The following is a 72089-nucleotide window of genomic DNA, read 5'->3' on the forward strand; positions in this document are numbered from 1 at the left end:
AGTGTGCTTCCCAGTTCTCTACAAATACTTGTTTGCTGATGCATAACTGAATGAATGGACTTCTTTTCCAATTATGCTTCTTTATTAAAACGGCTTTTTATTTCATTAAATAAATGAAGGAGAGTTAAGTTTCCAACTTCAGCTTAGGTCACAATCTTACAGTTTGTGAGTTCGAGCCCAGCATCAGGTTCTGCATTGGTGGTGCAGAGCCTGCTTGGGATTCTCTCCCTCTCTACCCTTTCCCCATTTGCATGCTCTCTCTCTCTCCCTCTCTCTTTCTCTTTCTCTCTCTCTCCCCCCCCCTCAAAATAAGTAAATAAACTTTTAAAAAATTATAATCATTTGAAAAGTTAGTAGTGAAGATTAATAGCTCCTAGCTCCTACATAAAATACTAGCCACAGAGGGGAGAAACATAACAGCAGCGTCTATCCGGATTTCAACCAGGGAGGATCCCTGAATTACCAATATGACATTCATTGTCCCAAACACAATGACACTTAGGCACTAACCCTTGGTTTGTTGATGACTGGAACATTAAAGCTAATAAAAGTCTTAAAATATTATAAAAATTTAAAGATTTTGTCAGGAAATCCCCAACAGCTATGACTATACAATCATGTTTTCCCCAACAATGTAACTCCAGTCCCAAAATAAATCTTCATATCTAAAACAGCTATAATAGAATATGCCAACCAATAATTTTATATTATCACACAATCAGAAGAGAAGTAACTAGTTTTTAGGATAATAAAAAAATGTTAGTCATAAAGCATTATTAGAAAATATGGGGCAACATTCTGTTACCATGGGCTTTGTTTTTAGATCGATGATTTAATAAAAATTCATGTGTCCCTTTCTGTTTATTTTTAAAAAGAGATAAAAACCTACCACAGTAAAATGCCTCTAGGTCTATGCATGGTGCTTCAGAAATAAAAAAAAAAAAATTATTATCAAAGGATGACTATAGCCTCAGCTCATCCAAAGAGCTCCTCTTACTGTTTTTTCAAAATATAAAAGGAGTCTGAAGAGAGGAACTTTCGCTGAAGAAGCAGACCATGACAAAATCAAGGAGCAGGATCCAAGAGAGTTAACACTCCCGAGTCAGAGCTGGGTCCCTGGTGCCCGGAGCAAGATGAACCAAAGGCCAGACTGACACCAAAGGGCTTCCTGAGATTCTCAGGTCTCTCCTTCCCCACAAACTGCCTTGTCCAGGAACTGTGCTTACTTGCAACTTTATAGGGGCTTTCTGGCAATAATAGCTTAGCTCACAAACATCAGCTCTACTCTGGCAGTAGCTTGAAATAGAGTCGTGGGTGAGAATTTTTTTTTTTAATGTTTATTTTTGAGAGAGCGCAAGCAGGGGGAGAAAAAGAGGGGACAGAGAATCCCAAGAGGGCTCTGCACTGAGGGCAGAGAGCCTGATGCGGGGCTCAAACTCACGAACCCTTGAGATCATGACCCGAGCTGAAGTTGGACACTCAACGACTGAGACACCCAGGTGCCCCTGGGAGAGAATTTAACAAGGCACCCCTTCTCATTGTCTCCAAACACTCCTTCAAGGGCAGTCTCTTTGCACACAAATCATCTTGGAAAGGAAACGAAAGATTTAACTCAGGCATAAAGCAATTATTTTTAAAACGAGTGGTTAGTAATAAGTTTCTAACTTAACTTAGAATTAATTTTTAATTAATTCTAATGACTTAATTAATCTCTGACATTTTTGGTGAACGGGTAGTAGATGTTGTTTTTCAATTCATGGACATGAGGACACACACCTGAACTACAAAGAGTATATTACAATGTGCAGAAAATAATAAAGGCTGGAAGGCTACACACTGAATTTAACATCGGTATGTGTGGGGAGGTGAGGAACTGGGGAAGAGAAAGAGTGGGGACTCTTTCTTCTTACTTAATATCATCTTCTCTGTCCCTCAAAAGTAAATAAACATTAAAAAAAAATTTTTTTTTTTTTTAAAAAGGGGCGCCTGGGTGGCTCAGTCGGTTGAGCATCCGACTTCGACTCAAGTCATGATCTCACGGCTCATGGGTTCGAGCCCCGCGTCGGCTCTGTGCTGACAGCTCAGAGCCTGGAGACTGTTTCCGATTCTGTGTCTCCCTCTCTTTCTCTCTGCCCTCTCCTGCTCATGCTGTCTCTCTCTGTCTCTTAAAAATAAATAAACATGAAAAAAAAATTTTAAATATCATCCTCTGTTGTTTGGATCTTTTACAAAAAGAATGGTTTTATGTGTCATTTCTGAAATTCTATTTTTTTAAAGATCACTTACAATAATATTACTATCTGTGATATACTTACCCTTCTAGGCAGTGATCCATGTTCTCTGGTCACTTTTTCAGTCATTCCACACTAGCTCCCTTAAGGCACCAGCCCCCAAATCAGCCACTGCAGGGACTTCAAAGACCATTCTTGCAAAACCAGGCATCTATGGACTGCTGATTACATGCCAGGCATTGTCCCAGAACTTTATCAGAACTATTTAATGTAATCTTCACCCACATTTGGCAGTACTAGGATTATAGCCATTCCTCAAAGGAGGAAACCAGGAACAGGGAGATTAAGTAAATTGCCCAAGACCATTCAGCTGATATAGATGGAGTTGAAATTCAAATGCAAACAATTTGGCTTCAAGCCACACCCCTGATAACTATGCTATTTTATCTCCCTAAAAATGAAAACACTTTCCCATCTCTGAGGGTTTACAATCTAGTTGGGGAGAACTGGAGTAACAAATCAGAATGCTATGTGCTAAATAGTCTGATGAAGGTATGCACTAAGGGAAATAAAGGAAAAAAATTTGATTGAGTGTGGTTCAAAGGAATGGGGAAAGTCAAGAAAGGTTCCCCAGGGGTGCCTGGATGGCTAGTCAGTTGAGCGTCCGACTTCAGCTCAGGTCATGATCTCACAGCTCGTGAGTTCGAGCCCCCCGTTGGGCTCTGTGCTGGCAGCTCAGAGCTTGGAGCCTGCTTCAGATTCTGTGTCTCCCTCTCTCTCTCTGCCCCTCCCCCCTCCTCTCTCTCTCTCAAAAGTAGATAAAAACACTAAAAATCAAAAGAAAAAAAAAAAAGAGAAAGGTACCCAGAGGAAGCCTCCAGCCAAACCAAAAGCTGGTGTCACCACAGAGCTAAGGGAGGGGAGAGTCATGAACATCTACTGTGCACCTGCTGTTTACCAGGCAATTGGTGAGTGTTTTACACAGAACATCTCATTCTGCCCCCATAATATGTGGTATTATCCGCATTTTATGAATCAAGAGACTGATGCCCAAAAAGTAAAATAGCTTGCTTAAAACTGAACCAGACCCAAGATATGAACCTTTATCTGTCTAGCTCAGAAGTCCATGCTCTTTCTACTCACTACCACCATCCCACACACACACACACACAATAGGAGGAGAAAAGGGAGAAATGGCATGCATAGAGAATGTATAGACATACATTAAAAACATCCTGACATGGGGCGCCTGGGTGGCTCAGTCGGTTGAGCGTCCGACCTCGGCTCAGGTCATGGTCTCGCAGTCTGTGAGTTCGAGCCCCGTGTCGGGCTCTATGCTAACAGCTCAGAGCCTGGAGCCTGCTTTGGATTCTGTGTCTCCTGCTCTCTCTGCCCCTCCCCCACTCATGTTCTGTGTCTCTCTCTGTCAAAAATAAATAAACATTAAAATGAAAAACCATCCTGACATGATAAACCTCCATGCTCTCAGAAACCAAAGCCATCCAACCATAGAAGGAACTCTCTTATAAGATGAAATTCTCTCCCCAGAAAGGTCTATGCAAACGTTGACATCTGTCTGCCCATTGAGGAAGGTTTAAGGTGAAAGTTTAGACTACCTGACCTTTAGGGGCCCTTAAATCTAGAGATAATAATATTCCATAGGCTAACTGGGTTTCCACAGTAACACAGATACGCAGAAGCCACATGTGGCCCTAGAATGGAGTGCTGCTTAGGATTGGTTCTGTGTCTGAGACAACATGGTCAGTTCTTTGAAAAAATAGATTGAGTCTCACCTTCTCTGTCATCCTGATCAAAGGCCTCACTCTTCTCAAGATCATGCATAACCTTTAAGAGATGAATTTTTTTTTCAATATATGAAATTTATTGTCAAATTTGTTTCCATACAACACCCAGTGCTCATCCCAAAAGGTGCCCTTGTCAATATCCATCACCCACCCTCCCCTCCCTCCCACCCCCCCATCAACCCTCAGTTTGTTCTCAGTTTTTAAGAGTTTTAAGAGATGAATTGAAGTGACCATTTCTCTTCTCTGTTCTCATCTCAATGTATTTCTCAGCAATGTTACACGCCTCCTTCCTAAAACACTTTTTTCTTTTGGTTTCCATAACATTCGTTGCTCCAGCTCTCCACCTACTGTGCTGGCTACTCTTTCTCTCTCCATCTCTTTTGCTGGCTCCTCCTTCTCTTCCCAACCTCTGGATTGATGTAACCTAGGATGCAGTTCTGGACCATCTTCTCTTGGATCTACACTCTCTCCTAAGGTCAGCTAGTCCAGTCCCTGGTCTTCAAATAACCATCCATATGCAAATGATGCCCTCAGTTACTTACACCTTCAGCTCTGTCAGTTACCTGATATCATTGTGTTTTCATGTCCAATAAACATGTGAAACTAACCACATTCAAATCAAACTGTAAATGTCCCAGCCCCCTAAAATTCTTCTTTCCCATCTCAGTAGATTGCTCAGGACAAATACCTCTTCCCCTCAATCCTCACATCTAATCTATCAATATATCCTATTATTTCCACCTCCAAAGTATATTTTGGAATCAACCACTTCCCTGCATTTCCACTATTTCCACTTTAGTTCAAAGATCTGGACTTAACCTGAACTGGCCCAGATTGTCTTCCTGCTGCCACTCCTGCTCCCATTGTGATTCTCCTCATGGTAGCTAGAACAATTTCTTTTGACTCAACAGTTTCTGAACGACACATAGAATAAAATCCAAACTCTTCACTAGGGTCTTACAAGATCCCACAGAGCCCATGCCTGCCAGCCTCTCCTTCCTCATTTTCCATTCTCCCACCCTTGCTCATTAGGCTCTAGCCATAACATCTCCTTCCAGTGCCTTGAACATGCCAAGTTTGCTGCTGCCTCAGGGCCTTTGCATTTGCCATTTCCAGTGCTCGAGATGCTCTTCTCCCTCACCTTCTTATAATTGACTCCATCTTAGTGAAGAACATTCCCTCAGAGATGCCTTTTCTTATCCACACCCCTCACTCTCAACCACATCACCCTATTTGATTTTCTTCATAGACTCTATGTAAACTTTTTTATTGTCTTAGTCCCACTGGACAGTAAGCTCTAAGAGAGCCAGAATTTCGTCCATCCTGTTCATCATTCCCAGTGCCCAAAATGATGTCTAGCACAAAATATGTACTCAATAAATATATGTTGAAGAAACAAATATTAGTATTGGAAAGAAGTTTTTGGTTCATTGAATCTAGTGATGATTTTATCCCATAATTGGAGTTACAGGTGTTAAAAACTTGTCATAGACAAGTGATTACAAAATCCTGCATTGCTCAAGTTGACCTAACACGTTTACAACAGACTTACTAGTGGTGCTGGGAGAAATTGCAGCCAGTAACCCTGAGACTCAATTTCTTTTGTTTTGCATCCTCAATTTCTTAATGTAAGAAAAAGAGTTTAAACGATGAATTGACCTGTTTCTTTCTTTCTGGCACAGTGTACTTCTGTGAAACACAGAGACATCAAGGCAGAAAGCCTGAAAATGGTGCCAATTTGGACCAAGACATGAATTATGCTATTTATATTGTCAGATAAGTGTCTTGTTCCCCTAGGAAACTATCCAGAGTAATGTCGTGAGCCACTTCCAATTTCATATGGAAAACACCCACGTGGACATTCTCTGCAATTCCTAGTGAGTTCATAGTTCCATTGTAAGCACGTTTCCAGAAGCATCCACCAGTTTTCAATAGTAAAGTAAATCTCATAAGGAGGATAAGGATTAGGTGTTATCAATATAAAGAGAAAATAATCATTCTTAATCATGACTGCATTATGTGAAAAAAATGATTTCCTTTCATTGGATTTTTGGTTTAAACCGTTCTACTGAAATTGGTGTCTGAAAAGTTGTCTCAGGTAACTTATTTACAGTCATGATGTGGAAAAACACAATTTGCCACCAGTATCCTATTATTTCTACACTGCTCAGTTATTTGTGACCTGAATAAATAAGGCCCACTGGTCTAATAGGATGAGAAGGCTGCTAAGATATGTAGAAGCTAATATAAAACCCCCTGTCTCTTCTCTCCAAGAAGATGAGCTCCGTTAGATGAAGGTCATGATAGTCATAGGTCATAGGTCATGATACTTCGCAAAGCAGGGCTGTGTGCCCAGGGTCTTTCCATGCCGAGCCCTGCTTCAAAGGGGCACATAGGGTGAAGTCATGGGACTGGCTTACATCAGGCGACTCAAAAGGAAAAATCTACTTTTTGTTTTGGCACCTGAATGCCTCAGGAAAATATATTTCAAGATGGAATTATCTAGATTATGTTTCATCATTTTCACGTTTCCTTTTGCATATCTAATCACAACTGAATATTTCATTTCCAATTCCTCTATTAGTGGCGCAACTATGAACAGATTTCATTTTCCCTGTTGGTAGTATGCCACATCGCTTGATAAGGCTTTAAAAGATTCTTAAAGAAAGGGTGCCAGAATCAGGTGAAATATCACATCTCTAGAGAAGAAAGGCTACAGGTTACTCTGGCTTAGTGAGAACTTCCAAGCCATCAAAATTACTGATAAACACCTGCAATTCTTTGTTCTTCAAACTCCAAATCCTTCGGCCAATCCCCTGATATAGATAATCCACATCCTTCATTTGCTCCTGTTCATCTAACAAATGACATGAAGATACGATGCACCGATGAGATGAAATTGAGTGTGTGTGCACTTGCGTGTGAAAAGAAGAACATCTGTTTTCCCAGGCTGTGTCAAAGATGTACGATTCTTAACGACTTCTATCTAGGATTTACTTGTGATCAAATGTTTAAATTTCTCATCTTCTGAGCATCTGAGCCATACTAAATTAATGGAAGAAAAAGGTAATTGTTCACTAGGGGAACAAAACAGAATGCCACATTAAGAAATCGTTGGAAACTCTGGTAGCCACTAGGGCCATCCTCCTCTAAAAATGGGAGAAATAAGGTCACAGGAATTAAAGTTACATTCCCATTCAAATTAACAGCATTTTCACCTCCTCATCTGAACAGTAAAGTCTTTTACAACAGGGTCTGTGTCATAACTCTGGGTCCTAACCCAATGCCCTACAAACAGAAGGAGCTGAATACATGTTTGGGGATCATGATAATAATAATGAACCAATTTCCATAATTCCTACTATGAAACATAGTCTTTCTATGTAGTCATCAGACCCGTGTTTCCCAAAATGTGTGCCACAGAAGGTACAGCATGGCTTGCAATATTGGGGGAGTTCTATTAAAAATGGAGGGAGAGAAGGCTCATTAGCCAATTAAGATTAAGAAACCTGAGTTGTACAAGGTTAAATGTTTCACTGCCACATAATTTCTTAAGAAATTTTAGAACATTTTTCTGCATTGTGAAACTCTAAAAAATAATTAAGGTTTGCAACATTTTGCAAAAATTGTTTAATAAGGAAAACAAGAAACCTTGAAGGGCACCAGTGTCTTTCAGAACAAAGTTTGGGAAATGCTGCCTTAGACAAATGTTACAAGAATACGCTGTTTGCAAGAAGCGTGTCCGTGCCCTTTCCCACAACTTCAGTGGGTTTTGTTTTTGTTTTTGTTTTTATTTGTAAACAGATGAAAAGAATACCTACCTCATAGGGTTTTCATGAGATTGAAACGAAATCAAACACATAAACTGCCACGCCTAGCACAAAGCAGGCCTGCAATGAATGTTCGTTCTCTGCCTGTAGGACAGTACTGTGGGAAAAATAAAAGTGTCCTGAATTTCACTAGACCCATACACACTCTTGAGGACAGAACTATAGCACATGACGCTCCAGTCTTTGGTTCAAGAATCGAGTCAGGCCAGCCATGGCCATCTCCCACCCAAATGGGATTTTTACTTCCTTCACTTAGTAAAACTCCACCTGCCAGTGCCTTTGCTAAATTAGACCTGTGATATCTCCCACAATCACATATACTTGCAAAGACCCCAGCATTCTGACCTAAACCAGAAGTATAGTGTTCCAGTTTCCAAGATGGGCTAAGTACATGTCTTAGCCAAGCATCCTGGGCAGAAGAAATATATCATTTAGGGCAACGCAAGAGCTGAACAGCACCCCAGAACTGTGTTTAGTTTCTAATCTGTTTTAGCAACACTGCATGGTGAGGTTGACTATAATAAATATTTCAATAAAATCTAAGTTGCGAAACGCTTTGCAAAAAGGAGACTTTTGTGACTCAAAATCCATCAGTGATACGTTAGCACCCTCTGCTGGCTAGATTTTCCAACAGCTCAGGTTGTTCAAAATTGGTTAAAAACAGATTATCACTAGAATGGCAATCAGAATGCACGGAATTATTTTAAATTATATATATATATATATATATATATATATATATATATATATATATATATATATATATATAAAATGTATTACCAAGTTAGCTAACATACAGTTTATACAGTGTGTTCTTGACTTCAGGAGTACATTCCCATGATACATCACTTCATACAACACCCAGCGCTAATCTCTTGTGTTTCATTCCTCACCTCAAAGAAGTGTTTTGGTCAAAAGAAGAAATTTCCTATTGAGCTGTAATCAGGGAGCGTGTTTAAATCATAAAATATTCCATAAAAGGCATTTGCACAGGGATTCTGCTAGCACAGAATATAGGTTCCAATTTTTACTCATTATAGATTTAATGTACTCCTCATTTTACATGGCCTATTTCTGAGGGTTGCCAGATCTAGCAAATAAAAGTATGTTCCATGTACTTGCTTGGGGCATAGTCATGCTAAACTCTTATACTAAAAAAATACTAAATTATTGAGCAAAAAAGCATCCATTGTTAATTTGAAATTCAAATTTAACTGGGTTTCCTGTATTTTTTTCTGGCAAACTTACCTATTTTCACATGTACTCCGAATTTCATGATTGAAATTCTTTTCTCTTGTGACATTCAGCGTTTGCCCTACCAAAATAATGAATAAAAGCAAAACATCTCTTTCTCTGTTTTCTATTCCCTCACATTTTGTGAGACACCGATTAGTTTTAATAGATTAAAGCTTAAAGCAAAAGGGATGCTCAGGTGGCTCAGTCAGTTGAGCATCTGACTGGATATTGGCTCAAGTTGTGATCTCTCTGTCTTGGGATGGAGCCCCCTGTTGGGCTCCACAATCTGCCTGGGGCCTGCTTGGGATTCTCTCTTTCTCGCTCTGCTCTTTTAAAAAAAAAAAAAAAGCTTAAAGCAAAAGATTGAATTAGGCATGAGATTAAAAGCATTTTTTTCTTTTAAAAATGTTATTGAATTAACGAATGGATTGAATGAGAGAAATCCTGAATTCCTAGGCTTCTTTTATGCAGCAACAAAGTTACTATACAAAATATATAAAATGTTTTGTTTTCAGAATGGTAAATTTGAAAATAAGGGCACCTAGCTGCCTCACGATCCTAAGGCAGTGAATCCCAAGCCTGCAGGGTAGAGTAGCCTGTGGAAGTTTTATTTATTTATTTTAGTTTATTTTTGAGACAGAGACAGAGCATGAACGGGGAAGGGTCAGAGAGAGAGGGAGACACAGAATCGGAAGCAGGCTCCAGGTTCTGAGCCATCAGCCCAGAGCCCGACGTGGGGCTTGAACTCACGGACCGCGAGATCATGACCTGAGCTGAAGTCGAACGCTTAACCGACTGAGCCACCCAGGCGCCCCGCCTGTGGAAGTTTTAAAACTCAAGGATACTTGGGCTCCACCTCCAGGCCAATTAAATCAGATTCCCTGAGGTTGGAATCCCAAAGAATCTAACGGCTTAAAAGCAGCCCACGCAATTTTAATATGCAGCCAGGGTGGCCACCCACTGTCCTGGGGCCATCAGGTCCCTTCGGGGAATGCTTCTTGCTTTTGTTGTGCCTGTGAATCAATAGAGATTGATTTAGTAAAATCTGGGCATTTCTAACTAGCTTCCTACTGATGCGGTCACTGCTAGGCAAAGGACCACACTTTAAGCAGCAAGAGTTTAGGAGAGGCCAAAAAAGAAAAGGCAGTTTGTTTCAAGATGGAATTGTATGTCTGTGTGAATTGAAGATGCAGATTACAAAAATTTTTTAAAAGAAAGAAAAATTAAAAGAGAAAGAAAATGCAGATTACTTACAACCACATTGCTGTGATAACTGCCATAGAAATGACAGAGGGAGGGACAGTGAAAGGAAATCTTATCCTAATCGTTCTGCAATGGGTTACTGTATCATCTTCATTATCTTACTGTTTCTGTCACAATATCCCTCACAGGCCAAATGGAGCTAATATTTGCTCCCCAGCTACTTCTTCAGAAACGGTATGAGATTCGCATTAGATCATTTTATATGCAGCATCTCAAATATTCAGTAATTTAAAGCATACACACTTAGATCATATTAGCATTTAGCTCATAGTTCATTTCCATCAGACCTTTTTTAACCATTTTAGTCTGTTGGAGCTTAAAGCGGCAATATGCAGATTGCTCAACCATGTGAAACTGATCAAATCAACCCTTGAAAGCGTAATTGGTAAATCTCCTCATGTGCTTTTGAAAAATTAATCAAGACAGGTTTGGTGAACCTTTGCTGAAAGAGTCTATTTAGGACAAATGACTTGGCTCCCAATGTATTGTCATAAAGGAAAATTCCAGCTGCAAATCCCAAGGTGACCCATATATCTCGCTTGGATGGAGCATAATGACTTCTTAAGCACTGCAAATAATTCTGCTGGTTTAAAATCAATTTGGTTAATACAATTAAATGAAACTATTTGATCCTTCAGGTTCAAAAACCATCAGTTTGACTCCTACATTAATATTTTAATATGGAAACAGCCACCATAAACTTCCAATGCCTTCTAATAATGTTCTATAGAGATATGTTGTAGAAAACAGTACACATAGTGTTGTCTTTAAAAAATCTCTCCAGGGGCGCCTGGGTGGCACAGTCGGTTAAGCGTCCGACTTCAGCCAGGTCACGATCTCGCGGTCGGTGAGTTCGAGCCCCGTGTCAGGCTCTGGGCTGATGGCTCGGAGCCTGGAGCCTGTTTCCAATTCTGTGTCTCCCTCTCTCTCTGCCCCTCCCCCGTTCATGCTCTGTCTCTCTCTGTCCCAAAAATAAATAAACGTTGGGAAAAAAAATTAAAAAATCTCTCCAAAAAATAAATAAATAAATAAATAAAAATAAAAATCTCTCCAGAATTAGTCGTGAGAATCGGTTTTAAAATATTATTCCTCAAGTACTCATAAAGCAATCAAAGCTAATCCCTGTCTAATGCCTTTTTGCATGTGCTCATCAGAGAAGGCAGAGGAGCCACAAATGGTGCCTCAGTTTCCACTAGATGGCCATTCTCCCCATCCCACCACCGACAAAGGTGCAAGACCTACTCAAAACACACATGAATGGTCAATGATGTTTTCAGTTCTCATTTTAAATTTTTTTAATGTTTATTTATTTTTGAGAGAGAGAGAGAGACAGAGCACAAGCAGGGGAGGGGGAGAGAGAGGGAGACACAGAATCCAAAGCAGGCTCCGGGCTCTGAGCTGTCAGCACAGAGCCCGACATGGAGCTTGAACTCACAAACAGTGAAATCATGACCAGAGCCGAAGTTGGGAGCTTAACCAACTAAGCCATCTGGGCGCCCCCAGTTCTCATTTTAATGATTCAGTCAAAGGGATATAGCACAGGTGACCACTCCTCCTCTTGGAATAATCTTCTATTTTTCTTATAGGACACCACCCTTTCTGGTCTCTCTGACCACATTTTCTCTATCTCTTCCTTCTCTGACAAAACCTTAAATGCTGATATATCCAGTTTCTAATCTTCTGCCATCTTCCCTTCCCATTTACTTATCCCCTCTCTCTTTATGGCTTCAACCATCACCCATAAGGTGATTACTCCCTCTGTAATTCCAGGCCTGGCCTCTCCTCCAAGGTCTAGATCCATGCTGTTCAATAGGGGAGGTACTAGGTACAGGTGGCTAACAAACTTAATTAAAATTAAACAAAATTTGAGATGCCTGGGCAGCTCAGTCGGTTGAGTGTCCAACTTCAGCTCAGGTCATGATCTCACGGTTCATGAGTTTGAGCCCCACATCAGGCTCACTGCTGTCAGTGCAGAGCCCGCTTGAATCCTCTGTCCTCCTTGCTGCCCCTCCCCGCCTCATGCCCCGCACAGGCTCACACCCTCGTTAGTTCTCTCTCTCAAAAATGAATACAAATTTATAAAAATAAAAATTAAATTAAACAAAATTTGAAATTCCATTCCTCAGCCCCACTGGCCACATTTCAATACTCAGCCGCATATGTCTAGCATGTACCACATGAGGTAGTTCAGATAAAGAACATTTCCATCGGCACAGAAAGTTCTACTGGACAGCGACACCTAGATAACAACAGCTAGTCATACATGTGCAGACACTCTTCCAAGTCTTTTGTATATCAACTAATTTAATCCTCACATCAAACTTCTGAGGTACTTACAGTAGTCAAAATTATACAGACAGGAAGCAGAATGTCGGTTGCTGGGGGTGGTCAGGAGGTGGAGATTGGGGAGTTATTGTTTAATGAGCATAGAGTTTCAGTTCTGCAAGATGAAAATAGTTTTGGAGATGGAGGGTAGTGATGTTGGCACAACAATACAAATGTACTGAATGCCACTGAACCATATGCTTAAAAATGATTAAGATGCAATTTTTTAAAATGTTTGTTTTTAGAGACACAGAGAGATAGAGAGAGACACCATGAGCAAGGGAGGGGCAGAGAGAGAGAGGGGGAGAGAGAATCCCAAGTAGGTTCCATGAATAACACAGAGCCTGACACAGGGCTCAATCTCACAACAGTGAGATCATGATCTGAGCCAAAGTCAAGAGTTGGATGCTTAACGTACTGAGCCACCCAGGTGCCCCAAGATGGTGAATTTTCTGTGTATGGTAGCACAATAAGAACAAATGAACAGTACAAATACAGCACGCACTTTAGCTTTGGAAACGAGTATTTGGGACTCCTCATTATCACAGATAACGTGTGCCAGCACTAAGACTACTGAAAGAGAATCCAGTTAAAATGGGAACTTTAAGGTAGACAGTTTAAGAAAAAAAAAGTGGGTTTGGAGCGATGGCTTGAAAAGTGAAACTGATTTGATGGAAATAAATTTATCATATATTTCACAACATCCAGGCTAATATTATTTGCTCAAACTTCTAACAAAGACTCATTGGTTATTTGACATAACAATTTTGAATTTTTTTTTTTTTTTAACGTTTATTTATTTTTGGGACAGAGAGAGACAGAGCATGAACGGGGCAGGGGCAGAGAGAGAGGGAGACACAGAATCGGAAACAGGCTCCAGGCTCTGAGCCATCAGCCCACAGCCTGACGCGGGGCTCGAACTCACGGACCGCGAGATCGTGACCTGGCTGAAGTCGGACGCTTAACCGACTGCGCCACCCAGGCGCCCCAACAATTTTGAAAAAATTAGGAAGAATAACAACAAATGTGTGGTTTTGTTTTTTTTTTTTTTAGATTCCACATATACGTGAGATCATACAGTATGTGTCTATCTCTGATTGATTTCACTTAGCATAATGTCCTCCAGGCGCATCCATGTTGTTGCAAATTGCAAGATTTCATCCTTTACGGCTGAATAATATGCATATATGTGTGTGTATGTGCATACCAATACAGTCCCAATGTAGACCAATTTACCTTCCCAACAGTGCACAAGACTTCCCTGTTCCCCACATCCTAACTAGTACTTGCTATTTCTTGCCTTTTCGACAATAGCCTTTCTGACAGGTGTGAGGTGATAGCTCATTGCGGTTTTGATTTGTTTTTCCCTGATTGTGAGTAATGTTGAGCAACTTTTCATGTGTCTGATGGCCATCAGCATGTCTTCTTTGGAAAAGTGTCTGTTCATGTCTTCTGCCCATTTTTTAATCTGATTGTGGCTTTTTGCTGTTGAGTTGTATGAGGTCTTTACATATTTTGAATGTTAACTCCTTACCAGATATATGATTTACCAATATTTTCTCTCACTCAGGTTGCCTTTTCACTTTGTTGATGGCTTCTTTTTCGTTTGATAAACGTCATATTTGTCAATCTCCTAAGTGAAAAATAGTATGTCATGGTTTACACATTTCTCATTATGAGAAAGGTCACATAAGTCTTATGCTTTGACAGGCACCCATATGTATTTTGTATTCATGTCATTTGTTCATTTTTCTGTTGAGTTGTTCTTTATGTAGATGTAAAAACTGTATAGTCATCATTTTATTGTGAATGATATCAAATCTTTGATGACATATTGCTGAAAATAGTCTTTTATTTAGCTTTTTTTTTTGAAGATTTAAAAAATGCCATTAAGTATGCAATATCATCTTTTATGGTTTCATGATTTTTATGTTGCTTTAGCCTTTCCCATTCTAAGATGATAAAAAATTCTCCCATGTTCTGGTATTTTTATGGCTTTCTTTCCTATTAACATCTTTGATATCTCTGGGATTTATTTTGGTATAGGAATGATATAGGGATTTAACTCAATTTTTTCCAGATGTCTCCATTTCCCCAAAACCATTTACAGAATATGTCATTCTTCCCCACTGTTTACCTTTTTGATTTGACACTGAAGTCACATAGTGTCTCCTCTTTCTGGGAACTGGGTGTGAGTTTCCTTGGGAACCAGGTACTTTGTTCAACATTATCCCATTCCATAGGCCTTCTCCCATCACCCCTGCTCCATTCTAAGGCCTTCACACAAAGGGTCTCTCCTTGTCTGGAAATTTCCTCTCCCCACCCTCTTCACACTCCAGGTATCAGTTATACGGCACTTTCTCAAGCTGGGTGCCATTTGGGTGCCCCAAATCACCCCATATTTTTTCCTCTTTGGTGCAGCTGTTCCCCACAATGATAAAAGTCCAAACTGTGTTGGTTACATCAGTGTCCCTACTCTCCACATCAGTACATAATAAACAGTGAATGCTTGATAAATATTTACTGAATGAATGCAATGTTTATTTTTTCCCCTCAGATTCATTCTCTTCCTCATTCAGTGGTTGCAGAATGAGGGGCAGCTGTGATTCCCTCGGTGAACCCTGAGTCCAGCCGCTTGGCTTTTCTGAGGCTCCTCGGGGCCTCCTACTAATAAACAATCACTCCAGCAGCCTGCCTGACCCCCTCCAGACATGTCTGGCTTTGACCTTACAGATCCAGATATGGAAGGTGCATATAGCTTTGGCCTTTGCACTGGGGCTCTGTGACTTACTAATTTTCAGAAAGAGAAGCACATGGCAGGAGACTTTTCTTGACTTAGTTTGATTTTTTCTTCCCTCTTTTTTTAACCACCTTGGATATGAGGCAATATGAATGCAGTTAGCACTCAGAGAAGTTGCCACTAACCACTTAGGGAGGTTGCATGATTATTTTTTTTTCCTTTTAACTTAGCTTTGGTACCTGTTGAATGAACACTATTGTCCTTATAAAATCCCAGATATTCTACTTGGTGATTTCTACACAATCAGATTCTGCTCTTGGGGATTCTAACTCTCACATTATAAAAGTTAGAAGTAGAAATCGGCAGGGAAGAGAAAGAAGAAAGAGAAAAATACAGGTTATTAGCAGAATGGTTGGCTCTTGCTTCTCAAATACTTTAAATTCAGAAAAAATTTAAAAATTCAAGTGCAACATTATCATCAACATAAATTAACATTTAATTAATTATACACTCAGGGTATTTCTCTGAAGTGAGTTTAATTAGCAAATAACTAGGTTTGGTAATATGTTGGCTGGATATCTCTATCCCCTTGAGAAGGGGAGGTTGAATAGTTGAAATAGCATGGCCTGACCGCTGCAGACTAAGATTGTCCTGATTCATTCTTCGGTCCACCCTTCCTTCTCTCTCCCAAGGGCAGAAATGAAAAAGAACAATGGTTTCCTAATTGTTTAGCAAAGACTGTGTGATTATACCTGTTCTCACATAGCTTTTTGTAAAAAAGAAAGATATTGTATTTAGAATTCAGTGCCTACGAATCTTCCTAATTCATTTCCTCCTTTAAAAAGACTCAAATACAGAGAACAAACTGAGGGTTCCTGGAGGGGAGGTGGGGTGGGGAGTTAAATGGGTGATGAGCATTTAAGAAGGGCACATTTAGGGATGAGCACTGGCTGTCATATGTAAAAGATGAATCACTGGGTTCTACTCCTGAAACCAAGACTACACTGTATGTTAACTTGAATTTAAATTTTTTTTTAAATCCCATCTATAAAAAGAAAGAAAGATTTTATCATTGAAAATTTTAAACAGTTACTAAGTACACGAAATAGTATAATGAATATCCTTGGATCCATCACTCAGGTTTAACAATTATCAACATTCTGCCCTTTTGTTTAATCTATACCTCCACCTACCCTCCACCTGCCCAAATATTAACTGTACAACTTTGACATTGGATATATCTATGTAGCCCACATCAAAATGAAAATATAGAACATTCCTATCACCCCAGAAAATTACTTGTGTTTTCCCAGTCAATTCTTTGTCCTTTCCCCAACCCTCCAGGCAACCACCATTCTGATTTTGTTTTCAAAAACATATTAGGTTTTGCCTGTTCAATAATTTCATATAGAATCACCATATATGTACTATTCTGTATCTTATGCTTCTTTTAATTAGCAAAATGTCTATAAGCACCATTCACCTTATTACATGTATCAATAATTTATTCCTTTTTATTGTTGTTCCATGATATGAATATATCACAATTTACTTATTCATTCCCTTATTGAGGGACGGTTGGTTGTTTCCAGTTTTTAAGTATTATAAATAAGGTTGCTAACATTCTTGTGCAAGTCTTTTGGTGGATTTGTTTTCATTTCCCTTAAGTAAAATACTTAGCATAGAATAGGAGAGTCAAAAGGTAAATGTTTAGCTTTATATGAAACTGCCAAACCTCTTTCCAAAGTGACAGTGCTATTTTACATTCCTATCAGCAGTATATGAGAGTTCTGTTTGCTTCATATCCTAACAAATACTGTCAGAAGCCAATTAAAGTTTTGCTTTTCTAGGGTGTATGTTGTGGTTTCTCATTGTGGTTTCAATTTCCTTTTTTTTTTTTTTTTTTTTTTGATGACTAATGCTGTTAGACATTTTTCGCAAATTTTTTGGCCAATTATGTATCTTCTTTTGGAAAATGTTCAAGTGTTTTGTCTACCTTTTTACCTGGTTGTTTGTCTTTTTATCACTGAGTTAGAGAAAGTCTTTATATTTTCACACAAGGGTCCCTTGTCAGATAAGTGAATGTTTTTTTCCAGTCTGGTGTTTGCCTATTCATTTTCTTAATATTTTTCAATGGGCAGAAGTCTTTAATTTTGAATGAAGTCTAATTTCGCAACCAGAAACATTTTATCATTTTTCTTCCTATGTCTTTAGCCCAGTTTGATCCAATTTGAGTTAATTTTTGTATACAGTGGTAGGTAAAGTTCCAGTCATTAGTTTGCATGTAGATATCTAGGTTTCTCAAGACCAAAAGGCCATCTTTTCCCCCATTAAATGGTTTTGGCACTCTTATCAAAAATCATTTGAGCATATATGCAAGGGTTTATTTCTGGGGTCCCTATCCTTATCTTATCCCGTTGATCTATAAGACCTCAGTTTTGTTTGTTTTTTACAAGATTGTTTTGGCTATTCAGGTTCCCTTCAGATTCCATATGAATTTTAAGATAAGTTTTTCTACTTCTTGCAAAAAAAAAAAAGTCATTGGAATGTTTTTAGACATTACTCTGAAGCTGTAGATCACTTTGGGTAGTATTGATATCTTAACAGTATTAAGTTTTTCCAATCCATGAACATGGGATACATTTCCATTTAGTTATGTCTTCTTTAGTGTCTTTATGATTTGTTGTGTTCATTGTACAAGTCTTTTACCTGATGAAGTCAGTTCCTGAGTATTTTATTCTTTTTTATACTATTGTAAATGGAATTATATCTTTAATTTCCTTTTCAGATTGCTCACTCTCAGTGTATAGAAATGCACCTGATTTTTGTGTGTTAACTTTATATCCTGCTACTTTGAGGAATTTATAACCTCTAATTGTGTGTGTGTGTGTGTGTGTGTGTGTGTGTGTGTGTGTAATCTTGAGGGTTTTGAATATTCAAGATCATATCATCTGCAAACAAAGATAAAAAATAATTTTACTTCTCCCTTTTCAGTTTGGATGCCTTTTATTTCTTTTTCTTGCCTATTGCTCTGGTGAAGATTTCCAACAATATGTTGAATAGAAGTGAGAAAAGCAAGCATCCTTGCCTTGTCCCTGACCATAAGCGAAAAGCGTTTTGTCTGAGTGTGATGTTCACTGTGGGATTTCCATATAAGGCTTTTTATTATGTTGAAGTTTTTATTTTCTACTCCTACTTTGTTGAATGTTTTTATCCTGAGTGTTGAATTTTGTCAAATGCTCTTTCTTCATCAATTGAGATGACCACGTGGATTTTTTCCCTTTATTACATCGATGAATTTTCACATGTTGAACTATCCTGGCACTCCAGAAATAAATCTCACTTGGTCATGGTATGTATTCCTTTTAATATGCTGCTGAATTCAGTTTGCTGAATTCAATATTCAGTTTTCTTTTCATCAATATTCATAAGGGATTTGGGGCTGTATTTCTCTTTTCTTGTTGTGCTTTTGTCTGACTTTGGTAGCAGGGTAATTCTGGCCTCAGAGTAAGTTGGGGAGCATACCCTCCTCTTAAGTTTTTTGGAAAAGTCTGAGAAGGATTGGTAGTAATTCTTTAAATGTTTGGTAGAATTCACTGGTGTTTGGTAGAACAATTCAATGGTGTTTGGTAGAATTCATTTGGTAGAATTCATCATGTCCAGAGCTTTTCTTTGAAGATTTTTGATTCAATTCCAGGGAAATTAGAAAATACCTTGAATAATAGAAATTAGAAAATACCTTGAATTGAATTGAATTTTCAATTCAATCCTTACTAGTTTTAGGTCTAATCAGATGTTCTATTCTCCATGGGTTAGTGTTGTATTTCTAGGAATTTGTCCATTTCATCTAGGTGATCCAATTTGTGTGTGTACATTTGTCCACAGTACTCTCTTATAATCTTTTTTATTTCTGTAGTTTGGTAGCAATGTTCCCATTTTCTGATTTTCATGACTTGAAGTCTCCCTTTTTTTCTTAGTCCATCTAGGTTTGTCAATTTTGTTGATCTTTTGGTTTTATTAATTTTCTCTACTGGTTTTCTATTCTCTACTTCACTGGTCTCTGCTCTTATGTTTATTTCCTTCCATCTGCTAGCTTTGGAACTAGTTTGTTCTTTTTCTAGTCCCTTAAGTTGTGAAGTTAGGTTGCTGATTTGAGATTTTTCTTGTTTTTTTTTTTTAATTTTTCTTATTCTTTATTTATTTCTGAGAGAGAGAGAGACAGCAAGACAGAGTGTAAGTGGGTGAAGAACAGAGAGAGAGGGAGACACAGAATCCAAAGCAGGATCCAGATTTTGAGCTGTCAGCACAGAGCCTGGCGTGGGGCTTGAACTCATGAACTGCAAGATCATGACCTGAGCGGAAGTTGGATGCTTAACCAGCTGAGCCACCCAGGCACCCCGGTTTCTTGTTTTTTAACATAAGCATTTATAGCTATAAATTTTCCCTTTAGCACTGCTTTTGCCATATCCTATAATTTTTGGTACCTTGTGGTTTTGTTTTTGTCTTAGGTATTTTCTAATTTCCCTGGGATTTCTTTGATCGATAGTGTGTGTTCTTTAATTTCCACAAACTTGTAAATTTTCAATTGTCCTTGTTATTGATTACTAACTTTCATCCCTTTGTGGTCAAAGAAGATACTTTGTATGATATCTTTTTAAATATATTGATATATTAGTTTGTGGCTTAACATATAGTCTATCTTGGAAAATGTCCCATGTGCACTTGAGAAGAATATGTATGCTGTTGTTGGTTAGGGTGTTCTGTATATATCTGTTAGATCCAGCTGGTTTATTTTGTTGTTCAAGAGATCTATTTACTTGTTTATCTTTGGTCTGATTGTTCTATCCATTATTGAAAGTGGGGTAATCAACTTTCCTAGTTATTATTGTAGAACTGTCTATTTCTCCATTCAATTTTGTCCCTTTCACTTCACATATTTTGATGGGCTGTTATTAGGTGTGTAAATGTTGTATCTTCTTGCTCTATTGAAGCTTGTATTAATATACAATATCCTTCTATGTCTCTTGTACACTTTTTTGATTTAAAGTCTATTTTGTCTGAAGCACCTGGATGGCTCAGTCAGTTAAGCAGCCAAATCTTGATTTTTGGCTCAGGTCATGATCTCATTGTTCATAGGATCAAGCCCCACATCAGACTCTTCACTAACAGTGTGAAGCCTGCTTGGGATTCTCTCTTTCTCTGTCCCTCCCCCACTCATGTGCTCTGTCATACTCTCTCTCTCAAAATAAATAAACTTTAAAATAAAAAAAAAAAAACTCTGTCTTTATCCCTTTCATTTGTTGCTGTCACAGAATTACATATTTTTTAATGTGTGGTTTTTGGGTTTTTTTTTGAGAAAGACAGACAGAGCATAAATGGGGAAGGGGTCAAGAGAGAGAGGGAGACACAGAATCCAAAGCAGGTTCCAGGCTCCTAGCTGTCAGCACAAAGCCCAACATGGAGGTCAAACCCACAAACCACAAGATCATGACCCAAGCCAAAGTCGGACGCCTAACCAACTGAACCAGCCAGGTGCCCCCAGAATTACATATTTACACATTGTATGCCCCAAAACATAAACTACTAATTTTTTAATGTATTGGTCTCTAAAATTATATAAAAAAGAAAATGTGGAGTTACAAACCATTATTTCTTCAAATATTCTCTCTGCCCCCTTCTCTCTCTTCTCCTTTTGGGACTCCCACAACGCATATGTTGGCCAACTTGATGGCATCCCTCAGGTCCCTTAGGCTCTGTTCCATTTTCTGCAATCTTTTTTCTTTCTGTTCCTTAGACTCAATAATTTTCATTTTCTTCAAGTTTCCGAATTCTTTCTTCTGCCTGCTCAAATCTGCCTCTGAACCCCTCTAGTGGATTTTTGTCATTTGTTATCATACTTTCCAGGTCTCTTTGGTTTCAAGTTTTCTCTCTCTTTATTGATATTTCCATTTTGTTCATATATCATTTCTTGATTTTCTGCACATTTGTCTTTAGGTCTCTGAGCATCTTTAAGACAGTTGTTTTAAAATCTTTGTCTAATAGCCAAATTATGGAAAGAACCTAAATGTCCATCAACTGATGAATGGATAAAGAAATTGTGTTTTATATACACAATGGAGTACTACGTGGCAATGAGAAAGAATGAAATATGGCCCTTTGTAGCAACATGGATGGAACTGGAGAGTGTGATGCTAAGTGAAATAAGCCATACAGAGAAAGACAGATACCATATGGTTTCACTCTTATGTGGATCCTGAGAAACTTAACAGAAACCCATGGGGGATGGGAAGGAAAAAAAAAAAAAAAAAAAGAGGTTAGATTGGAAGAGAGCCAAAGCATAAGAGACTCTTAAACTGAGAACAAACTGAGGGTTGATGGGGGGTGGGAGGGAGGGGAGGGTGGGTGATGGGTATTGAGGAGGGTACCTTTTGGGATGAGCACTGGGTGTTGTATGGAAACCAATTTGACAATAAACTTCATATATTGAAAAAAATAAAAATAAAAAATAAAAATAAATAAAATCTTTGTCTAGTGAGGGGCGCCTGGGTGGCTCAGTCGGTTGAGCGAACGACTTCGGCTCAGGTCACGATCTCGCGGTCGGGCTCTGTGCTGACAGCTCAGAGCCTGGAGACTGTTTCAGATTCTGTGTCTCCCTCTCTCTGACCCTCCCCCGTTCATGCTCTGTCTCTCTCTGTCTCAAAAATAAACGTTAAAAAAAAATTTTTTTTTTTAATCAAATCTTTGTCTAGTAAATCCACCATCAGGTGTTTTTCAGGGAAAGTAGAAACTTTATTCATTTATTTTTCCCTTTGAATGGGCCACACTTTCCTATGTATACCTTATGTATCACTTGTATGCCTTGTGATTTGGAGGGTTTGAAAACTGGACATTTGCCTCTAATAATGTGGTAGCTCTGAAAATCACATTCTCCTCCTTCCCCAGAGTTAGCTATTGTTTTGAGTCCCAGTTTTTGGTTTTGCTCTTAATTGTAGGCTGTCTCTGTGCCAAGGATCAGCCTGAGGTGTAAACTTGGGTCTTCTTGGGTTTTTCTGAGCCAGCACCATTTCCTGGGCATGCCTGGTGACTTTCTAATTCCCCCTGTATATGACATTATTTTTGAATGGTCTTAGTTTCACTGTCTGGTTCCCAAACGGGGAAAGTGAGGGGCAAAAAAGAAAGGCACCAGCCCCTTTAATGACGCTAGAAGTCACTTCAGCCAAATGGGAAGCAGTTGGCATTGGCAAAAATGGGAGGGGATGCAACAATGCCACCACCTCTTTGAACCTCTGTGTTCAGAAGCAGCGATCAGAGCAGGTCCCAAATATACAGAAGACAGGGTGCTTTTTGCCCACCCTAACTCCACAATCTGTGTACAAGCTACTCCAGGAACACATACATAGCTGTCTGATGGGAGCATATATAGAATGGTGGGAAATGGGTAGCTACTACTAGGCTAAGAGCTTAAATTTATCGAAATTAACTGCAATTTACCACCAAAGCCTTTTCTTGAAAGTTAGGAGCCTTTGGATTTGAGATCCAAAATATTTATATAAGATTCTGCCAGTGCAACTTTGTCTAGGTGGGAAGACAGATTTCTGTTGTTTCCTACTCTGTTATCTTCCCAGAATCCTCAAACCTTGTTCTAATGTTTAATAAGTTCTTAAGCTTGAGTATCACTTTATAACTTTAATTAAATTTTAACTCTAAAGAAGTAATGCTAACTTCATTGTCTTTAAATCCTTGATTAGCCACATCTACACACAGGCACCACTCTTTCAGCCTGGACACAGGCCAAGAGACGTTTGCCAGGGACAAGTGGAAGATGCAGCTCCGATAGATAAGATGACCAGTTTTCTGAATCTAAAACTCAGACATAAAGGGGCGCCTGGGTGGTTCAGTCATTTAAGCGTCTTGATTTCGGCTCAGGTCATGATCTCACAGTTTGTGGGTTTCAGCCCCACATCGGGCTCCGTGCTGACACAGAGCAGAGCCTGCTTGGGATTCCCTCTCCCCACTCTCTCTGCCCCACCCCTGCTCCTGATTTCTCCCTCTCAAAATAAACTTTAAAAATTTTTTAATTAAAAAACAAAAATAATAAAAAACATAGGAACTGACAAAACATTTGAGAATGATTATATGAAAAATTTTATAAATACATAAAAATTAAATTCAATTAAATTATAAATTTAATGCATTGCCTTTACAAAAGAAGAGTCTAGTCAGGGCTGTCCCCAGAAAATTAAGACATAGGGTCCCAACATACATGTTGAACGAACAGGGAGAAGGGAAGCATTGATCATTGAATGAAACCATTCCCAACTTTCATTCCTTACATACTTTGATCATGCTAATATCTCAGTAAATGTCCTGTAATGAAATCAGTATATTTTTCTTTACATTTAATGTAAATACCAACAGTAGTCACCTATCAACTTCATACAAGAGCACACTTCACAGGTTTCATAATCAAATTTTATTTTTTTAATGTTTATTTATTTTTGAGAGAGAGACAGCATGAGCAGTGGAGGGGCAGAGAGAGGAGGACAGAGGATCCAAATATAGGCTCTGCACTGACAGCAGAGAGTCTGATGCGGGGCTCAAACTCATGAACCATGAGATCATGACCTGAGCCAAAGTCAGTTGCTTAACCAACTGAGCTACCCAGGTGCCCCCATAATCAAATTTTAAAATAACCACATGTAATAAAAACAAATCACAATTTTTTAAAAAATGCAAATAATAAAAAAACGCAAGTACAACATAGAAAATACAAGAATGTAATTTATTTGCCTTATTTACCAAATGGCTAACTGTAAAGTTACAATTTTTGCCTTGGAGTTTAAGGCAGTTTCACTTTTACCATAGCCACTTTTTCTGAACATACGCTAGAATCAGCATCTTCTGTGTTTTAAATGTATTTAATTGATCATTTACATTTCATATATTTGTCCACTTGAGAACAATATTTTCTTCATGATCACAGAAGCTCCATAACATAAAATGTCATTGTCTTCATATATTTGAGTAATACCGATCACGGTTTTGAAAGTCTCTATGAGCATATCTTGCATAAGTCTTGTTATGTGGGATCCTTCCAAAAGGTTCATGGTCATTGAAACAAGACTCAAAAACTTCATCAACAGCCTTTTGAGCTACTTCTTTGCTGATATTCCTAACAGCCAGGATAGAAAGAATGGCTCTGTCTCGCACACAAGTCTAAGGAGAAAGAAAAGTATGTGGCTTTAATTTTATATGAAAATTTAATCATAAAATAATATTTTATATAATGTCTAACTACATCAGAATTAATTCCCTTTCATATTATTTTACAAATTTATGTCATCCTCAAGAAGAAACATTGGAGTGCTTGGGTGGCTCAGTCTGTTGAATGTCCAACTCTTGATTTCAGCTCAGGTCATGATCCCAGGGCTGTGGGATCGAGTCCTGCATTGGGCTCCGTGCTAAGAGTGGAGCCTGATTAAGATTCTCTCTCTCTCTCTCTCTCTCTCCCTCTCTCTCTCCCTCTGCCCCTCACCCTTGCTTGCACTCTCACTCTCTCTCTAAAATAATAAAATAAAATACAATATTAAAAAAGAAAGTAGAAACATAATTCTTAAATTATGGAATATGTTAAACTCAGTCTAAAATTATTTAGGTATAAGTTACACCTCCTCCATTTTTTTCATCATTTCCAGTAATATAACCAGACGTCATTCTCTGAAGTTTCAGGCAGTCCAACAAACAGTCAGTCCCAATTTGCAAATATCAAAACAAAACAAAACTCTATAAATAAGGTTCTGGTTGGATTTTTAATAAAATTTAAATAGATTTAAAACATACTTTACTTCTATGTCTCTCTCCTCTACTTTTCAGATGGCCCATACTAGATAACTCTTCCTTCGAGAGGGGCGCTCTCCCATGGAGGCAAGAGGAAACCACACATGCACACACAAAATTTAAAGGCGTCTTAATTTTTCAGGGGGAAAAAAAAAAATCAAACAACTTTTTTTTTTTCCTGAGCGTTCTTTGCAATGGGTACCTAAGAAAATAATTTATCTAATGTTACACAGTAATAGGCTAGAATTTCTCAGTATCCTAAATATGTTAGGTCCTGCCATTCCAATTCTTGGAGACTTTTAAATCAATTTATTTCTCCACTAGGCCCAAACTAAAGCTCAAAAGAATAGCATTTAACCTTTTCATGAAAAAAAAACAAATACTGGTTCTTATGGCTGTGCATCCTGTCAATCATTCATTTTCTATGTGTGTTCCCTATTTTATTTCACCCTGGTTAGCATGCCTGAGCCAGAGATGCTCACTAGTATGAAAATATAAATCAGTGCTTTTGACCTAAATTACACTAACCAACGATCTTAAAAATACACTCCAGGGGCGCCTGGGTGGCTCAGTTGGTTGGGCGCCCGACTTCAGCTCAGGTCACGATCTCACGGTTCGTGAGTTCGAGCCCCGCGTCAGGCTCTGGGCTGGTGGCTCAGAGCCTGGAGCCTGCTTCTGATTCTGTGTCTCCCTCTCTCTCTGCCCCTCCCCCGTTCATGCTCTGTCTCTCTCTGTCCCAAAAATAAATAAACGTTAAAAAAAAAAAAAATTTTTTTTTAAATAAAAAAATAAAAAATAAAAAAAATACACTCCAGGCAGAAAGGAAGAAGAAAGAGAGGAAGAACCACCTGGAGCTATGACAACAATTGCCAGAAAGAGGAAATTTCTCCCTTCCAGGAAGAAAAAGGACGGTAAAAACTTATCTCCTGGAGCTACAGTTTTGGAAGACTCATGTATAGACCACAGGTCAGGTTTAATTCTTCTCAAAATATGATATATTTCTATTAAAACTACAATTTCAGGGGCGCCTGGGTGGCTTAGTCGGTTAAGTGTCTGACTCTTGATTTCAGCTCAGGTCATGATGTCACAGTAAGATCGAGCCCCATGTTGGACTCTTCACTGACAGCACAGAACCTACTTGGGATTCTCTTCTCCCTCTCGATCTGCCCCTCCCCTGCTCACTCCTGCACACACACACACGTGCTCTCTCTCGCTCTCTCTCTCTCACGGAGGGTAGCAGGGTCCTGCTACCTCCATATATTTTCCATCCTGTTGCTAGTTCTATTCATTTTCTGCTGCTGCTACCCAAGGGAAAAAGAGAGACTTATCATAATCAAGTCTGTGCCAGTTCAAAGCTCTGCTATCACATCGTCGGGCCTGGAAAGGGGCGCTACCAGCCGTAATCTGTGCGGCAGGGCAGTCTCTGTCAAAAGGTATTACTTTTTTACTCAAGAATACTATGGTCATTTCAAAATTTAAGTCCAGTACTGCTTGGATAGAAGTAAGACAGGCTGTGATTTCACGTCCATTCTTTATCTCCCCCCCTTCCAAAAGTACCCCAAGAACAAGATTGTAGTTCTTTTCACTATTAAAACCTCTCACTTAGTCACACAGCTCACCCATAATTAAAAAGTAGAACTAGGGGCGCCCGGATGGCTCAGTCGGTTAAGCATCCAGCTTCGGCTCCGGTCACGATCTCCCAATTCATGGGTTTGAGCCCTGCATCGGGTTCTGTGCTGATGGCTCAGAGCCTGGAGTTCACTTCAGATTATGTGTCCTCCCTCCCTCTCTGCCCCTCCCCCTCTTGCACTCTGTCTCTCTCTGTCTCTCTGTCTCTCTCTCTCAAAAATAAACACTTAAAAAATTTTTTAAACAAAAAAAATAATAATAATAAAAAGTAGAACTAAATTCCATCTGTTTGCCTTACACAGTATGTATTTTGTATTCTTTCCATATAAGTAGTTCTTTCAAATTTCAAATGCTAAATGTGCTTCTCATTTCTTTATTCATCATTTCCATTCATAGCACTCTGGAGGGTAAGCGATTTCATATGTTAGTTTTACCTGATGGTGTTGTTTTAATCCAAAATGCAACCTGAATATTTCATTCACAAGTGAGCAGTCTCCACTAAGGTTAGCAGCTCGAACCTATCACAAAGACAGGTGAACAAAAGGAAAATAAGTGCTCATGCTCTATAAAAATTGTAAGAGAATCTAACATTAGCATGTTTTTCTGAGAACAGACTTCTAAAGAGCAGATATCTATGAGCTATGCTAGACAATGCAGAATAAATGGGCTGGCGGGGGGCGGGGGGAGGTCAATCATTTAGCTAAGGGAATTTTCAAAACTTTATACAATAACCTTATTGAAAGAACTAATTTCTTTTGGAACCAAAAGTCAGAAAGTTGGACGTCAGAGTTAAAGTCCACGCTTTCTACAAGATATATTTCTATATATTACCAAAAGGACTTCAAGAAAGCATGCTTTCAAAGATCTACAAAGTGAATTTCAATGTGAGCTTAAAATTGAATACATCAGTATCTAAGACTCTCCGAGAATATGAACCTCCTACCGCTAGCCCAAAACACCGCAACTCTCTTGGAACCTCCCTAAAGCCTGTGTAAATTCATGCCTTCCTCCAGGGCATCAACTGTCCTACGAAAAATTAAGTTCTTGAAACTTAAGTTCTTAATTTTTCAAAGAATCAAGAACATTCTACACCTGTCATGCTATGAGCATGACAGCCTGAAGTTAGGGCATACTTTCTAATTTACTATATTTTTAAGGTAAAATGCAGCTTCAATAGATGAAACAGCCTTCTAACTACCGACATAGATGCTACAGCCAACCTGGCCACATTTTTGCCAAAGCACTGCAGCCAGAAATGGCCCACTTCTTGTTACTTCTACAATACCATGGCCTCGTTCCTCTGAGGAGTTCGAGGCACCTAACACACTTGAACTGGCTCACAGGCATTCATTCTCATAACACCCAAGAGAGAGACTTACTTAAAAACTCAGGTTTCAGTGTACTCTCCAAATAATATGAGTTGTAATTAGATGCAATGGGGCTGCTTATTCATTTCAAGGGAGAGAGAAAATAATCTGAGTTATAAAGCATCAGCTTGAAATGTATATTCGTTTTTTTAACTTCTCAGCACATTGCACTCTTCAATTAATGAAATGCAAGTATTAAATACATACGTCTAAGAGCATAAATATATCGCGCTTCTGAGAACAATCCAATGTGCTTAATACTAAAAAAAAACTTCTTACGTTGTATTTTTGAGACTAAATGTTTTACTCTCAGGCAAGCAAAGAGCTCTACCTCGAGGAGGGAGCACAACAAACCAGTTAAGAACTCGGGTTGTAATTCTGCCTCTGCCACTTCCGAACCCATGGATCTAAAAAATGCCTCGCTTTCGACATATATAAAATGGGGATGGTAGCATCTACCTCAATGGACTGTGGTGAACAAAGTAAGAATCCACAGAAGGAAAAATAGTTTAGAATTATCAAGTCACCACTAGTATTAGAATTTAAAGGTTATAATTCAGACAATTCTAAAAGGATGCTTAAAATGTCTCGTGTCTCAAAATTGTGTTCAGTCGTTAAAAACAGAAACCTAAGAATGGCATGGAGCCACGACAGTAAGAAAAGGAATATGTTTAAGTAAATTATGCTTCAATACAATGTCCAAACTCAGAGTGCTCCAGGGGGAAGAAGATCTTTTACGGTAAGACTCACCTCCGAGCAGGCCAAATGTCTGACATCGGTGAACCAGTGGACGTGAGCACGACAGTGATCAAACGCATGAATGAGCTCATGGGTGACCACTCTGTTCATATGGGCCTGATTACCGATGTTGTTCTGGCATAAAACAATCTAGGAGGCAACAAAATAAGGGAAGTTCCATATTTATAATATCCACTCTCTTTTTGTAAATCCCATCTTCTCACCAGCTGGGCAGAGCCTTCACCCACCCTACTCCCTCAACCCTACACCTACCTACTGATCACGGTCTGGCTCTAATGTACCCGTTCCATTAAGCCTTCCCAGTGACCAACTTCTCCCTCTTCTCTCTCAACTACAGCAGCACTTAAATGCCATCCTCGGTGAGCTGGTGGACTCCACAGCACCATATTAGGAGCGGGCTTTGGAATGCAGCAGACAGGTTCAAACTCCAGCCCCACTCCTTACTAACTCGGTGACCTTGGGCACTTTTCTTAACCTCTGTCTCTGTGCCTCAGTTTCCTCAACTATAAAAAGGAGATCATGAGAGTACCTACCTCAGAGAATTGTGAGAATTAAATGAGAATATATGTAAACTGCTTCTTATCAAGTTTCTGAATGAGCAATGAATCAACAATGAATGACCACCACTGTCTCATTCTACTAGAATTGCCAGGAAAAATCCTCAGAAAGACCTTCAGAAAGAAGTGCAAAAAGCCAACAGCACACTGAGCAGGACCCTATAAGAATAATAAAGACATGAGGGATCCTAGTAATAATAGTTACCATTTATTGTGTACTTACTATGTTCCAGACACTGAGATATGTGCCATTCATCCAACATGAATGATATATACATTCATCCAACATTCATCCTTCAACTAATATTTATTGAGATCTACTACTTATAATTTATAACTAAAATTTATAATATATACTAATGGCCCTAGAAATTAATCAAACAGTTGCCAAAATGTTAAATACGTGCAATGGCAGGTGTCATGAAGAAAAATCCAAGATGTCATGAATGCATACAATGAGAATGCCTGACTTGGTCTGGAGGATTGGGAAAGGCTTCTCTGCAGAAGGAATGTTTTAATGAGGATCTCAGGGATGACTAGGAGTTAAACTTGAGGGTGGGGAAGGGAGCCTGCCAGACGGAGCAACCTGTGCAAAGGAGAGGAGCACTTAAGGAACAGAACGAGAGGCTGGAAGCAGGCCCGTATTGCTGAAGCACAGAGCTGCAGGTGACAGGCATGAGATAAGGCTGGTGAGGTCCGCTAGAGCCAAATCACTCTGTATCCTGAGAACAGTGGGAAGTCACTGAAAGGGAGTAGTGAGACAGGGAGGTGCTTTTGTTTGTTTTTATCCTTTGACTCCAGTTGTAAAAATAAGCGGATGACCAAACTGGGTGCCGAGAGACTGGTTGAAGGCTAATGAGATATTGTAGGCAAGAGATAATGGTACCTGAGCAGGGACAGTAAGACCCCCCCCCAAAAAAAATAAAATATTTAGGAGGCAAATTGGACAAAAGTTAATGATAGAATATGGGAAGGGAATCAGAGGTACAAGGATGATCTCTACATTTCTAGCTTGGGTAACAGGATAGATGGTGGTACCATTCACTGAGATATGCAAAACTACAACACCAGGTTGGGTGGGGATAGGGGATGGTATAAATCATCAGTTTGGACTTGAACAAATTTGTGAGGTCTCGGGTGCCTTTAAGACATCCAAGTGTGGGTACTAAGTGGGCATCTGGATATACAGATGTAAAGTTCAAAAGAGAGCTCTGGCCTAGGAAAAGAAATGAGATCCCCTTGGCAGAGTACAGAGGAAGAAAAGAAGGGGATCTAACACCGAGGATTGAGAGACTTCCACGTGTAACAGCTGGTAGACGGAGCTAGCAAACAGCTAGCAACGAGGGTCATATACTGGAAACCAGGGGAAGAAAGTGTCTGACATTACCTGCTGAAGCCAAGTGTATGCATATTATATGACCCAGTAATTCTGTTCCTAGGCATAGACACAGGAGTGACTTTTGCACAGGTGCACCAGGAGAAGATGTGAAAAATATTCACAGCAGTATTGTTCTTAATAACAAAGTTGGAAACAATAAATACGGTAAACTGCAGTATGGACATACAGAGGAACACTATACAACAGCCAAACTACACAAACCAGAGGTGTGTACAACAACATGGAAGAATCTCAGGACGCTCAACAAAAGAACTGTTCCGGGAAACTAACTACTGCGTGATTTCATAAAACTACAAAGTATCACACAGAACTCAAAATATTCCCTGTATAAAACTTAAAAGCCAGGCAACTAAATAACACATTGTTTGTACACAGAGATGGTAAAACTATTCAGAACAGCAGGGAATGATTATCACAAAAGTCAGAGTAAGAAAGGGAGACGAAATGTGATCCAAGAGGGGCACACAATCTTCTGAAATCCTGGCAATGTGCTATTTCTCAAATCTGGTGGCAGTTACACGGGTGCTCATTTTATTACTGTGACCAAAAGCATACCTATAGGTTTCTTGCTCTTCTGTGTGAATGAGACACTTCACAATACAAATTATAATTTAAAAAAAAATAAAAGGAGTGCCCAACTATGCTCAACACTACTGAGAAGTAAGATACAAGTTCAAAATGTCCACTCTATTTAACCCCAAGGCGGGCCGGGGGGCGGGGGGCGGGGGGCGGGGGGATGAATTTACCAAGACCCACTTTGAGAGCTATTAGGGATTGTTACTATCAGTTTACAAATGAGGAAACTGAGCATAAGGCAAACAGCTTGCCCAAGCCCACAGCCAATAAGCAGGGGAACTGGATTTGAACTCAATTCTACCAGACTCCAAGACCCAGACCTCTCACTCCTATGCTGTTTTTTTTTTTTTTTTTTCTCATGATTACTGTGAAACAGCTATAAATAACCAAAATATATATAAAATTCCCCAGGAGAAAACAAGTAAGTATTGTTAAACAGGGTGATATGTTCAAGATGGGAGGTGTTACTTATAAAACCTTCATCTACCCTCATCACATGAGGGTAATATAATTCTTCTACCAACTCCAAGATACTGTCAAAACTCTCCAATTACTTAAAACTAATAATATTTATTGAACGCTTACTGCGCTTACTATGCTAAGCACCTTACATGAGGTATCGCACTTAATTCTAATAACTGTTCTATGAGACAGATACAATCATTAGCCATATTTTCCAAATGAGAAACCTTATTCCCCTAATCAAAAATGTTCAAAGGTATATCACTTCTCACCAGGTACAGGTGAAACTCTTTAAGCATTCAAAGCCTCCCACCATATAGCTTACCTTTCTTTCCAACCCTATTTCCCCATATTCCCCACACAGTCTTGCCCTAGAAATTAATCAAACAGTTGCCAAAATGTTTAAATACGTGCAATGACAGGTGTCATGAAGAAAAATCCAAGATGTCATGAATGCATACAATGAGAATGCCTGACTTGGTCTGGAGGATTGGGAAAGGCTTCTCTGCAGAAGGAATGTTTAAATGAGGATCTCAGGGATGACTAGGAGTTAAATTTGAGGGTGGGGAAGGGAGCCTGCCAGACAGAGCAACCTGTGCAAAGGAGACAGTTGCTACACTAGACAACATGCCATTCCCTAAATATACTTTGTCCTTTCCCAATACACCACCTTTGCTCACGATACCCCTTCCGTGGGCAACAGTCTTTGTCTTCTTTGTCCCTGAAGAAGCTTTATATGCTCTAGCTGAATCTGTTGGTATTTTTCATTCATATCACAGTCCCATTGTGGTAACTACACCCACGTAAAATAGTTTAACCTCCCTCAAATTTTTATCATTCTGTGTTCGTGGCTCATCTCCCTTAGGAAAACATAAGCTCCTTAAGAGTAAGAACCATAAGATTCATTTTTTGAATCGTACACAAAGGCTACCAAACAGAACGCCCAGCATGTGGAAGGTGCTTAGCAAACATCAGGAAAGAGAACAACTTGGCAAAAATACCTACCTGAGATGTTGAAGCATCAAAACCTCCACTGACATTTCCATCACAGTCTTCACAAGAAAAGTGTCTTTCTTTGTTAACAGCACTAAAAGGCAAGAATGGATTAAAGAAACAATGTGCAAAAGCAGTGTGCAAGTGGTGCGAGGGAAACAGCCCTGGGCAAGGAGTCGGGAGCCCCATATCATCAAGCCCTTTCAAAACTAACACCTTCAAGACTCAGTTGTCTCATCTGTAGAATAAGGAAATCATCCCTGCAAAATCTATCCTAGTTCAACTCCCATGACGTGGTTCCATCAAGCATCTGGTCAACTGATTAAGGCCACATTGGAAGTATGCTGGAGGTGCTATCCCTGGGCCAGACTGTGAAGAAGTGGACCTCAGATGTCACTTTCTCTAATTTCCTCAAGGTTCAACAACACCCGGAAGGCTCCTACATAACAAGCCGAGATTTCTTCTCCATGAAGGACGATGCTGAGGCTGGTAGAGCGGGAAAGCCAGGTTTGGTAATTACTTACAAGACTTTAAGTGTGGTCTTTACTAAATACCGGAGGTGAACGGTAGAGCCAGAGATTTAGAGTTAGGGCGGAAGATGTCTGAAGAGAGCCAGACCTGTCTGGAAAGAATGCAGAATCACCAACACCTACCATATGGAAAAGGCTTTGTGGCCAGAAGTGAAAAACTGTCAGAAGTTGCAGATTGGGGTGTTTTTTGTTTGTTTGTTTTTAGCAGCCGGAATACAGACGACCACTTTAAATAGATTTACTTACCAACCTGAGTGCTTCATGGCATCAAGTAGAAGTTTGACGTAGGGATCTAGAAAGATATTTGATTCAATTAGGTATGCTAATCAGGAAAAAAGAGCACCAATTAAATTCTCCAAAAAGCAGTATAGGATATTATGAAAGAGTAAGTCATGGGCCGCCTGGGTGGCTCAGTCGGTTAAGCATCTGACTTTGGCTCAGGTCATGATCTCATGGTTTGTGGGTTCGAGTCCCGTGTCAGGCTCTGTGCTGACAGCTCGGAGCCCGGAGCCTGCTTTGGATTCCGTGTCTTCCTCTCTCTGTCCCTCCCCTGCTCACATTGTCTTGCTGTCTCTCAAAAATAAGTAAAAAACATTAAAAAAAAAAAAAAGTAAGCCACAAATCTTAATGAAGTAATACTATCTTAAAACTGGTAAAAGATGGATATGAAAAGACAAGCTTAAATTAACATAAAAATAAGTCCTTAATGAAATAAAACTGTGACACAAATACCAAGATGGATACTACTAAACATCTCAAATGATATCAAACATGCTTGTAAAGCCCATGTTTAGTTACATGATCGAAAACATTGTATTAAAGCATATACCAAAAGAATGAGGGAATTGGGGGCCTCTCCATAGAAATGAACTGCGGCACAGCAAACAGATGAGAGGAAGGGAGTAAGTGGCTCGTTGACGTCTTTCCTGATCAGACCGCAGGGTAACAGTGTCCCATTCTAAGTACCACACTCTAAACAGGACCTGCCAACTTCAGCTCTTCCCCGGGGGAAGGCAACTAGAACAGTACAGGACTATGCTCAGTAAGAAGCAAGAAAGGAGTTGTGGGTGTGGAGGTGGAAGGGAGAATAAAAATCTTAACTCGGACCACAATGGCCTCAAGTATCTGAAGGGCTGCCGTGTGGGAATAGATGCAGATAATATTTGTTCAGAGAGCAGAACAAGAACCAAAGAGTAGAAGTTACAGTATGAGAAAGGATTTCCCAACAATTAAAGCTGTGACTACAATATACATGTAGCCACAAGGAGCCTCGAAGAACTGGTAACCTGTTCCAGCAGAGGTGTATAAACTCTCTAGTCAGTGATGGCACAGTGGTTTTCCAGTGTAGTGTGCGAAGGCCTAGATAACTCCTGTGGGACCTTCCACTGCTTTTCTTTTAATTATTTTTTTAACATTTTTCCTTCTTTTGAGAGACAGAGAGAGACACAGCGTAAGTGGGGGAGGGACAGAGAGAGAGAGGGAGACACAGAATCTGAAACAGGCTCCAGGCTCTGAGCTGTCAGCACAGAGCCCAACGTGGGGTTTGAACTCACGGACCACGAGATCATGACCTGGGCTGCAGTCAGATGCTCAACCAACTGAGCCACCCAGGGGCCCCAGGACCTTCCACTTCTAAGCATCTATTAGCCTGTAATAATTATGGGAAAGTAAAACAAACCCAAATGCCTCTAATATCAACTTTCCACATAGGGGTCTTATCTCAACACACAAATGCACAGCATACCATATGACATAGGCAAAAAATTAGAAAACGAAACCAAGGTTTTTTTTTTTTTTTAAGTGCTGAAAGGAAAAACAAGTGAGTAAAAGAAAAGTAGGGAGATGAAAAAGACAGATATAGCTTACTACTTTAACTGCCCCCTCTTAAGAGTATGAACAGTAAAACAATTATTAGTAATAAGTGTTTTTAGTGTATATCAGGCATCAAGAACCATATTAAATGTTTTATTATTCAAGCAACTAAGAGAGTTTTACAAAATTGAAGTGGGTTCCAAAGTCTATAGTACTCTTACTAAAATAATAATAGTTTATTATTATTATTATTATTATTATTATTATTGCAGGGAGCACAGTGGTTCAGACAGGACCTGCAGTATTTAGAATGGATTTGCTTTGAAAAAAAAAAAAAAAGAGCGCTGGGTGTTAGATGTAAGTGATGAATCACTAAATTCTACTCCTGAAATCATCATTACACTATATGTTAACTAACTTGGATTTAAATTTAAAAGAGAGAGAGAGAGAGAGAGAGAGAGAGAGAACAAAGATCTCCCTTGAGGCCGGGTCCCAGGTTTAGGATTGTAAAGCTGTAAGTTGATGCTTTAATGCCACTGACACTTCTCCCAGCATCCCTCCAGGAGTTCTTGCTAATTGAGATTTGCTAATTCCTACTGGGGTTCATGCTCAGCTCGCCACCCTCCTCACATCCTTTCTCTACATCTCCTCCACTGTTTGTCTCTTCCACTGTAAGCACAGTTAGCCATTACTCAGCTCCTGATATGGTCGCAATCTACCTTCATAAAATCCATTCCTCACAACAACCCTAAAAGAGGTATTTTTATACCTACCCTTCCCTTTTTATGTGTGCAGATAAGGATAAAGGAGATCAGAGAGTTAAGTCAGTCTTCCACACCTGATAAGGAGAGGGACCAGATCTGAACCTATATCCAACTCTGCAGACCGGCTCTTTCCACTGCGTTCCACTTTCAACCTCTAAAATGCACCGTCCAGACCCTTACTCATCTTTGTATTTCCCCACACCAGAACTTAGGAGGCATTGGATACATATTTCCAAGTGAATACAACCTCATCATTCCCATTAGCCCCTTTCCCCTCCCCCCTCCCTGGATTCCCTAACATGCGGATAAACTCAAGAAGGCTGGAAAATCTCTAGGTGGTTGGCTTTTGAACTGTGATTGGCCAGCTATGAAATAGTAACCTTGCTTTCGGACAAGTAGGTTTAAGACTTCGATTTTCTAAATGTATCTGAAGTAAACTTAGGAAGTCCATGTCAATGTAAAGGAGTTAAGAAATCTCTAGTGTAATGTCCCTGGGGCTGGAGAAATTGGTCAGTAGGTAGTTGTGTCCCTATTTAACCCACAGCAGTGATTCTTGACTCTTTGGGGGTCCGTGGCCTCTTCCAGAATATGATGAAGTTAGAACTCTCTCCCCAGAAAAATGCACTCAGATGCATGCACACGATTTCGTAGTCCATTTCAGAGGTTTCTACGCTGGGAAGCCCATCCATGCATGAAGGTTAAGAACCCCTTCCAACGAAGGTAGTTTGCAAAACTGTTTTTGCACTGCCGGCAGTAATGCCTTAATTAACGAGTCTCTAAAACTCTGCTTCGCCCACACGCTGAAGTCCCCATACCGCTGCATAACTTACATGAGAAATCAGAGGATCTATCAGACCCGTGAGTGTGACTGAAAAGGGCAAACTCCTATCCGACTCCTCCCTCAATCCACAAGCAAGAGTAGGGCTAAAAGGCCCCAACACCACCTCTGATAAGGAAACTGAGGCCCAAACCCCACCACCACCACCCCGCCCCCACGAGGCCGAATCTGTCCGGACTCTGCGCAGAGGTGCCTGAACCCTGCTCATGCCACACCTGGGGGCGAACCCAGAGACTCCTGTCCTCTGGGTCGCAGACACCACCCCGCCGACCCCCGGCCTCCGGGTCACGGTTCCTACTTGTCTGCAGCGTCTTCAGGAGCATAAGCTGGCACTTCTGGTTGTTGGTGAAGAAGCTGGAAAGGAACCCTTGCTGGGGATTCCCCTGAGCCAGCCGCTCGGGGAAGACCTGGCACGCGACGTGTTGCTGCTGCAGCTGTTCCCCCGCAGCAGAACCGGGCCCGCTCTCGTCCGGAGCTCCAGCCATGCCGCCCGCAGACTTCGCCGCTGCTTCCTCCTGCCTCGGGCGGCCGGGTATGAGACCCGGGGAAGGCAACCTCCTTCCCGCCAACCGGGCCGCCCAGATCCTCCTTGTGCCCGGCCGAACCGGCCCCAGGCAGGGTGACCGCCACACACAGTGTCTGAGGACTTTGCGGCTGCTGGGCCTCCGAGCCCAGCAAGGGACGCTGGGCGGGGCGAGAGGCGCGGGGAGGGGCGGGGCTAGAGACCAGGCGAGGGGCGGGGCCAGAGGCGCGGGAGGGACGAGAAGGGGCGGGAAGAGGCGGGAAGGGGCGGGGCTAGATGCCCAGGGAGGAGCGGGGGCCGAGAGGGTGCGGGGCTCTGGATCGCCTACAGGCCGAAAGACTCGGGCCTGGCAAGCGCCCTTGCAGGCGTCTCGGACACTGCTGTGGGCTTCGCTGCTCCCCCTAGGCGTGGTTGGCCCGTCCTCGTAAGCGTGGTTATGCAGCCCGCCTCCTTGTGGACACGCCTTCCTAGGTACTAGCCACTAAGTCCCTTCAAGCTCCGAAGGTCTCAGGCACCGTCCCAGTCCCTTGCCTTTTCCAACCAGCAGACCAATTGCAGTCTGGCCCACCTGTCTCCTGACATCCCAAGCCATATTGAAAGCAGTACTTCTCAGAAACGTTTAAAAGCTGCAATTATAATGACTGGTCATCTCAAAATCCTCAAAATGTGGGACACAACTACTTTTTTTCTGTCTCACCTGGGCCCATTCATCCACCCCACTCTCTTGCCACCCCAAATAACTTTCTGATAACATAACACAACCAGTTTCCTTCCATCTCCAAGCCTTAACTCACTTCCATCTATTAAGCCCTTTTCCTCAGTCCTTATGATCCAGGTCGTGATCAAATCTACCCACTCTGCAAGGTATTCCCAGATATCTTAATCAAAATTATTCTCTCCTGGTGTCCCAGCGTACCAAGTACTTTGCATCTGTTATCATTTTCATCACAACTTGTCGGGTTTTAACTAATTTGTGTTTCTCTTTTTCCACTAAATTACCCAGTTCAACTCACATATTTCTTCAGCACCTACTATGATGGACCAAGCATAATGGCAGAGACTGAGAAGGCAATAATAAGAGAATTGATGAGGTTGAAGAGGAGCATATGGTTTATGTGAGAAACACATTGAAATTATTCGTGTTCAAGAGACCTTGAGGATTATAAAGAGTACTTTATGTGTCATGAGTGCTTCATAAATATCTAGATTGAGTGCAAATCGAAACCACAATGAGATATCACCTCACACCTCTCAGAATGTCTATTATCTAAAAGACAAGAAATAACAAGTGTTGATGAATATGTGGAAAATTGGGAACCCTTGTGCACTGTTAATGGGAATGTAAATTGGTGAAGCCGCTGTGAAAAACAGCCTGGAGAACCCTCAAAAAATTAAAAATAGAACCAACATATATGATCCCGCAATTCCACTTCTGGGTATTTAGCCGAAGAAAACAAAAACACTAACTTGAAATGATATATGCACCCCATGTTCACTGCAGCATGGTTTACAATAGCCAAAAGATGGAAGCAACCTAAGTGTCTGTTGAAGAATGAACGAAGAAATAGCGGTATAAATACACAACAGAATATTGTCCAGTCAAAAAATAAAAAGAACAAAATCTTGCCATTTGCAACAACATGGATGGACTGCGAGGGCATTATGCCAAGGGAAATAAGTCAGACACAGAGAGACAAATACCATGATTTCTCTCAGACATGCAAACTAAAAAAACAAAAACAAAAGCCCACAAGTTCAAGGATACAGAGAACAGCTTGGTAGTTGCCAGAGGTGGGAGTAGAGAATGGGAGAACCAGGTGAAGGAGGTCAAAAGGTAAAAAGGAAAAAAAAATCATAGAAAGATAAAAATGAAATGTATGTAGAATAAATGACAGCAAAAGTCACGTGGGTTAAACAGTGTTCTACTGGCTTTGTATTGATTGGGAAGTGGTACTAATTTGTAGTAGATTTATTTAGTCAAGGATACACGTTGTAATTACAAGGAAAACCATGAAGAAATAGCATAAAAGGGCAAAACGAATGGACTAATAGAGGGCGGAAATGAAAAACACACAAATTGGATGGGTTGCTAGGATTATTCATTCATCTGAAATATGAAAACATGAACACCTCCTAAAAACAGATTGCTAAAGCTATAATAGTTTTTTTAAGCCACTTTATTGAGCTCACCTTAAATTCATTATTTCTAATCTTGACTACAACCCTGCAAAATAAGTGTTATTATCACTATTTTGCTGATAAAGAAAGTGGGCTCAGCAATATCGAATAATTTATCCAGGACCACACAACCAACTTTCAATCTAGTTAGGGAGCTACCACATAAACGTATAGAAAACTACGCCATTACAAGTTATTGTAATGAATCTGCAATACTAAGGAAAGTCTAGAGAAGATGGGGCCTGACATGGACCATAGCCTGTAAGCATGTGAAATACTATGGGAAATCCTATCCAGCTACATGAATAAGGAAAAAAATGCAGATTAAAAGCTGTAACTTTCCCCTACCAAATTAGCAAATAGTTTTTTCATCACTGAAGGCAACAAAGAAGGAAAACTAGAAAAAAATTACACCAAAACATGATCAGTAGATGCCTAGATATTGGGATATTTTTATTATATTCTGAATTTTGCTAGTGTCCCACAATAAGCACGTATTACCTTTACAATCAGAAAAGTAAACTTTAAAGAACTGAGTAGGCTTTGGATGCCGTGTGTGTACCTTCATCCTTTTACAGTATAAAGACAGAGTGGAATGGGAAGGTGTTGTGGGAGAGATAAGGAAGTGCAAACACAAAGGACTAATTTAAGAAAGAGAAAAGTAATTATCACAAAGAAATGAGAACATGAGCAAAGAGTTAGCTACAAGGATTTTCATTTCTCCATTGCAGCACCAAACAAGAGCAAAAAGGACAGAAACTGTTTCAGTGTCCAAGAGATACAATGGAATACGTGAAACCATATTGTTGTAGTGTCCTTTTAAACATATTCAGAAAAGTTAAGTTACAAAACAGCATAAACGCGATCCCATTTTGAAATTTCATTTACTGTATCTGTGGCAAGAGTCTGGAAGGCTACCCCAGTGTTTATTTCTCTGTGGCTGAGACGTGGGTGGTTTGTTTTGTTTTGGGGCTTCTCTTCGTTTTCTAAAGCAAAAATAGTTGCTTTTTACTTGTAAGTTGTTTAAGTATGTCACAGCAACACGTGAAGTTGCATATCATTTTAAAGTGTGTTCCATCTTTCAGCTTTTTAATAAGGTTTAATCCATTTATCTAGGGCCCACAAAAACGGGATGGCTTTACAGCCTTTCCTTAGCTCTCCAGTCATTTTGAATGTTGGGAAAGAACAAAACATTCCCCCCACCCCGCCCCCCAGCCCCCCAAGCCCCCCAGCCCTCCGCAGAAAAACGCCTCTTCGCCAGCAGTCACAGGAGACTGACAGGCATCTACTTCCGGAAGGAGTCAGCCCTCCGAACCAGAAGAGAATGAGAGAAGGCGCGCCGCATTCTGGGAAGACCCACAGACGCCGGGTTAGGCGGGGCGAGGGCTGCTGGCTGTTGCCAGGGCAACTGGAAGCGATTGGCGGTTGTCCGCGGTTTGAAGCTGTTAGGCAGTAGAGTCCGGGATGCTCAGAGGTCATTTAGGATCAGCATGAGGGGCATGAGGGCCTTTCTAAGACAAGACTGTCCTCTCAGGAGGTCATCCAGTCGTGCCCGCGCCGGGGACACCTGCCCCCGGGGGGGGGGGGGGGGGGAGGAGGGGGCTCTGGGCCACGCCCTCCTGGAGAAGAAAGTAAGTGTGGCCCAGTGGCTCGTGTCACTTCTCTAAGTTTTTTTCTTCCTTGTAGAAAATTTAAGTTGATAATAACAATATTACATTGCAACGTGTTCTAATATCAAAGTAAATTGTTTTCAGGTGAGTAAAAAGAAAAAAGGCACCCGTCCTCCCCACTACCTAGCAGTGACTTCAATTTGTCAGGTATTACCTATCACTGTTTTCTCAGCCCAAATGTTTTTTACACAGTTGAGTTTATTTGGGGAAAATCATCTTGTACCCTGCTTTTTCATAAATATGCATAGGATGTAATCGTTGTTAAAATCTTAGCAACAGAGAAGGCTTTTGAAGACCTGAATGTAAATCTTGTTTTGTAGTGAATTGAAGAGACAGAGATGAAGCGGACGCAGCACGTGAAGACAATTCTTTCAAGAAGTTTGGCTGTAAAGGAAAAGATAAAGGTCAGTAGCCAGAGAAGAATGGCAAGGAAAAGAAAAAATTTAGGATTTTTCTTTAAGAAGAGGAGACATAGTGGTGTTTATTAGTACAAGAGAAAAAAAAAAAAAACAACTAGTAGTCAGAGGTTAAAGATACTGCCAACAAAGAGAATGACTGATTGAATGATTCTGTAAAGAAATAGGAGATAAGATCCACACATCAAGTACATAAATAGCTTAGGAAATGGAACCTGGTAGGAAGATGTCAAAGGGGGTTGTGGATGTTTATAATTTTAAATCTATTATAAGTTGGCAAGAGTAATGAAGATATATCAAAATACATATATATGGCAAATAATATGTATACTCAGTCACATTAGTAATATTATAAATGGAATATTAAATGCTTATTACATTGGCAAAGATTGGGGAGCCTGGGTGGTTCAGTTGCTTGAGCATCCAACTTTGGCTCAGGTCATGATCTTACAGTTGCTGAGTTTGAGCCCACATCAGACTCCCAGTCTGCTTCAGATCCTCTGTCCCCCTCACTCTCTGCCCCTCCCCTGCTCACACTCGCTCTCTCCAAAATGAGTAAACATTTTTAAAAAAAGAGTATGCAAAAAAAAAATTGGCAAAGATTAAAAAGAAAATACTATATGTGTTGGGCAAGGGCTCAGTTAAATAGGCACCCCCCCCCCCCGGGCATTTTAGGACTCTGTATCCTTAAAACATATATATACTTTGACTAAGGAAGTGTACTTCTAGGAAGTTCTCAAAAGGAAGTAATCAAAACTGCACACATACTAAGCTGGATGGAGTTCATTTCAGCTTGTCCACCAATGAAAGATAGGTGAAATGCATTATACCCATACTTCTTAGACATGGATAACATGGTTGCAAATAAGAGAAGTTCACTTATATTAGTTTCCTTAAAAGCATCTTCAGGTTTTATGGGGCGCCTGGGTGGCTCAGTCAGTTAAGCGTCCAACTTCGGCTCAGGTCATGATCTCACAGTTCATGGGTTTGAGCCCCACATCTGGCTCTATGCTGACAGCTCAGAGCCTGGAGCCTGCTTTGAATCCTGTGTCGCCCTCTCTCTCTGCCCCTCCCCTGCTGGCGCTCTCTCTCTCTCTCTCTCTCTCTCTCGCTCTCTCTCGCTCTCTCTCGCTCTCTCTCTCTCAAAAATGAATAAACATTGAAAGAAAAAAAGAGCATCTTCAGGTTTTATAGGAAGGGAATGTAGAGTTGCAATCTGATTGACTACCCTGATACATAATCAGTGGGATGCCTTGAACCGTTAAAAATTATTTAGAAGACTATTTAATGATAAGAAAAGATATGTAAAGTACATTGTTAAGAGAGAAAAGTGGGTTATGAAAGCAGCGATATGTAGGTTCTTACCACATGGTGGGTTTTTCTGTTTTTTGCTATTCTGCTTTCTGCTTATCTGTACTCCACATGACAAATATATATTTTTCAGGACATATAAAATGTTGCTCTTTTATTTTTTCTAATGTTTATTTTTGAGAGAGAGAGAGACAGAGTGGGAGCTGGGGAAGGGCAGAGAGAGAGGGAGACACAGAATCCGAAGCAGGCTCCAGGCTCTGAGCTGTCAGCACAGCGCCCAATGTGGGGGCTCAAACTCATGAACTGTGAGATCATGACCCTAGCTGAAGTCAGACGCTTTACTGACTGAGACACCCAGGCGCCCCATAATGTTGCTCTTTTAAAGGTGTGACTAACTTTGTAAGTGAGGAAGGAAGTTGGGGAAGTGCTCTCCTGATGACCTTGAAATAGATGATGGCTCTCTGTGAAATAGAAGATCAAAAGAAATTTGATACTCTAACAACCTGAGAGAACTATTTTTTAAATGTATCTTATAGATGCATATAATTTATCAATGCCCCCATCAGTCTCAGAAAAGATCGAGTGTGCTCAGAAAGAGATATATGCTATAATAGGAGAAAATGATAGGAAAAGGTAAAAGGTTATTGGAAAACAAAGAAAATAAAGGCAAGGGTATGTTAATACCCCCAAAATAATCATGCCAAAAGGTCCTATGTAATTGGTAGAGGCATGCTACCACAAATTAGTCTGAGGTCCCTAGCAACTAAAGCAAAACATAGTTCTAAGTTTCACATGGTCTGTAAGATTTTTTTTTTAAGTTGTTTAAGAGAAGTAAGGGCGCCTGGGTGGCTCAGTTGGTTAAAAGTCCGACTTAGGCTCACGTCATGATCTCGCGCACAGTCCGTGAGTTCGAGCCCCATGTCAGGCTCTGTGCTGACATCTCAGAGCCTGGATGGAGCCTGTTTCAGATTCTGTGTCTCCCTCTCTCTTACCCTCCCCTGTTCATGCTGTGTCTCTCTCTGTCTCAAAAATAAATAAACGTTAGGGGCGCCTGAGTGGCTCAGTCGGCTAAGCGTCCGACTTCAGCTCAGGTCACGATCTCGCAGTTCGTGGGTTCGAGCCCCGCGTGGGGCTCTGTGCTGACAGCTCAGAGCCTGAAGCCTGTTTCAGATTCTTGTCTCCCTCTCTTTCTGACCCACCCCGTTCATGCTCTATCTCTCTGTCTCAAAAATAAATAAACGTTAAGAAAAAAAAATTTTTTTAATAAACGTTAAAAAAAATTTTTTTTTAAAAGACAGAAGTATAGTTTGGTACAGAAACCTGAGAAAAATTCTTCCCAAGGTCCTGGTAAGGGAATAATAATGAGATTCCTCTATTACTATTGTGTTTATTCTATTTTTGTAGAATTTAGCAACATCTCAGAAAGGTTATATTCCTATTTATTAACTCAGTAATTACAAGCTCTTATTAAGTATAGTGAGAAATAGAAACACATGTAAGACAAAGTTTCTGCCCTCATTTACGGTGAAAGAATAACTATAACATAATTGCATATTTATGATATTTAATGAAAAACTGGTAAGATGAATAGTTAGTATGATGAATACCAGGATAACTAACATGAGGAACTATAAATCAAGACAATGTTTGAAGCAAAAAAGTGAGATGGGATTCCTGCAATACACAGAAAGGCTTTCAACCAGTGGGATCATGTTTAACCTTTTGTAAAAGGGGATGGTACTCCCCTTTTACAAAAGAGGAAACAGGTTTACAGAGATCAGATCAATTGTCCAGGGTCACATGGCTGCTAAAGACAAGAGCCAGGATTTCAAGCCAATTCTGTCCCTTGAAAACCACCTTAACTGCTACACTGTGTGGGAGAGATAGCATTCAAATAGCCTTTAAGGGGTAGAAAAGCTATGTCAGGCAGAGTTTGGGGAAAGATCATCTAGATGAGAGGACAGCACTAAACAAATCAAAAAGGTTGGAATGCCTAGGGTATGTTTTGGATAACACACAAACACCCCAGGAAAATGAGAGATATATAGGTAAGCACTAGAAGAAAAAGACTAGGAAGGTTGGGACAGATATTTTAATTTTTGAGAATTAGTTTACCTGTAGTTTACCTGATAAAGGACTCAGGCCTCAGGGCCTGATAAAGCAAGAGTTTTAAGCCCAGAGACCTTGAACCTGAAAATTCTATGTGAGGGCTCTGGATGGGGAATTCAAGGGACACTAGGTCTAGATTAGGGACTCACCCCACCCAGGTGAGGAAGGGGTCTAATGGCAAATAATAGAATCCTGTTACACATTCGCTGTATAACATTGGTCAGGTCATATAAGATCTTTGGGCCTCAATTCTTTATCTCTTAGAGAGAGGAGGAGGAAGGAGACTGTTAGACAAGATGATCTCTTAATACCTCTTCTAGCACTAACATCCGGTGATCACATAGGCCAGAGATTGCAAACTCACATGCCTAAACTAAGGATTAAGATTTCATAAATGAGTAAATGAATTTGATGTAAGAAGAATAAGGAATGGTAGAGATTAGCGGTAGTTTAGCTGTCTCATCTAAAACTCCAGGCAATTCTTGCATGAGTGAAGACTCCGTGTTGCCAGATTTTCAAATTTTTTCTGAGATACAAGAACACTGTATTTGTAAGAATATTATACAGGACAAATAAAACTGGCCGGCTAGATACAGTCCCATGGGTCACTAATTTTCAACCTCTGCTACAGATAAAAGGCCCTAAACAAGAATGGTAAGTGTTTGAATGAAAAGAACTAAATATGAGGAAAGAGGAAAGAATCAAAGAGAATAATACCAATTTTTCCCCTAGGTAAGAAGGAGGAGGTGGTAACTAAATACTAAATACTAATAAATGCTAAAATCATCAGAAGGTTTGGAGAGAGTAGGTGCTTGACTCTGAGTTTTTTTTAGCACAGGACAAACTTCTTGGTCATGGGTGTCCACTGCACATGAATCTAATTCAGCTGTTGAGTTTGAGAAATCTGTGGGATCATCTGGGCAAAGGGTGCAGGAAATGTAAGGGAGAGAGGATAAAACAGGAGTTAAAGATGTAAGATTCATTCCCTCAAAGTTTTATTAAACATGTAGCACAATATGTATTTGTTATTTCTTAAGACTATAAATTCTGTGAGGGCAGAAACCAAATATGTTTTTTTCACCCCTTATCCAGCACCTAGCAAAATATATAATAGGTGCTTAATGTATGTTGAACAAACAGATTGATAAATACACCATGTGTTTCACTAGCATCCTGAGACACAGGGTTGAATTCGAAAATGTTCTCAAAGAAGCTTATAGGCTAGAAAGTAAGTCAAGTCTTATATTTAATTAATTAATCTAAGTTTGAAAGTAGTACCATTTAAAAAAAAAGGTACCATGGGATTCAGAGAAAAAGATTTTTAGAAGTTACACTGGGCTCTCATAATGGATAGTTAAGATCGGATCATGCAGATGTTGGAAAGAACTAATCAGAAGCATCTAAATTGAAGATGCATATTTTTCTTCTGAAAGTAGTGTTTGCGACTGCCAAGATAGTGAATAGAAAAACAGTTTGAAGCCAAAACCTTGAGAATCACCCAAATGTAAAGACGGTAAGGAAGAAGAACCAACAGAGTAAACACGGAAGAAGTCATCAGAAAACTAAGAGAGGCATGAGGAGAATGAGTTACATAGGAACCAAAAATCCACATTTCAAGCAAGACGGGTCAATCAGTATTTGTCAAATACTATAGAAACAGCAAGCCATGGAGGAGGATCAAAGGCCATTGGATGTAGTGATTAAGGAAATCATCAATGACTTCCAACTAAACAGTGTCTTTATAGTTGACCAATGATCAGAAGGGAGAGGAGCATGAAAGACCATAGAATTCAGAGGCTTTTGATTTGCTTATGGAGGGAGGGAAAGGAGTTACTTAACAGGGGGAAAATCTAGAAAAGAAGGGGACTGAGTTGCAAAAAAAAAAGGATAAATTCATGAACCAAGACTTTGGAGGATCTAAACAGTAATGAGATCAAGAAAAGAGAGAAGAGTCATTGTCAAGAATCAGCATTATAATTCTAACAAATATTAATAACAGATAATATTTTCCTTAATCTCTCAACATATTTTCCTAAGTAGTTACTTGGTTTCTTTTTACCCTTATGGCCCCAAAGTAACTTTTGATATGCTGAAAATAGTCTTAAAACTTTAACTTTGTAACATTTCTCTTTTTTTAATTTTTAAAGTTTATTTATTTAGAGAGAGGGGGTTGGGGGAGAGGCAGAGAGAGAGAGAGAGAGAGAGAGACCCAAGCAGTCTCTGCCATGTCAGTGATGAGCCAGACACAGGGCTTGAACTCACGAACCATGAGATCATGACCTGAGTGGAAACCAAGAGTCAGATGCTTAACCAACTGAGCCACCCAATCGCACCTCAACTTTGTACTATTTCTTAGTGCTTCCTTAAAATCCTCTTTTTATGAGTAAGTAGGTATTATAGTACATTATTCCTGCATTCTTTTTTTTTTTTTTGTTATTCCACATCCCTTCAAGAAACCACTTCTCCCCAGCTGTAGCTTGTGTAGTTCAAGTGGAACTGATTCCCAACTCCCCACCCTGCCCCTCCTCCTATACTTGATCCAGATCTGGCCAATGACAACCATCACTGACACTTTCACTAACCCTATAAGGAAAAAGACTCTCTTCCTCTGATATTGCAGGTGCTAAAGACCATATAAGCATGGAGTAGACAGGCCACCTTTGCTACTACATGGAAGCTTATTTAAAATTGAAGCTTAAAAAGCCAACCTGGAAGATAGAAACCAAATCCTGATGACATTATTTGAGCCCAGGGATCCAAACATGCCCAAAGACTATTTTGCCACTGGACTTTTCAGTTAAATGAGCCAATAAACTCTCTTTTATGCTTAAACTTGGGTTTTATCTGGACTTTTGTCATTTACTACTGAAAACATCCTAATACAGGTATATTTCATTAAGTCAACATTATTTCTGTTTCCTCTATGCCTTATTTTAAATTTGTTACTCTATAATGTACTTTGTAATAATACTCCACAGCTCTCACTAAATTAATAAATTTAGTACAATCCCAATCTTAATCCCAATAGTATTTCAAGAGCTTTTTGTTGTTGTTATTTGCCTGTTGCTGTTCTGCCTAGGCAGAATTACTCCAAAGTTCACTGAGAGAAAAAACACTAAAATACAAAAAAAATTGGGGGATATAATCAGATACTGAAACATAAAGCAATAATAATAAACATAGGGTGGTAATAGAGTATAAGCAAACAGCCATGTAACAGAATCCAAAGGCTGAGTATAATAGGAGTATTTGCCATGTTTAATATATGGTAAATCAAGTAAAGGTTAATTTGATAAAGTATTTAATATTTAAGGACAATGAGCTAGATTTGGGGGAGAAAAATAACTAGATCTTTACCTTATTCATCATTCCGGAATAAATTCCAAATAGATTTATGACTTAAATGTGAAAATTGAAGCCAGATTCTCAATATATATTGGTTGGCATATTACTGGCACAATCTTTAGCATTATCTGCTAAATTTTTAAATATTAATACCTTTTGACACAACTTTTCAATTTTAGAAATTTATCCAGTAGAAACAAAATGTATATATATACATAAGTATGGATAATAGAGCACTGGAATATCAAAAATATTACCCACATGTGGAATAATTAAGTTATGGAGTATCTATATCATGCAATTCAGAGGGGCAATATCACAACCAAGGAGATGAAAATTGGTTCTTGGCAGGAGGTGGGGGACAAAAAAACCTATTTTTTATGCATAAAGCACAAATATGCCTGACATATGTAGATATACAGTATATATGTGGTATTGAAATTTCATGGAGGGAATGATTAAGAAAAAAATGTATAAACAGGCTTCTTGGGAAAATAATGGGGGGGAAGACTGAAAAAAACCTCATTTATATAATTCGTTACTATGCAACTGTAAAAAAGAATGAGGTAGATGTATATTGACAAAAGAGGATGCCCAAGATGCATGAGGTTTTAAAAAAACAAAAACTGTAGATAGTCTTGTGGTCAGAAAGGGCTTCTTAAACGTGACTCCAAAGCCCAATACTATTAAACTTTAGGTTAAACTACACAAAATTAAAAATTATTGCATGGTAAAAACCCTGCCCACCCACCCCCCTACACACACACACACACACACACACACACACACACACACACCTACACGCACATTTATAGTTAAAGTTGAAACAACAACCCAAGAGAAAATATTTGCAAAATACATGACACAAGCGTATGTTATTAATATACAAAGATCTCTTACATGTCAATAAAAAGGTTTAACACCCTAACCACACCTGGTACAGAACATGAACAAGCAAATCACACACACACACAAACACACACACCAAATAAGCATAGAAAAATATTTTTATTCTTGCTAGTTAAGAAATATAAATCATCCCAACAATAAGATAACATGTTTTCGTTGGATTAGCCAAGTTTACAAAAGGTGCTATTAGCAGAGATAGGAGATAGGGCTCTGTCAGAGTATAAAGAGGGTCAGCCCTTCTGAATTACAGTTTGGCAACCTGTATCAAAATGTTAAATATGCATACCTTTGAATCAGCAATGATACTTCTAAGAATATATCCAAAGGTGGTAATCAAACCAGAAAAGATACATGTGCAAGAATGTTTATTACAACATTGGTTAAAAATTGAGACCAACTTGAAGTTTTATAAATAAGAGTCTAAATGTACTTTTGAGTGAAAGGACCTTGTTACAAAGCATCATGTTCATTTTTTTATGTTTGTTTATTTTTGAGAGAGAGAGAAAGAGTAGCCAGAATATGGTCTGGAAAGGGAGGCATCAACTCTGGGTGGAGTGTGCCCCCTGGGAAGTCCATGGACTTCTCACCATCTAGAGGGGTACAGCTAGAGGAGGGTCAGAGCAGGGGCCCCTTGCCTGGGTCCGAGGACAATACTGCAGTAGAATTTCCCATAGTCTTGGATTTGCTGATCACATCCCCAAGATATTATTAAACACATTTCTTTGGGAGTGCCTGGGTGGCTCAGTCGTTAAGCTTCCGACTTCAGCTCAGGTCATGATCTCACGGTTCTTGAGTTCGAGCCCAGCGTCAAGTCTCTGTGCTGACAGCTCAGAGCCTGGAGTCTGCTTCAGATTCTGTGTCCGCCTCTCTCTCTGCCCCTCCCCTGCTGGTACCCTGTCTCTCTCTCTCTCTCAAAAATAAATAAACATTAAACACACACACACACACACACACACACACATACACACATTTCTTTATTCCCTCTATTTCCTGTGAATTGATACTTAAATCTAGGAGCACAATCAGATTCAGGTCCAATGTCTTTGGCAAGAATATTTTATAGGTGAGTGGTGTGTACATACATCAGGAGATCATGACCTGAGCAGAAATCAAGAGTCGACACTTAACCAACTGAGCCACCCAGGTGCCCCTGGTCTTTGACACAATGCTCTAAGTCTTTGCTAACTTCCTTGCTTTCTAAATGACAAGTTTTTCCAGACTCATCTTCAACATTTCCTGCAGCAGACCTGGAATCAGCCACTTCTCCAAGGAACACTGGTTCTTTTCAATGGGAAATGGTATTTTAGAGGCCACAATCTGGTAAGGGTGTTTATTGCTACTGGGTGGTTGGTTTATGGTTTCTAGACCTTTCTAGTGGGTGGAGCTAAGAAATGTGGTATTCTAAAGATATAACACATATGTCCAATTCAAAATCAGAACTACCTTCATCAGTCTCACATCTGTATCTCCTTTTCCCCATGCCTAAAATCCACATAATTACTCATTTGCTTTATCCCACCATGTAAAAACAACTCTCAGAATACAGTCTTGGCACTACAACCACAATATGATTAACTGAAAGCAGTTTGGGGTTTTTGTTGTTGTTTTGGGGGTATGGGAGCCTTTCTGTAAGTATTTTTGGCATTAGGGTATATTTCAATAAGGATGTGTAGTATATTACTGTGTTTTAAAGTCACTTAGAGAGGGTCCACATGTGTGTTTATGCCACCAACTCAATACAGTTAGGTTAATTTGTTTAATCTTGATTTTAGTTTTTAGAGATTGCATTTTTAATGTAGCTTTGTTTTATAACTCATATAAAATATTTATGTGGTTCTAAAGTCAAGTCTATAAAACAAGAACTATCAGAGAAAAATCTAGCTTCTACCCCATCCTTCCTGTCTTATCCTTCCCTCACTATGTAAATAACCATTTATTTTTATTATTTATCCTTCCATGTTTTTAGATACGTAAACAATTATAATCTCCTTTTAAAAATAAATTATAGCATACTGTGCACTCAATTCACGCATTGACAGTGTACAATTTAATGATTTTTAGTATATTCACAAAGTTATACAACATCACCACAAGTTTGGAACATTTTCATAACCCCAAGACACCCTTTATGCCTAGTCACCCCTTATCAATCCCCCAATCCTCCCTAGCCTTAGGCAACCACTAATCTACTCTCTGTCTCTATAGACTTGCCTATTCTGAATATTTCATATAAATGGAATGCTATGATACGTGGTCTTTGTGTCTGGCTTTTTTTATTTACAAAATGTTTTCAAGACTCATTCATGTTGTATATGTAGCAGTACTTCATTGCTTTCTATTGCCAAATATATTCCATTATATGGGTGTAACACATATTATTTATCCATTCATCAGTTGGTAGACATTTGGGTTGTTTCCTCTTTTTGGCTATTGTGAATAATGCTGCTATGAACATTTGTGTACCAGTTATTGTGTAGGGTAGACTTACATTTTCATTTCTCTTGAGTGGTAGCTGGGTCATATAGTATCTCCATGTTTAACTTTTTTAAAAAATTTTTTTTCATGTTTATTTGTTTTTGAGAGAGAGATACACACAGTGTGGGTGGGGGAGGGGGAGAGAGAGAGGGAGACACAGAATCCAAAGCAGGCTCCAGGCTCTGAACTGTCAGCACAGAGCCCCACACAGGGCTCAAACCCATGAACCGCAAGATCGTGACCTGAGCTGAAGTCCGACGCTTAACCGACTGAGCCACTCAGGTGCCCCATCCATGTTTAACATTTAGAAGAGCTGTCAAACCATTTTTCAAAGCAGCTGCACCATTTTACATCCACCCCCAGCAATGTGACTTCCAATTTCTCCACATTCTTGCCACCACTTTTTACCGTCCATCTTTTTTATAATAGCCATCTTTGTGGAAGTGAGGTGATATCTCATTGTGGGTTTGATTTGCATTTCCCTAATACTAATGATGTAGAGCATCTTTTCATGTGTTTATTTGCCATTTGTATATCTTCTTAGAGAAACAATCTGTTAAAATCCTTCACCCATGTATCAATTGGGTTGTCTTTCAGCTGTTATTTTTTTTAATGTTTTTTTATTATTTTTGAGAGAGAGACAGAGTGGGAGCAGGGGATGGGCAGAGAGAGAGGGAGACACAGAATCCGAAGCAGACTCCTCCAGGCTCTGAACTGTCAGCGCAGAGCCCGATGCAGGGCTCGAATCCACAAATGAGATCATGACCTGAGCCAAAGTTGGACGTTTAACCAACTGAGCCACCCAGGCGCCCCAGTTCTTTTTTATTCTATATGATTATCCATTTGATATACAGTTCAGTTCCTTTATTTCTGTTTGTATTCAGTTTTAGGATTTCTCCCCAAACTTGTTGATTTTACTTTATTTTATAAATATGTTAGATATTTACATGGTTCCAAAAGTCAAAGCTATACGCAAATGCTTATCCAGAGAAGTGTCATTCTCTCCTGTAGGCAAATGTCATTAGTTTCCAGTTTGTTCTTCCAATGTATATTTTAGTAAAAATGAACAGATATATGTATATTATTTCCCCTTATTTCTTACCCAGAAAGTAGTGTATGAGATATATTCTCTTTTGCTCTTTACTTTTCTCACTGAGCAGTAAATCCTGAAAATCACTCCATAAAAGCTGCCTAGTACTTTATTATGTGTACATGACTTTATTGTGTATTCAGTCTCCTATGTATACAGATTTAGATAATCTCCAACACTTTTCAGTTACAAATACATTGCCCTGTATAATCCACATGTGTAGTTTGGTACTATTTGGAGATATTTCTTCAGGATAAATTCCTGCAGAATTTGGTAAAAGGGTAAATTCACAGATATTGCCAAATTCTCTCCTGTAGGGATTATATCGTTTGGCAATCATTCCAGCAATAGATGAGAATTCCTGTTTTTCCACAACCTAACCAAGAGAGTTCACAGCTTTTTTAAACCACTGGTAATACTCATTAAAAAAAAAAAAATACAGTCATAACCATCATTCATGCCTATCTATATTTCCTGAAATTGGTGCTTTTCCCAAAAGAATTTTAGGTGGAAGTCCATAGAACTATAAGCACCCTTCACGTTTATGGTTTTCATTATGTGGATTTTCTATTTGGACTTTGCTGCCCTCCCCCCTTTTTTGGCAGCAATGCTTTGGAACAATGTGTTTGGGAACTTGAAAAAAGCATGGTGCATCCCTAAAACCTGTAGCTGGTCTGTCACCCAGGAGGAGGCTGCAGCAGAAATATTATGCCCTGATGATAACCAAATTTATATCCATGCATCTCTGTCATTATCATTGTCTTAAAGACTGGTGTTGTGTTTATCTTCCCCCCAGAGTGTATCTTCGTTTCATTCACATATTTTCATCCCACAAGAAAAAAATTTTCTGCCTTTGTTAACTTTAGCACAAAGAAACAAGGAAAAGCTAAACCTCTGGGTGTGAAACTAAACATCACGAAGAGATGTATGCAAGGAGAAGACAGCAGATACCAGAGGCTCAACGATGTCGTGTGAATAGAGGGCACATGCCTTTAACCCTCACTTTGTTCTTACCATCGTCAGAATCCCAGGCAGGAAAGAGCACATGGGCCAAGATTGTGTAACCAGCCCTATAGCACAGCTTCCCTTTAAAGGAATCAAGCAACTCACCAATGTGTTCCTCTTCTACCTCCTCAAAGCCCACTTGCCTGGCTGGCTGTCAAGGTTGGGCCTCCAAGCCATCAACCCATGGAGGGTGGAAAAAACCACCCTACTAACTCTAACATTTCATCCAACCACATTTCCCCACTTATACTACATGTCTACTCTTTCCTTTGCTCATTCTCTCTTACCCTTCACCCCTCCTTCCCGTGGCCACTTCACTGATCATCCACGAGTACTTCAACAAGTCCTTCATAGTCCTCTCCTTCCCCAGCCTGACAGAGGCTGCATGGCGTATTAGAAACAGCACGGGCTTTGGACTATGAAAGGGTAGGTTTGACTCTTGGCTCTGTATGAATGAGCTTTATGACCTCGAACACATTATCATGAGACTTCTAGGCCTTAGTTTCCTCATCTGTAAATGGGGGAAATAACATCTACTTTGTAGAGTTGTAGGATTAATAATGATGGTGTCAGTGTCTGACACAGTAGCTCAGTAAATAATAACTAATACATAAAAACCCCATGTAAGGAAGGCCACAAAGTATCTTTATTCCTTGTTTTCTATCCACCTTCTAATCTGTGCTTCCTCACTTTTAAAAATAAATGATTTTAGGGGCACCTAAAATCACCTAAAATCAGTTGGCTAAGCGTCCAACTTCAGCTCAGGTCATGATCTTGTGGTTCATGAGTTTGAGCCCTGTGTCAGGCCCTGTGCTGACAGCTCGGAGCCTGGAGCCTGTTTCGGATTCTGTGTCTCCCTCTCTCTCTGCCCCTCCCCTACTCAGGCTCTGTCTCTCTTTCTCTCTAAATAAACATGAAAAAAATTTTAATTAAAATTAAAAAAATAAAAAATGAAATAAAGGATTGTAAAAGTCTTTTCCAATACTAAAATTCTGTTTTTAATAGGAAAAAATAAACAGATGTATATTAAAGGCCTATTATGTACAGAAAAGGTCACATATTTCTTTAGGTCAACCAGATTAAATTAAAACCTACTGAAAAAATAATCTTTAGGTATTCTTTTTCTTCCTTCACACATTACTGCCAATGGTGTCACTGTATATATGATCAAAGGGAGTAGTGAGTGACAATCATTCCTGTACATAACAGCCTTGGAGGCTTTTTTCATATATGTGTATATATGTGTAATTAAATAATATTTATGCCTCAAAAATTCTATTTCAATGCTTCCTTATTCTCTAAAACTGTACTAATATGGTCACCACTAGTCATGTGTGGCCACTAAGAACTTGAAACGTGGCTAGTCTGAATTAAGAATGTGCTCTAAGTATAATCTCCACTCTAGATTTCTGTGACTTAATTTGACAAAGAAAAATGTCATTGACATTTTTATATCGATTACATGTTGAAATAATGATATTTTTGATATATTAGATTATATAAAATATATCATTAAAATTAATTTTACCTTTTCCTTTTACCTTTTTTGATACGGTCATTGGAATTTCCTAAATGGCTCACATTATATTCCCATTGAACAAGACTGCTCTAAACAAACGAGATGCCTACATAACATTAATCATCTCTAAGACAAGATTATCACTAACTTGTAGTAAATTTAACTTACTAAGGAATATGGGAGCTTTTTCCTGTGCATAGTCTCTGGGGAGTAAAATCAATACCCGCTCTTAGTGACTTGTGCATTTTAATTTTTGGAGTGATCCTGAGATCACTAGATATCAGCCACTGCTGGTAAAGACTGACTGTCATACTCAACAGTGTGGCCTCATCCCAAGGAGTCAGTAAAAGATCGGGCTGGGGTGATCACAGCTAGATCAGCTTCGCTGTCTAGGAAATTCGTGTCATTACAACTGAATTAGTTCAGTGCAACCCAGCCAAGTGCTTTCCTGGCTACCGTGACAGCCTTGGTGGGAGATGACCAAGCTATCACTAGGAAGCCTCCTTTTACCCTGCTCATCTCCTCTGAACATTACCACCTGCAAAGGTTCTGAACCTGGGCCCACAAGATGTGCTTTGGTGCCTTCATGAACTGCTCGAAATTGTATTCGGTTGCATGTGTATTTGAATTCTTTTAGATAGATCTGTAGCCTTCATCAGGTTCTCAAAGGGCGAGTTGTATGACTGTTCAAAAAATGAAGGACCACTGACATAAGAAATTAAGTAGCGCCCTACCTGTTGTATTCGTTTCCCAATGCTGCAGTAACAAATTACCATCAACTTAGTGACTTAAAACGAATCTATGATCTTCTAGCTCTGTGGATCAGAAGTCTGACACGGTCTCACCAGGCTAAAATCAAGACAGGGCTTCATTCCTTTCTGGAGGCTCTAGGGGCAACTCGTTTCCTTGTTCATTCAGGCTGTTGGAAGAATTCAGTTTCTTGCAGTTGTAGCAGTAAGGTCCTCATTTCCTTGCTGGCTGTCATCTGAGTGCTGTTCCTCACTCTAGAGGCTGCCCACATTCCTTGGCTCATGGCCTCCTTCTTCTGTCTTCAAAGCCAAGTTTGAGGCCTTCTCAAGCTTCAAGTCTCCCCTGTCTCTTCTTCAGCCACATCTCTCTGACTCATTTTCCTGCCTTTCTCTTCCACTTTTAAAGGCTCATGTGATTATGATGTGATCGCATTAGGCCCATCTGGATAATCCAGGATAATCTCCCTATTTTAAAGTTCATAATCTTAATTCCCTCTGCAAAGTCTTTTTTACTATATACTTTACCATATTCACAGATGCCAGGGATCAGGGGGCCACTATTCTACCCACCACGCCTTTCCACCTACATTTCTGCTACTTGCTCCATTCTGAGCACAGCCCCTATGCAAGGTGTCCCTCCACAAAAAGTGTGTGAGGCTGTATTTGTCCTCAACAGCTTCCTCGGTCTTCCTTCAGTTACTCATTAGTAAAGTGCCACCCAGTACCCCCACTTAAAGACTCAACATACTTGGGCCCCAACAGCACCCCGCTTCTCCTGCTCCTCAGGCCAGACTCTACCTCCATCTCTCTACCTTTCCTCCTCTTTTAAAAAAATTAAGTTCCACAGTTACCATCTGGAAGGGATCTAATAAAATAAGTCACTCTAAACTGTTAAAGACTGATAAGTAATAACCCTTCTCTAATAATATTAGAGTAAAACATTTATATATAAATATATATATTTGAAAAATTTATTAAAACTTATGGAAAATTTGTTACCAAATTTCTGGGAATCGCAAGTCAGCTATACCCAAGGCTTATTATATCCACTCACACACGTCTTCTGTTTTCCTATTGTCATCAATCAACTCCATTCACTAGGTTGTATTGTGGGGACTATCATCCACCCCTCTCCCTTCTAAGAGATTCATCCTTTGTTCCAGACCTTCAACACCAGCTAGCTCACAGGTCTTTGAGAGAATATCAGTCTGCCTATCATTAAACTTACAGACAACCAAGGAGGGAGGGTGCACTAAAAAGGGAAAGGTCCGGCATTCTTGGCCTAGACCACCTTCAACTGTCTCCTTTGTTAAGGAAATCTGCCCTAGATATTTCCTCATAGCATCCTTGGCCTTTAGAGAAATAACCAAATGTAAAACGGTATAGGAATAATTGCCCTCATCATTATCAATGATTTTTTCATATTTAGTTTAAGACAAGATTTAGCAGCCAATCTAAAAAGTCATAGAAAAATAAAAATTATTCAGATAGTGAAGCATGGATTTCTTCCATTACAAGCTCCTTCTTTCTCCCTCTCTCTCCCTCTCCCCTGCCTCTCTTTCTCACGAGCACACAACCATTTCTTCGATGGGTGGTTGCAATAAAGAAAATTCAAAGAGTAAAACTGTTGCTGATAGACTGTTTCATTTTCAAAACTCAGAGTTGCCAGGTATCCCTTTCCTTAAACCATGTCCTTGACTCTGGAGACAAGATGTCGAGGGCTTTTCAAGCACAACACCTACTCATCAGCTAGAGTCCACCATGGTGGAAAGGGGGACACCGCATTTTAACATGGTGGTTTTGATGTGGGGCATTTTTTCAATAAGACCTGAAAAATAAAACATCATGTCTCCCCACACTCTGTCTCTACTCCCTTCATTTTTTTCATCAGGTAGTGTGTAGAATCCATATCCTTCTTTTGATCCTTCTATCTCAACTCTGATCTCCACCCCATCCCTCAACCCACGCTGTAGTCACCTCCAAAGGTGATTCACAGGGAGACTAACAAAGCTGCAGCCGCAGGACCCAACACTTTCAGGGCTCTGGGAGTTACTGGGAGTTGTAGAGGGATCTTGGTGGGAGGTGAAGCCAGGTGGCAATCGGGAAGGATTTCTGTGTGAAATTCTGGAAAATTGCCTAAAAATATATCAGAAGAAAGTATCTGAATCTCCAAAGCATCAATAGTTCATTGCAATTCGTTTTGTCACCCTAAATAAGTATCTAAACGGGCAACTTTGTACATAATTTTGCATGCTTTTCTCTTAAAGGGCCCCCCCAAATTGTAAACACTTCAACCCCACAAAACCTGGTTCTGTGTCTGTTCACCTCATCACAGCTCCTCATGGCATCCCAGGTCTCAACCCACTCTTCATTCCCAACCCCCACCAACCCTCCCTCAACTGAGGGACCTGCAAGGGTGAGAAGCCAATTTAAATACTATTTCTACCACTTAGTACCTTTGTGGCCCTGAGTGAGACATTTAAGCTCAATGAACTTCATATTCCTCACCTGTAAAACGTGGATAATAATAATACCTATCTTGAAGGGTTATTTTTGAGGATCAGAAATGAGTGAAAAGTGCCTATCATCTTGCTCCACAGTGGACCCTGAATTTACAGCACCTAAGACTTTCAACTGCTGTAGCTTATGAAGATGAGGACCACAAACTGTACTCAAGTCAGGCAAATTCCATGAAGACTAGTCCTTACACATACTTGGCATGACTTATACATCATCAAGCTCTTAGCACAATGTTGCTTTAGGTTTGACCCCCAGGCTGGTCCAATCCTGGTTCTCATCCTCTGATAGTCCCCAGATATACCTCTTTGTTCTTTTCTGCAGGCACCCAAACTGCATCAGAGGACTGCTCCTCCCAGCGTCTCTCCAATCCTTTACGTCTAGCTTGGAAAAAACATACTCATTTTGCTGCTGCCCCCATGTCTTACTATGTTGGGCTGCTATAACAAAATACCATAGACTGAGTAGCTGATCAACAATAGAAACTTATTGGGGCGCCTGGGTGGCGCAGTCGGTTAAGCGTCCGACTTCAGCCAGGTCACGATCTCGCGGTCCGTGAGTTCGAGCCCCGCGTCGGGCTCTGGGCTGATGGCTCAGAGCCTGGAGCCTGTTTCCGATTCTGTGTCTCCCTCTCTCTCTGCCCCTCCCCCGTTCATGCTCTGTCTCTCTCTATCCCAAAAATAAATAAACGTTGAAAAAAAAAATTTAAAAAAAAAAAACCAATAGAAACTTACTGCTCACCGTTCTGGAAGCTGGGAAGTATAAGAGCAAGGCACCAGCATGGTAGGGCAAGGGCCCTCTTCCTGATTCACAGCCAGCACTTTCCATGGTGCCCCCACATGGTGGAAGGGGCTAGGGATCTTTCTGGAGCCCCTTTCATAAGGTACTAATCTCGTTCATGAGGGCTCCATTCTCATGGCTTAAGCACCTCCCAAAGACTCAACTTACTATTACATCAAGCATTAAGATTTTGACATATGAACTTCGAGGTACACATATTCAGACCATAATACCCCCACTTAAGCCACTTCCTAAGGGCTTTTGTATACGCAACTATTCCTCAATATTCATGCAGCATCTGTATATACACAGGACATTTTATGGGGCTCTTGGGAGAAAACAAGGAAAATAAGACCTTCCTACCTTAACAGGCCTAGAGAAATAAAACTGATTCAAAATCACTGCAAAAGAACAGAGAATATATTAGCGGCTATAGAAGTTCAGAAAAGTAAGGCAATTTGTCTGGCCTTGAAGAATTAGGGAAAGTTGAATGAAGGACAGTTCAGTCTTGACCCTAAAGGACGGAAAGAATTCTGGTGGCAATACGGAGGGACGGGAAATGTGTTTCAATGTATCTGAGTCTGGCTTAGTGGAAATGTAGGCAAGTTCTGACACATAAAGCTGAAAGAGGAGTTGGGATCAGATTTTAGGGCCCTGAATGCCAGGCTAGCAAATTATTATGCAGGCAGTGGGGAGCCCGAGGAGGAGGGGATGAAGAAAGGGACAACAAACGATTGTGATGAGAAAAAGCCATCAGAGCGGTGCATTAACCAAGGCAGTGAGATCACAGTCTTGAGCCAGGTTGGAAGCGAGAGCCTGGCAGCGGGGGCCCATTTCCACTACAACCGCAGCCAGCCTCTGTTTACGGAACGAGACTCTAGGGATTTAGCTCTTGCAAGAAAAAACTTCACTAAACACTAAGAAGAGCATTGAATAAATAAACACTCAGCAAGAAAACACAAGAGTCGTTAAAAAAAAAAAAAAAATCCAGGCAGCCTAGGTTTCTGATGCTGTTAGAGGAGACTCTAGCCCATACTTTGCTGTCCCCTTCCCTATCCTCTATATGCCTTGTCCCCCTGCTAGTTTCCCTTCCACTTCTTGCCTAGCTTCTCTTCTCCCCCTTCCCAACACCCCACTGCTCACCAGAGTCCTTCGCTCTCTCAATCACACACTCTTCCAAGTACTCTCTGGGGTACTTTCATTCAGTCTTGTGATCCTAAACCCAAACTCATGTATCCATATGCCTGCTTGACATCCACCTGGAAGTCCCACAGACTCCACTACGTCCTTTACCCTTCCCTCACAATCTGCTTCACCCAGACTCCAAGCCAAAACCCTGGGTTGCCATCCTAGATTCTTCCCTTTCTCTCACTTCCTCTACCAATTCTATATCCTAAATAACAAACGCTCGTAAGAGACTACTATGAACAATTATATGCTAACAAATTGGACAACCTATAAGAAATGGATTACTAAAAAAAAAAAAATACAAATTTCCAAGACTAAATCATAAAGAAACAGAAAACCTAAACAGACCAATTGCTAGTAGGAAGATTGAATCAGTAATCAAAAACCTTGCAACAAACAGGGGCACCTGGTGGCTCAGTCAGTTAAGCTCCAACTTCGGCTCAGGTCACCATCTCGCGGTCCATGAGTTCAAGCCCCGTGTCGGGCTCTGTGCTGACAGCTCAGAGCCTGGAGCCTGTTTCAGATTCTGTGTCTCCCTGTCTCTCTGACCCTCCCCCATCCATGCTCTGTCTCTCTCTGTCTCAAAAATAAATAAACGTTAAGGGGGAAAAAAAACCTTACAACAAACAAAAATCAAAGGCCAGGGTCACCTGGATGGCCCTGGGTCGGCTAAGCATCTAACTCTTGGTTTGACTCAGGTCATGATCTCACGGTTCATGAGATCAAGCCCTGCACTGACAGCACAGAGCCTGTTTGGGATTCTCTCCCACCCCACCCCCCGCCCCTCCCCTGCTTGTGCTCTCGCTGTCTCTCAAAATAAATAAACAAAAAAAAAAGTTAAAAAAAAAAAAGTCCAAGACCAGATAAGTTCACTGGTGAATTCTACCAAAGAATTCACACCAATCTTTCTCAAACTCTTCCAAAAAATAGAAGACAAGGGAACACTTCTAAACTCATTTTATGAGGCCAGCATTACCTTGATACCAAAAACAATAAAGGCACTACAAGAAAAGAAAATTATAGGTCAATACTCCTTATGAATATAGATGTGAATATCCTCAACAAAATATTAGCAAACCAAATTCACACATTAAAAGGATCACATAATCATGACCAAGTGGGAGGCAAGAATGGTTCAACATCTGTTAATCAATTGATGTGATATACCACAGTAACAAAATGAAGGATAAAAATCATATGATCATCTCAATAGATCCAGAAAAGGCATTTGACAAAATTCAAATAAAAGTTTTATTCATGATAAAAACTCATAACCAAGTGGGTATAGAGGCAATAAACTTCAACATAATAAAGACTATCTATGACAAGCCCACAGCTAACATTATGCTCAATGGTGAAAAGCTGAAACCTTTTCCTCTAAGATCAGGAACAAGACAAAGATGTCCCTCTTGCCACTTTTATTCAGCATAGTACTGGAAGTCCTAGCCAGAGCAATTAAGCAAGAAAAAGAAATAAAAGGCCTCCAAATCAGAAAAGAAGAAGTAAAACTGTATTTGAAGTTGGCATGATATTCTATATAGAAAACCCTAAAGACTCCACCAAAAAAAACAAAAAACAACAAACAAAACAAAACTCTTAGAACTAATAAATTCAGTAAAGTGGCAGAATACAAAATCAATATACAAAAATCAGTTGTGTTTCTATACACTAATAACAAACCATAAGAAAAGAAAATTAAGAAAAAATCCCATTTGCAATTGCATCAAAAAGAACAAAATACCTATACATAAATTTAATCAAAAAGAAAAAGATCTGTATGTTGAAAGATATAAGACACCAATGAAAGAAATTGAAGAAGACACAAATAAATGGAAAGGTATTCTGTGTTATGGAATGGAAGAATATCATTAAAATGTCCATACTACCCAAAGCAATCTACAGATTCAATGCAACCCCTATCAAAATTCCAACGGCATTTTTCACAAATAGAAAAAAAATCCTAAAATTTGTATGGACCCACAAAAGACCCTGAATAGCCAAAGCAATCCTTAAAAGGAAGAACAAAGCTGAAGCACCATGCTTCCTGGTTTCAAGACATAATATAAAGTACGTAGTGATCAAAACAGTATAGTATTGGCATAAGATCAGACACATAGATCAATGCAACAGAATAGAGAATCCAGAAATAAACTCATGCATACATGGTCAAGTAATTTATGATAAAAGAACCAAGACTATACAATGGGGAAAGGACAGTCTCTTTAATAAATGGTGTTGAGGGGCACCTGGACAGCTCAGTCCGTTAAGCATCCCACTCTTGATTTCTGCTCAGGTCATCATGTCACGCTTTGTGAATTCAAGCCCCGTGACGGGCTCTGTGCTGACAGCGCAGAGCCAGCTTAGGATTCTCTCTCCCTGTCTCTCTGCCTCTCTCTCTCTCTCTCTCTCTCTCTCTCTGATAAATAAACTTTAAAAAATTAATGGTGTTGAGAAAACCGGAGAGCCACATGCCAAAGAATGAAACTGGACCCCTATTTTATACCATACACAAAAAATCAATTCAAAATGGATTAAAAACTTGTATGTAAAACCTGAAACTACAAAAATCCTAAAAGAAAGCATAGAGGGTAAACTTCTTTACATCAGTTTTGGCAATGATTTCTTTGGATTTGACAACAAAAGCAACGACATAAAAAGCAAAAATAATCCAAATGGGACTACATCAACCTAAAAAACTTCTACAAAGAAAACCATCAATGACATAAAAAAAAAAAAAAAGCATCCTATGGAATGAGAGAAAATATCTGCAAACCATATATCTAATAAGGGATTGATATCCAAAATATATAAAGAGTTCATATACCTGAGTAACAAAAAGAAATTTTTTTTTTTATTAAAGGTCAGAGAAACTGAATAGACATTTTTCCAGGGAAGATATATGCATGGCCAACAGGTACAGGAAAAGATGCTCAACATCACTAATCAGGAAAATGCCAATCAAAACCACAATGAGGTATCACCTCACACTTGTTAGAATGGCTATCATCAAAAAGATAAGCACTAACAAATGCTGGTGTGGACGTGAAGTAAAGGGAACACATGCGCACTGCTGGTGAGAACACAAAGTGGTGCAGCCACTATGGAAAACAGGGTGGAGGTTCCTCAAAAAATTACAAATAGAACTACCATGTGATCCAGCAATTGCACTTCTGGGTATATATCTGAAGGAAACGAAATCATGATCTCAAAGAAATCTCTGCATCCCCATGATCATTGCAACATGATTCACAATAGCCAAGGCATGGAAACAGCCTAAGTGAATGGGTGAATGGATAAAGACATTGTCACACACACACACACACACACACACACACACACACACACACACACATTGTGGAATATCATGTAGCCATAAAAAGAAGAAAATCCTGTTATTTGCAACCACACAGATGGACCTTGAGGGCATTATATACTAAGACAAAGACAAATATCATGTAATCTCACTTATATGTGGAACCTAAAGAAAACCAAACTCCTAAAAACAAAGATTAGATTGGTGGTTGCCAGAGGTGGAAAGATGAGGGGTGGGGGATTAGGTAAAAGTGATCAAAAGGTACAAATTTCCAGTTATAAGATAAGTGAGTTCTGGGGGTATAATGTACAGCATGATTGTAGTTAACAATACTGTATTGTATATTTGAAAGTGGCTAAAAGGGTAGATCTTAAAAGTTATTATCACAAGAAAAAAATTTTGAAACTACGGGAGGTGATGGATGTTAACTAGACTTCTCGTGGTAACGATTTCACAGCATATACATATACCAAATCATCGTGTTGTACACTTTCATACAAAGGTTTGTGTCAATTATATTGCAATAAAACTGGAATAAATAAAAATATAAATAATAACTAGTGCTCAAGTCCATTCCTTTCTCGCTGTTCCCATCTGCACGGTCTTAGGCATTCATCATTGTTCACTGAATTACTCTAGTAGCCTGCTAATTAGTTCTCTGCCTCCTTCTCACTGCTGCTCAAGTTATTTTAAAAACATAAATCTGATCCTATAACCCTGCTGCTTCCAGTGGCCCTCCACCTTACCCTCCTTCATCTCTTACAGCATAACATTCACATTCCTTAGTGTTAATATCTGCCCACCACATAACCTCTTCACCTTCGTCTCTCACCACTCCCCACCACCATCATTCATTCATTCATTCATTCATTCATTCATTCAAGGATTTATGGAGCAACTACGGTGCCCCTCACACCATATGCTACAAGCATATTTGCAGTAGCTGGACACCCAGTACAATCCCACCTTCCTGCATGGGCTTTCCAACTGCCTGGGCCTCCCTTTTCTATCTCCACCGTCACCCTGCCTACCCGAAAAACTCCCTATTCTGCAAGATCGGCTGCTACTTCCTGTCTTTCAAGCCCTCACTGACCTCCAAGTAGAGGTGACCGTTTTGCATCTGTCCTCAGAGCACGCATGCTCTTCCACTGTTATTGCACACTGGATGGCATTTGCTTGTTTATTTACTGCCTTTACCATTACACTTGTAACCCTTAAGGACAAGGCTTATTCATCTTCAGTCCCTAACAGCACTAGTATAGAGGCTGATGGTAAAAATTAAATAAAAATTTGTTGGCTGATGTATAAAATATTTTCCAGCTTTAAAATTCTGCAATTCAGGCACAGGCTAAAGATCAAAAATTTAATAACTGAGAAGATGTCATATATTCACACCCCATTTCACACAGAATTGTAAATTTGGATTTTCTGCTGGCAACAAGCGGTAACCACAGATCCCATGCCAGTGCTGGTACTACTACTAGTTCACCTCTGAGCCCCATCTGCCTCCTGGGTGTTAAGTAAACTGTTAACTTCCTTCCTTCCTGATCTGTATCTTTATTTCTGTAATCCTAACCAAGGCAGGGTAAGGATTCCTAGGGTGTCACACCACCTCTGGCCACGAGAGGGCAACAGAAGACCCAGTTTGTGTTAAAACCTTTTGGCCACCAGAGGGACCCCAAACACCAGTTTAATGGAAGCAAAGATTTCATTTAGATCAGGTGCACTTTGATTTAGATCAGTTTTCTTTTATTCCCTCTTCTTGAAAAGTAAAATCACACCCACAGGTGACTAGCCAAAACCCTGGAAATTGTCTAGAGCTATTTGTAACTTTGCTTCGAAGGAGGTAATACAGAAAAAAGAGGAGCACCGCTAAGACTTTTTTTTTAACGGTTAGAAAGAGAGGTCCACTTCAAGCCCAAGAAAAGAACCAGTGATTTGGTTCAAGCCCAGTGATTTGGCTGTGGATTGAGGATTTAGGTGGATCCAAAGAATCATCATTAATTTTTTTAGGTGTGTTAATGGGGTTTTGGTTAAGAAAATAAAAAATATAATTGAAAGCAAAAGAAGAAGAAGAAGAAGAAGAAGAAAGAAAAGAAAAGAAAAGAAAAGAAAAGAAAAGAAAAGAAAAGAAAAGAAAAGAAAACAAAACAAAACAAAACAAAACAAAACAAAACTAAGTTGGGTTAGTTGGGTGGATCCTAACCATGATCATCGGATCATATTCTTGAAAGCCTGGTATTGTCATCATGGTGCAAACAACCAAAACGAGAGTGTCTGTGGATGAAGACAGTCCTTGCAGGAGACAGTTTTGCTGGGCCAAGAAAACACTGAACCCAGGTCCTGCTACCTGGCCCCTGGCAGACCAGCATGCAGAAAGCAAATGCCTGAAACCTGCTCAGGGGAAGCTGCTTTATCTTGAAGGGCAGCAAATTGAGGAGAGGGATTCTTCGTGTTGGTTTTGGACAGACCTCTGGGATTTATGTTCTCCACAAAGGCTTTCAGGCCCTCCCGTGAAAGACGGGTGGTAGTTATTTACTGCAGGTAAGAAATTTCCAGTAAAAATCCTGATTCACACCCAGACGGTACGAAAAGACTGCATTAGGGGTACGTGGTGCTTTCACTCAGGAGAGCTGAGCCAGAGAGACTGTCCAGGGAGCTTCACCTTTATTTTAATTTTGTAGCCCCGGGAAGGAACAATTCCATGCCCTGCTTTTCTTCTTCACCGACTGTTGCTGTTTCTCCTGTGCTAAAAGAAAACTGCTTATAGGGAGGCTGATTATAGAAGGTGTTTTTAACCAAAAAATAAATGTTAGAGCCCAATCATCGACAAAATGTATGTGACATTCCCTGACTCTCCCTGTCTTAAGTCAGCCCCCATATTACTCGGTCACAGTGTCCTTCACAACACTTGGGACAGTTAGTATGTCATTTGGTTTTTTACTAGACCTTAGGCTCCACGAGGGCAGGACCTGGGTCTATCCTGTACACTCTCTCAGCTCTTAGCAAAATGGCACAAAGTAGGCATTTAGTAAATAGTTGTTGAATGAACGAATGAGTGAAGAGAAAGTTTAGCATCATTTCAATTGCACCAAATACAAGGTGGGGGGGTGTGGGTAACAGAATCCTGGCTGGTTTCTATGTTGAACATCTTTTAGGAGTGAACAGGACTATTAAGACTATTGCTTTTTTTCAACAGAATCCAATTATAATTACTGTTCATTTACCTGTGTTCTCCTGGAAAGACTACTTAAGCCAATTACTAATGTTAAAACATAGAAATGTGACATTTCACTGTTGAGATGGCAATCTATTTAAAATATGTCCCAATTTTACTCTCTTGTTAGAAGGTTCTGACAAATGTCTTGATAAAAAACCAAGTCCTCCCCTAATTGAGCCTAATCATGGAAAAACCATTCATATCTGCAGAGCTGAGCCAGTGCCAAACTGAGTTCCAACTTGGCCACTTACAGCCGTGTGACCTGGAGCAAGGTAGCCTTCTGGAGCTTCCTCTTCCCCACCTAATAATGTTTCCCCCGGGACTGTGCCTGGCATATGCTGGACCCTCAGAACTATTCAATTTCCCTACTTTCCCCAAGTAGGAGGAGCCAAGAGGAGCCACACTACCCAAGACACCTCAGACTTACTCAGCCAGGCATTACTAACATTCAACTTAAGAAACGAGACTACAGGGGTGCCTGGGTGGCTCAGGTTAAGCGTCCGACTTCAGCTCAGGTCACGATCTCGCGGTCCGTGAGTTCGAGCCCCGCATCGGGCTCTGGGCTGATGGCTGAGCCTGGAGCCTGCTTCCGATTCTGTGTCTCCCTCTCTCTCTGCCCCTCCCCCGTTCATGCTCTGTCTCTCTCTCTCTGTCTCAAAAATAAAAAAATTAAAAAAAAAAAAAAAAAAAAAAGAAACAAGACTACAGGGGATCCTGGGTGGCTCAGTCGGTTAAGCATCTGACTCTTGACTTCAGATCAGGTCCTGATCTCACAGGCCCAGGATTGAGCCGGAGTTGGGCTCTGCACTGGGCTAGGACCCTGCTTGGGATTCTCTCTCCCTCCCTCTCTGCCCCTTCCCCACTTGTGCTTACTCGTTCTCTCTCACACAAGAAAGAAAGAAAGAAAGAAAGAAAGAAAGAAAGAAAGAAAGAAAGAAAGAAAGAAAGAAAGAAAGAAAGAAAGAAAGAGGGAAAGAAAAGAACAAGACTACAGGCCACACCACAATTGCCCTGACTTCCTCTGCAATCTCCTTTTTTCTTTTATTTTGTTTTTAATGTTTATTTATTTTTGAGACAGAGAGAAACAGAGCGCAAGCAGGGGAGGGGCAGAGAGAGGGGAAGACACAGAATCCGAAACAGGCTCCAGGCTCTCAGCTGTCAGCACAGAGCCCGACCCGGGACTCGAACCCACGAACCGTGAGATCATGAACCTGAGCTGAAGTCGGTCGCCTAACCAACTGAGCCACCTGGGCGCCCCTCCAGTCTCCATTTTTATTATATTTCAACATCAGATGGACGCCCACAGTGCACAAACACACTCTCTACCTCAGTACTCCCTACCTAACAGAACTGCGCGGACTCCCCTCAGCCCCCACAAAGTCTCCAATAACAGCTTTTTACTTCATTGCTCAATATGGCCAAGGGTTCAAGGGCCAAAGAGGATAAATGTGTTATGCAGGCCCAAGGTTTCCCTAATCCTGTCTTCAATGGGCTGCAGTTAAGGGATAAACATATGGCATATAGTCACACACTTGGCAGAACAGAGGCAAATTTCTTTAACATTCAGAAACTCCTAGAAATTGATTTGGAAAGTCAATGAAGAAAAAGCAAACTACCCAATAGGAAAATGAAGAATAAAACCAGAAAAAGAATGCAAAAGGCCAGTAACCCTGTAACAATAGACTTACCCGTAATTAAGACATCAAAACAGTGAGGCACCAAAGAAAAATGAAAAAGAAAGAGAGAGAAGGAACCAAAACAAACAAACAAAAAAGATACACCATTTTCACCTATCAGATTAACAAAAAGTTAAACTGGTAATATCCAGTGTCGGCAGAAGCATGGTCATATGCACTATTGACAGAAGTAGAAATTGGGCAATTAACAATATTGAAAATTTAGGGGCACCTGGGTGGCTCAGTCGGTTAAGCATCCGACTGAGGTGTGAGATCAGACCATGATCTCACGGTTCCTGAGCTCAAGCCCCAAATCGGGCTCCATGCACTGACAGTGCTGAGCCTGCTTGGGATTCTCTCCCTCTCTCTCTGCCCCTCCCAGCTCACACGCTCTCTCTTTCTCAAAATAAATAAATAAACATTAAAAAAAAACAATATTGAAAATTTAAATGCAAAATTCACTCACATTAAGTCAACTTCTGTTAATCAAAAGGCACCCATTTGAAAGGTGAAAAGACGGGGCGCCTGGATGGCGCAGTCGGTTAAGCGTCCGACTTCAGCCAGGTCACGATCTCGCGGTCCGGGAGTTGGAGTCCCGCGTCAGGCTCTGGGCTGATGGCTCAGAGCCTGGAGCCTGTTTCCGATTCTGTGTCTCCCTCTCTCTCTGCCCCTCCCCCGTTCATGCTCTGTCTCTCTCTGTCCCAAAAATAAATAAACGTTGGAAAAAAAAAAAATTAAAAAAAAAAAAAAGGTGAAAAGACAATCAGGACAATACCAAGCGTTGGTGGGCATGTGGAGTAACTTAAGGCAGGTTAAGAGTGTAAAAACACTTTGAAGAACAACTTCTTTTAAAATCATCAAAGATACTCTCTCTGCCCCTATTCCTATCCCAAGAATCAGTCATTCCCTCTTAGGCAAATAAATACCCTAGAGAAATCCCCACATGCTTACAACAGAGAGATATACACAAGAATGTTCATAGCAAGGGCACCTGGCTGGCTCAGGCAGAAGAGCATGCAACCCTTGATCTCCAGGTTGTGAGTTCGAGCCCCCTGTTGGGTGTAGAGATTACTTAAAAATAAACTCTTTCGGGGCGCCTGGGTGGCGCAGTCGGTTAAGCGTCCGACTTCAGCCAGGTCACGATCTCGCGGTCCGTGAGTTCCAGCCCCGCGTCAGGCTCTGGGCTGATGGCTCAGAGCCTGGAGCCTGTTTCCGATTCTGTGTCTCCCTCTCTCTCTGCCCCTCCCCCGTTCATGCTCTGTCTCTCTCTGTCCCAAAAATAAAAAAACGTTGAAAAAAAATTTAAAAAAAAAATAAATAAATAAATAAATAAAAATAAACTCTTTCAAAAAAAAATTCATATAACATTGTAATAGAAAAAAAAAAAAAAACTCATACAACCTTAATGTCCATTAGCCCTAAAATGGATACCTAAATTGTGTTAAATTCATATAATTTGAAGTTATTCAGTACTGAAAAGAAATTAACTCAGAAATGGTATCTACATGAAAGAATGTCAGAAATATAATACTGAGAAGAAAATGCAAGTCTCAGAAGAATACATTCAGCAAAGTACCATTTATGTAAAATGCAAAAACATTCTAATCATCACATGAGAATGATAAATATCAAATTCAGGATCCTGGCATCCTTCAGGTGGAATGGGGGGCCAGTGTTGTACAAAGGAGTATTTACCTGTGTTTATAATACTGTTTTTCAAGCTGTTTTTATTCCTTATGTCTTTTTCTTTGTGTGTGCTTTAAGTAGTGCAGAATAAAAATTTTAAAAATATAATGTCTAGGGAGCCTGGGTGGCTCAGTCTGTTAAGCATCTGACTTCAGCTCAGGTCATGATCTCAAAGTTAGTGAGTTTGAGCCCCACATCCGGCTCTCTGCTGTCAGCACAGAGCCTGCTTCAGATCCTCTGTCCCCGCCCCCCGCCCCTCCCCCACTGGTTCTCTGCCTCTGTCTCTGTCTCTGTCTCTCCCAAAATAAATAAATAAACTTAAAAAAAAATTTTTTTAAGTTAACGTCTATATACTTTCACCTAATTCCACTGCTAGGAGTTTACCTTACATGTATATTAGCATATGTACAAGTGTGTAACAATATATACAAAGATGCTTTGGGGGCAGCTTATAAGGGGAAAAAACAGAAGCAATATAATATGGGAATATTATATACAATATTCAAGGAAAAACCAGAGCTAGACAATCATTAAAAAGAATGAGACAGGCCTACATGTCAAGATACATATTTAAGTGGGAAAAAACGTAGGAGTAGACCATTTGTGGAAAAATATTAGATTAGATGCACACACACGTACGTATATGTATAACAAAAAATTGGGGGGTCACGAGAAACCATTAACTTCAATCATCTAAGGGGAATAAGAACGGGTAATGAGAAGAGACTTCTACTTTTCATTTTATACCCTTCAGAGTGATTTGCATTTCTGTTCTCACCATTAGTGTGTATTATCTTTATAACGTGAATAAATAAGTAAATCAGCGGAAAAAATAAATAACAGCATAAGATTAGGATGCTGGTTTACCAAGACTGTAAAGGCAAAAATCCAATGAAATTCTTTTAATCATTTTTTTTTAATGCTTTTTCTCTTGGGGACTTGATATCATGCAAAGAAATGAGTCCTAAAGACGGCTGTTTTGCACAGGACAATAACCAGTGCTGTCCTACTCACCTCCCCCTTACACACCCTCTCCACCTTCTTCTCCCTGCCTCCCCGGCTCAAAATCACCAATGCACGTAGAGTAAACTCCCCGGCCCTTTCACAGTTCTACATAACTGACTGCAGAGCATGTTGCCAATATTTGCTTTATTTCGAATCAACATTCTAAAAAGCATAAACTGGCTTTTGTTTTACCTCAAACAGTTTGCTTTCCAAGAAACACATCCAAAAAGAGAAAATAGAACCCAAAGCACATTAGCAGAGCAGGCCAGCATACCCCAGCCGAGGTGGTTCCGAGCCCTGGTGACACCGGGTGCTCCTGTTGGTGTCAGACCAGAGACGGCACACCTGGCCCTCTGCCTTGGAGCAGCGGCACCGGTCCTGCCTAGCTGTTCACACCCCCCTCCCTAGGCCGAAACATGGGCAGAGCGGGCTGCTGGCCTCACCACCAGCAC

General features: G+C 40.1%; 1 protein-coding gene across 5 annotated transcripts; it reads right to left on the bottom strand.

Moving 5' to 3' along the window:
• Positions 1-23884: 23884 nt before the first annotated feature.
• On the bottom strand, positions 23885-37646 carry ATP23 (ATP23 metallopeptidase and ATP synthase assembly factor homolog). Of its 5 annotated transcripts, XM_086712946.1 has the most exons (7): positions 37252-37343; positions 33786-33831; positions 33534-33631; positions 33022-33103; positions 29014-29151; positions 27331-27414; positions 23885-24646 (listed from the first exon to the last, which is right to left on the bottom strand). In XM_086712946.1, exons 5-7 carry the CDS (start codon positions 29110-29112, stop codon positions 24443-24445), a joined length of 387 nt encoding a protein of 128 aa, XP_086569072.1. In that variant the 5' UTR covers positions 29113-29151; positions 33022-33103; positions 33534-33631; positions 33786-33831; positions 37252-37343; the 3' UTR covers positions 23885-24442. The 5 variants fall into 5 exon arrangements, with proteins under 5 accessions (XP_086569072.1, XP_025782382.1, XP_086569071.1 ...); XM_025926597.2 differs by lacking the exon at positions 33534-33631 and having other exon boundaries at positions 37252-37646; XM_086712945.1 differs by lacking the exon at positions 37252-37343 and adding an exon at positions 29556-29738 and having other exon boundaries at positions 33534-37224.
• Positions 37647-72089: the final 34443 nt, after the last annotated feature.

Source organism: Puma concolor, chromosome B4, assembly GCF_028749965.1.
Source record: "Puma concolor isolate L17-30 chromosome B4, mPumCon1.1.hap2, whole genome shotgun sequence".
Classification (NCBI taxonomy): Eukaryota; Metazoa; Chordata; class Mammalia; order Carnivora; family Felidae; genus Puma; species Puma concolor.

Excerpts from the sequence above, each read along its gene's own strand:
- ATP23 (XM_025926597.2), bottom strand. The coding sequence starts at position 37,438 with ATGGCTGGAGCTCCGGACGAGAGCGGGCCCGGTTCTGCTGCGGGGGAA. Across the intron at positions 29,152-33,021 it reads TTGATGCTTCAACATCTCAG|ATTGTTTTATGCCAGAACAA; the intron begins GTAGGTATTTTT and ends GTTGCCTCCTAG. Across the intron at positions 24,647-27,330 it reads GATTAAAACAACACCATCAG|ACTTGTGTGCGAGACAGAGC; the intron begins GTAAAACTAACA and ends CTTTCTCCTTAG.